The sequence below is a fragment of the Malus sylvestris genome, chromosome 9, assembly GCF_916048215.2.
Source record: "Malus sylvestris chromosome 9, drMalSylv7.2, whole genome shotgun sequence".
Lineage (NCBI taxonomy): Eukaryota > Viridiplantae > Streptophyta > Magnoliopsida > Rosales > Rosaceae > Malus > Malus sylvestris.
In genome coordinates this window covers 6,365,323-6,429,581 of record NC_062268.1, presented here as the reverse complement: position 1 = coordinate 6,429,581, position 64,259 = coordinate 6,365,323, and the positions used below count along the sequence as shown (strand labels likewise).

Below are 64,259 nucleotides of genomic sequence, written 5' to 3'. Positions count from 1 at the left end.
TTGAAATCCACGAAAACTCGCCGGAGAAAGCTCGATAATCCGACTAAAACTTAAAACTCGTCGAACTTGATTTTCCGACGTTCAAATCGTTTGGTTTTTCTTCTTCGAGCTTCGTGAGGATGATCCAAAGCTCCCTATGTCCTTAAAAACTCCTAAAAATCTCACATTAATTAGTGCATGAACAGTGCAAGAAATCTGAGGTTAGAGTTCTCGGGGGTTTTGAAGCTTTCAAGTTCTAAAAATAGCATATACGAACTCAGAAGCTTGCAAGGAGTTCGAATCTTAACTTCTTGACGTTGATCCACGTCTGAATGAGAGGGTTCGAGATTTGTCTGTACACTTGTACGGACGTTGCAGAAAAATCGAAAGGGAGAGGAGAGAGAGAGTGCACAGGGGAAAGGTTGAGTGTGTGTGTGTGTGTGTGTGTGTGTGTGTGTGTTGGTCCTACTTGGTCTTCCAATACACAAAACAAACTCTTTAAGTCCTAAATGTTCCAAAAACTTAGGAAAATCTTTGAATTGGTCCAAATAAAACTTCACCCACATAACCACACAAAACATCCAAGAGTAAATAAGTAATCTCACGCTGTCGAAAATAAATATTTCGGAACGAGCTGTGACAATTGCAACCTCATGGTATGATTCAGTTAATGAACATTCCAACCAAAACTAATCACCTCTTTGAGACAAAGTTTTCCCTTCAGTCCACCCCCGTGATAAAACAATTCCTCTAGCATTATTCTACCTTAATTACATAGCATGGAAATTGCTAAAGTTTACTGCTTTCCTTATATTTTACAATTTATTTATTTTTTAAGTCATGTAGATTGGTTCATCAGCCCAATTCTCTTTTATAAACGCTTACATTCTCGATTCCATCATGAAATGATTACATTCAATTTTTTTTCTCTACTCTTATCTTATTTTCAATTTTAACTTAGGCAAACACTTATTTTCAAATTGGATTTTAAGTCCTCGTTCGCCGAAGCATATAAAAATAAAAAATAAATAAAAAACTTAACCAAACTAGCGTCTCATTTGTTGCACAATCATTTGGTTAAAAAGTCTGATTTTATGCAGAACTTTCATAAACACTCCCACAGTGGCACGCCTATTCTCTCTTCTTATGAAGCCATCGTGCTGCATTGAGACTGAAAGTAACACTCAAGACAAATACGTTTTAACTATGTCTGAGTTTTAACACTAAGACTTCTTAATGACAAGTTTCATACCAATGTAGTTTATATCAACATATCCAAAATTCATTCTTTTTTTTTTTAATAAATAAAACTAGAATACTATTTCCATAATCTGGATATGTGGACAAACAGTTATGGATACGCTCTAACTTTTTATGCTTCCTTTAGCTTTTTGATATATTTGTTTAGGGGTGTGCTATCCACACACCCCATTTTACTTCTCACACACCTCTTGATAATTTCTGTCCATTGATCTTCTTCAATTCATCCGATCCGACGATCGAAAATTAAAAAGATGTGTAAGAAGTAAAATGAGGTGTGTGGATATCACACCCCTTTGTTTATTTGAAAAATCCAAGCACTAACCAAAATTGAAATTGAATTCTTATTTTGTCGTTCCTGTTTATTTCATAGTCTATCAAAATTCAGAGGAATCAATGTATATCCTTTCCGCAAACTTTATAAGTCATGGCTTTACTGCTGCTCTCTATCTTTACACCAAATTTTCTTAAAGTGTAGGCCCTTGTTCTACCTGTCTATTGAATTGTAGTCCACATATAATTAATTCTCTAATTACAAATGATTATTTGATCATGATTACTGATCATGATTCATAACCATATGGAATGATCATGCAAAGTGTCATAATTCTCAACTAGTGTTCTAATTAGTAATTACCATTGTTCAATACATTCATAACATGGCCCTCGGATTCCTTTTCAATTTTATTTTGTATTTTAGCTTATTTTTCCACGAAAGGCTTCCCAATTATTATTGGCAGTGATGCTCAAATGCATTTTATATGCAAAAGCCTTGTAGTTCACTCTTTCATGCACCCTATCAAACTCATTATAAATATATTATTATCGTTCTGTGTGAGTAAATTCGAAACATTTTTTTGTTAAGTGAAGATTGTGTGCCGCTAGACCAAACTAATCATTGCAAGTCAAAAAAGTTATGGACAATTTCATTTTTAGATGTACGGGTGCAAGGTAAAATGATGAAAAGGGAACACAAATGTTAACCTTGGCTTCTTTATGAAGCAAGAAGTTTGTACCCCATTACCTTTTTGCATCCAAATTATACTATAAATAATATAAAGATAGGGACTGGGTGGGGTTCATACGTACAAAGTAAAGAATAAAATCGCAACTAAAACCGAGGTTGAGCAACATGGTCTTGGTAAATAAAGTTGGAAAAGTAAAATTTGGCAAGCACTAAAGAGTGAAATGAAGAATTTGGGGGACAAAACAAGAGATGTAATTACCTTTTTGTTAGGTTTTAGAAACAGAATGCATTATGCAGACTCCACTTGTGTAAAGGCAATGAAAGTGGCTATTGAAATTTCTTCTGCAGAATGCATTATGCGGACTCCACTTGGGGGTCTGGAACTGAGGGATTTAGGGGATGAGTTTGACAGAACACCAGCCCAAACAAGACCATTTAGATTTGAACATTTGGTCAGAGTCCAAAATCTATAACCCAATGTTTTTATTTCCTGAACTATTTGGGCTCAATACCTTTATAGACTGAGGGATTTGGGGGATATTTTCTTCCATCGGATAAATTCTTTGTATTTGGAATTTGATATTTTAAGTTGATTACGCATTGTAAATTTTAGTTTCAAAACTCAAACATAGTTTGAACTGGGATTAATACGTATTTAACCCGAATGCTGCTTTTAGTCTTGACATTACAGATGGCTTGAGAAAAAGAGAGATAGGCGTGCCACTTTTAGAAGTTGCAAACAAGCAATGCTTGTAAAAGTTGCGGGTAAATCGACTTCTTAACGAAATTATTGTGCACTGAATGGGACATTGGTCTAGTTATGTTCTTTTATGTGCCTCGAGCGAACGACGACTTAAAATTCAGTGTAAATTTGTGTGTTTTTTTTCCCTAAAATGTAAATAAAAGAGAAATGGAAAGTAAAGTGAGAAATAGAAGAATATAATCATTTCATGATGAAGTCGAGATACAACGTTTACAAAAGTACAATCTAGGTTGATGGGCCAAGCTACATGACTTGAAATGTAAATAAACTGAAAATATAAAGAAATCAATAAAACTCCAGTAAGATTCACACCGTGAAGGGTGAGATAATGCTAGAAGAGTCCACTGGGCTCACTGGTATCAGATTGGACTTAGTACAAAACATGTGCCTCAGAGTGAAAATTAGGGTGGTTAGAATTGCATGTCAACCGAATCATATCACGGGATGACAAAGCTGTAAAAGTTTTGGATCTCAGGGATCGTAGGCAATGTTTGCTTCAAAGATAGGCTTTTGAGATTGTAGCTGAAGAGTTGGAGGTTTGCTGAAGAACAATTGGGGTTGTGTTGAAAATAAGTTGGATTGATCGAAGAATTATTGTGTGTTTGGTATAATCGTACAAATTGAATATGACAAAGGTCTTGAGCTTAAAGGCCTCTAGTTTTATTTATAGGCAATGAGGAAAGAGCAACCTTGATCATATCGTTGAGTTGGAGCGAGGGTAGATTGGTAAGTTGGCATTGACAATGACTGTAACTCTTTGTTGATGGTCTTAGTTATGTCAAGTTATGTTTCACACAATCGCAGCCACGACGTCAACGTTTTGGGTGACGTGTGTGTTGCCCTTTAAGAAGGCGAGATATGCCTGAGTCTGATGGTCTTTGTGGTAGACACATTTATGGGGATAAACCTATCTGCCCTTGAACAAGTTGGGATCATCCGAGTCTTGGAATAGGATCGCAGATTGAGATTCGAAGTTGGTGAGCCCAAGTTATACGACTTAGTGTAAATAAGGATAAATTAGCCCTATAACATAACTTAATTTTATTTATGGCTTAACAACAAATAAAGAAACAAATGACAATGCATGCTCGATTTCAGATATTATCAACCTGACAATGGTATTCTAGGTGTATATAAGTTTTTTTCTATAACATCATATTTCGCGGGTTGACTTCTCTTTATCTATCATACGACGTACAAAGTTTTTCTTTTGAAACAATAATATTTTATTCCTAGAAATCATACAATGAGTTAGTTATATATAGTATCGTGGATCCATATAAGTCGAACTTGAAATCTCCCAAAATATCGTTACACCCTATTTGCTTTAGTTCAAGTTGGCTACCATACTCCAAGTCTAGTGTTACTTGCACAACCTTCTACCCTCTAATTTTGTTGTTTTAGAACGGTCAAGCCTCACAACTTCAAGTAGCGTGAAACTAATTAACAACACGTACACCCCAGCAGATCTATATCCAATGCCTCATTGGGTCACCTCTCATCCAAAAGACCAAAAAATAAGATAAGATGATAAGCACACGTGGCACAAATCCAATTACTGCTTACTCCTACAAACACTCTCTCTCTCCTCCCCAATCCTCTCTCCCTCCACTCCCAACCATGGCCTCACCAACACTCCTAACTCCTACCTCTAAACTCAAATCTCTTCCTCCAATCAAGTCCACCAAATCCACTACCATCACCACAACCACAATCCCACAACCTCGACGCCGCGAATTCTTATCGTTCGTGGCGACAGCAGCAGTAGCAACTCTGTCCTCGCCAGCATGGCTCTTCCCGCTCACACCAGCAGCATGTGCCGCTTCGGACGAGGAGTACGTAAAAGAAACGGAGGAGATTATCAACAAGGTCAGAACGACCATTAACATGGATAGAAACGACCCCAATGTGGCTTCTGCCGTGGCGGAGCTGAGAGAAACATCAAACTCATGGGTGGCCAAGTACAGGAGGGAGAAGACTCTGCTCAGTAGGGTTTCTTTTAGAGACATTTACTCAGCAATCAATGCGGTTTCAGGGCATTATGTTAGTTTTGGACCGACAGCTCCGCTTCCGGCGAAGAGAAAGGCTAGGATTTTAGAAGAGGTGGAAACTGCAGAGAAGGCATTGTTAAGGGGCAGATAAATCTGTAAAGAGATATACTGGTAACTGATCAGTATTCATGGAGAGATGAGAGAGGAGCAAATTTTAATTTGTTTTTCTTTTTGTATTATTACTATAATTAGTATTTTGAACTGTTTAATTGCTTACATTTTATTTGTTATCGTGAGGTTACAGAGTGAGATTATTGGTGGGGATGAAAACCCTCTTTGATATATAACATCTCTACAGAATGCTTATCCTCATTAACAGTGGTGCCCATTACTATTAACTACAAAATGAACACGGAGAAATTATTGTGTTTTACTAAAGCATCGACACATGATATGTTATTGTTAGCTAAAATTCATTGCTATCTTTGTACCATACATGATATATGGGGAAGTTTCAATGAAGAAGGTTGCACGTACTTCCGATCTCCATTTATTTGATGTTCCCGCAACAGATTATTTGTATAAAAATGGAATCCATCTCCAATATCCGAAAATTCTAAATCCAAAATATATTGAAGTTTCAAGCTCCACAGCGACAAAACTATTTTCGAAAGGCTTTTGTATATTAGTTCCAAAATCTGGCCTGGTATGTCTGCCCTAATAAATTCAGTATTTTTCATTTTGGGCTTAGTAATTGTCCATACACGACCTTTTATATACAGGAGGCCTCTACTTGCTAATATACAAACTGGTACCTTTTTCCTTATTTTTTGTTCGACAATGTAAGCACAAGGACCCTTTTTCTTAATGAAAATGCCTTCACTCTGTTAAAAATCTTCACTTTACCGCAGTGGTGGAAAGTAATAATGTCTATGCACTTTGATGTGGGTTTAATCCTTACTGATCTCTCTTCTCCCTAACAACTAACAATTTAATCTACTAATGTATATCGTTTGTAAAAGAAAAATTAAAGGCAACTTTGGGGTGGATGTGCAGAAAACTATCAAAATAGTCCTATTTGCATAAGGGCGGCTAATAGACTACACATGAATAGTATGAACTTTGAATATAATCAGCAGGCTACAATTATTTGGGCCTTAATAAACAGGCAAAAGAGTAGTAGTTTTACTCAAAGGGCATGTATTTCTTTAACAAATGCACTTAAAGAGAGTGAAGAAGGCAAAAATTGCTTGCTGGCATGGGATGTTGTCCTGAATCACAAGCAATTTGTTGACATCTCTCTTAATTATAAGAGAATGTTGATTATTCAAATTAAGTGATGCAATTAGTTTGGTGGTCTCTCCTTGTTAACAATTTGCTTACCTTCTAGTCTGTATATATATTCCAAAATCAAATCCTACGACCATGCACATTAACATATAATCTTATCTAATTATCAGCATGCATGGTTGGCAACTGTAACTATTTCATAATTGACATGGTCCAATTTTTATTCAATAGTCTAACCGGTTACGAGGAACTCTTTTTTTTAAGTCAAACAATGCCAAGATAATCCGAAAATCCACTTTTCTGGCAAATATTTTGTGCGAATTTTTCTTCGAGGATTATGATACATCTTATGCAAGTGATATTGGAAGAATGAGTTTAGCCCTTGACTAATTATAATGTGTATGAAACTGAATTAAAGAGTTGTGTGGCCTTAATAGATTAGGTTGACACCGTCGCTAAACAGCCTGATGGTGTATAGGAAAACCTAATTTTGGACCAGATCCATGTTGTACGTGAAACTAGAAAAGTTTTAAATGAGATAACCTTCATTGACTTATATATATATATATCGTTTTTTGTGGTGTCATGACGTTGCCGCATTTAGCTTCACACATATTGCGTATATAGCACAACGGTTTCGTTAGGCCATGCCATTAATAATTGAAGATTCAAAATTACCCCTAGTTGTGCCAAATTCTTTGTCACGTTTAGTGTACATGCATATTGGGCTTAGTAAACAGGTCGTATTTGTAGTGTTTGTATTATACTAGTTATCTAAATGAGTTAGGTCATATTGTGCAAACCTGTTATCTTAGCAAGTCCTTAAGAGATGATCCGACAACGATTCGATTCGATTCGATTCGATTCGATTTGTTAACCGATCGTATCGTTTTGTGTCGAGTTAATGAGTCATGCAAGAAATTATCATGCCTATATCTAGATTTGACAAACGATATCTTATCCGGTTCTTAATGGGTGATCTGTTAGCGATCTGACTTGTTTACAAGTTGACCAGAACTTTAACATCATCTGAATTTGGTTTCTTATACAGTTCAAAGATTCAGCATAAAATAGTCTAGCTGCTAGAAATCTTGCAATTTTAAAAGTATGCTTGTTGCACTTAGACACTGTTAAACCTAATATCCTGTTGGCACCAAATTAGCACATCCCTTGGTTTTGTTTAACGCATATACTCCCTTTTGATCTTTAGGTACCAAAAACTTATACAATAATTGGACTGGCAGCCAGCTAGCTAGTGCTTCAAGCTTTGTAAAGGGGAATTGAGGGGGTGCTTGAAGGCATTTATAGGCCTCAGAATTATCCCCGTACATGTATTTTTACGAGTAAATGAGTGAAAAATCTATACGAGTCTAGCTTTCCTGCCCTCCTACGCACGAAAACATAAAAGAGAACCGTTGAGATTTATTCCTTTCATGCGTACGACGACAGGAGAGCAAAACTCATACAAGCTTACTAGCTTAGCAATTAGAAAGGCATAAATTCAGTGGGGCTTAAGAGGGGACACTCGGGCAATAACTCCATCCAGCCAAGCCCATTAGGTATCATCACCAACCCAACACATCTACCTCCTTCCATCTAACTTATCATCTAAATTTTTTAGTTAAAAACCCATCATCCAATTTTTGTTTGCCCATTTTAATTTTAATTTCTGAGATGGACGTGTGAATTAATTAGAGTTGGAGTCAATTAAGGCACAAATATCTCCAATTAAATTTCATTTTTTCATCTTCTTCTCCAAGAATATTCAGACTTCATAATCCCCTTCAATTGCGGGGACTAATAAGATATTTTATGAAAATTTGACGGCTATTGAAAAAGTTAGTCATACTTATAATATTCTTCAAGAGCGAGACTGCAACTTGAAAAGAACAAAATAACAACAACATATAAAGGCTAAACTTTTTTTTTTTTTGGTAGTCTCTGTGACGAGATACTACTTTTAAATGAATCGGTAAAAAAAATGTTCCCCGCCCTTATCACCCACACCACCCGCCCCTACCCTTTTTGGCCTTTCCTATGCCTCCCACCTCAGTCACAAATACTGAGATTTGCTATAGAATCCTAGCAAAATTACTTCCCACGCCGTTGCCATGAATGTACAAGAAACTCAAGCTATTTAATCCATTCTCTCTCTCTCTCTCTCTCTCTCTCTCTCTCAAGTTACCCCAACTTCATTTCCCATATATCCCCGTCAAAATCTTGGTCTCTTGCGTGCGAAAGTAGCATGCCAAAAGATGGCGGAGACTTCACCACTGTGTTACGATTCACAACTTTTTACCACATGAGTCGATAAAATAGGGCCTCAACATAGATCCTATTATTTCATTGTTAACTTTTTTTGTAATTGTGTTACCTTTGTAAGTTAAATCTATCAGTGCAATCGCCACTTGACTTTGACATTATTGTCCTACGGTTTTGACAATTGCTTAATATTGATGCACTATCAACCATGTGTTGTCTATGCGTACGTAAAGTCTGCACTTCTTGTTTTTGTTCCCCCATGCAATTATATATTTGTTCAATTTAGATTTTTTTATACAGTTACATATTTGTTCATTTTAGTTGAAATAATAGCCGCTCACTTTTTCTCCCCAAAAAATTTAGTCGAAATAAATAACCAAAATAATTATACTTACTAGCATGAAACGTGATTGTCCAACTTTATTTCTTTACACAAAAGAAGTGGGCGATTTGGACTCCCACTTACAAATAGGAAACAATACTGCTAAACTTTAGTAGCAAGTGACTACTAGTAATAAAATTTAGTACCACCGTATACTTAAACACACCTAGCCTCTTCCGTGTCATGATATGATTTTTTAGGTATCAATTATTTTCTTCTTAACTATAGAGAATTTTTTTATGATCATGAAATCTTAGGTATTTGTCCCTTCAAAATGAAGTAATTGTATATTGAATTTCTTTTAGATTTTTTAGCCAAAATGGTCCATGAGATTGTCATAACTTCTCACTTTGGTCAATGAGATTTAAACTCGATAGAAGTGCTCTTTGGATTGTACACTATTAATCATTTTAGTCATTCTGTGAAAAACCTTCATTAAATTGAAGAAATCACCAGTTTGAAGGGAGGGATTGATTTGACAAAAATATCTTGAATTTAACGAAGACTTATCACAGAATGACCAGAATGATTGATGGTGGACAATCTCAAAAACCAGTTACATTGATTTTAAATATCAGAGACCAAAGTGATGAGTTATTTGAAAATGTGATTTTAGAAGGTAGAAACATTTTGCTTCATGTATAGAATATAACTCAAACAGAAATATATATATATATATATATATATATATATATATATATAAAGGTTGTGATATTCACACACCTCATTTTACTTCTCACACACGTTTTTAATTGTCGGCCTTCAGATTGGATGAATTGAAGAAGATCAATGGACAAAAATTATCAAGGGGTATGTGAGAAGTACACACCCCTAAAAAGAAGTCACCTATACCAAACACCCAACAAGGAGCAGTTACATATACACTTCACAATTTGGAAGATTGAAGGAGGATTTGTTTTCCCAACCCCCAACTAGCAGCTAGCTTACTACTACTTGAGTGAGGATCTCGAGAATCTTCGAATCACATCCGTTCATCGTGCGTCAGTTTTTGTCAAGTACTGTTTATATTCAATATTAAATAAAAAAAATTACAATAATTTTTTACCGCACAATGTACGATGAATAGATATGATTGGAGGATCTCCAGAATCCTCACAAAGAGGATCCAGCGAGGATCCTCTTGACTACTACTTAAGGTCATCTCCAATCGAAAGAAGGCCAGATGACTCTTTTTAGCTCTATAGCCATCCAAGAAATTAATATTTTAATGAACAATGTCAAGCTATATTTCTTACCATCTTCAACCGAGGGGGCCAAATGGTCATAGGTCAAGCATAGCCCTGTGACAAAACCATCTCCAATCGATGGGGCCAAAGGGATATAGGCCAAACATAATTTATTATTTTAATTGAATTAATATTTTTACTTAAATTAAACTACCTTATTTTAATTTATTATTTTAATTGAATTAATATGGTTGCATAATTTATTATTTTAATTGAATTAATATAGAATGTGAAGAATTGAAATAAAATGAAGTAAAATAGTATTGAATGGTGAAAATTATGTGAGAAATGGTGTATGAATGACTTAGGTATTTATAGGAAAAAAATTAGAATTTTTTATTTTTAAAATTTTGTCTGAAAAAAAAAAAATTCAAATGTAACGGTAACCTGGCGTTAGCTAGCTGTTGCTATTCAAACTTTGGGCTAGCCCAGGGTTGGCTGGCTCATTTGGTCCAGCTTGTTGGCTTGATATGGTGTTTTTGGCCCGGTGGGGCTCACGAGCCATTTGGCTTAGCTCTCGGTTGGAGACGATTTTCGTATCATTTCGAGATATTTTTAACCCTATGACTCTCTGGCCGGATCAATTGGAGATGGCCTAACCATTCAACTTTAATGCAGGGCCATAAAGAGACAGTCTACTTGCTGATGACGGACCTAATATATATTATATTACTTTTTTTATCAAAGATAATATATATTATATTACACTAAAAAGTTTTTTAATTCTATGAAATATGAAAATAAAAAATTAACAAATGATATAATTTATACTAAATTTATTTAAATAATGAGAAGATGAGAATTTAAAATTTAAATGCAATGCGTTGGAAAAGAAAAAAACTAACCACCTAAACAATCTCCGATAACCACTTAAAATAAATTAAATAGACAAAAACTTTTGGTACTTCTCTTTTAATTTTGTTTCTTTCTTATTTCTTCCCCACTTCTCAAGCTTGCTGCCCTTTTATATTTTTTTCTCTTTCCTGAGTATATATAATTTTTTAAGTTCGAACGAACCAGAAATCTTACAACGTTTTGGCACTGACCACTTTGGCCAACTATTTTGTTTTTATATAAATGGTATAATTCCCTTTCAAAGTGCTCCTCTAATGGCCTATGAAAATCAAATCAAATGCACCTCGGTTTGACTTTCAATCAGAGTCAGAAAGTTATCACAATGAATGATTGATGCAATATATATGGAAAAGACTTCTATTAAAATAGATCCTTGAAATTGATCTCTCTTTTTGTTTAGTGTATCGACTTCAATAGAGATTGACATTATCTCTAAATTTTATTACTATACATTAATTTAAAAGAAATTTTAAGAAAATTTTCTCAAAATGAGATTCTTCATGAATTGTTTATTATTTTATAGTTTAATATTAATTATCATGTTAATATTATAAAATATATAAAAATTTCTTTTAATTTAATTATTTTGTTTAAGTTTTGATATGATACAGATATAGAGTCCACAAATTTAATAATATAATGCCAAGTGAATTATACAAAAGACATCAACAACAAAAATTATACAAAAGATAATGATTTTTTAAAATTATTTAAAAATCTAAAATCCATAAAAACAAAATAGGAAGAGAAAAAAAAAATAAACAAAAAAAAACCACATCCACCACTTTCACCTCTTTCCCTCCAATTTCCCCACCTTCCCACCGGCCCGCGACCCCCACCTCCGTATAGTTTCCCCACCCAATTATCTCCTGTAACTTTCTTACAAAAATTACAGAAAAATCCCTTTCTCTTCAACAATCCGAAGCTCCTAGAAGCTGATCATGTGACTGGGTTGGCAGGAGCCAGTGAGGAAAGTACATCTTGTGATAAAAACCCTATGAAAAATGGAGAGCCGTATATAATATCATAATAATTATAAAGCTTTGTCCTCCATTGTATGTATGTTGCATGCAAGCTAGCTAGGTGGGAAAAGAATCCGGGTTTTGATTTAAACTCATCACAAAATCTGTTAAAGGCTTCTAGTTGATGCTTGCTTAGCTCAGATTTATGTACAAATTAATCAGACTGCAATTTCAGCCAGTTAATACAAGATATATGCCTTTATAATACAGAATCTGGTTGAATTTACAATCTTTTGAGAATTTTTTTCTTTGGCATGAAATCCAACAATTCCAACAGTTCAGCACCAAAAATAAAGAGAAACAAATTAAATTTATTCTTTCTTGAAAGGAGGACTGGAGAATGTAGTTGAAAATTTTGAAAGGACGGAAAATGAAGAACAAACATACATATTCATATTCTTATTTCCCTGGCTACAATAAAGAAAGAAGACTACAAAATAAAGAAAGAAGACTATAAATTGCCAAGACGGCTACATAATCAAAGGACTACATATTTTCACAAAATAGTTAGAGGGTGTATGTATAAAGACCTAATTGATAACAAACAAGAAAACAATATTAAACCCTGATAAATAATATGAAAGTAAGCAAAATCATGAGTTTTGTTATAATACTTACATGTATGTAATATAATTATCGTGTGACAGCCATATATAATTCATGTGATAGAATACGTAAATCCCAAACAACCCTAGCATAAAAATAAACCAAATTACTAACTTTAATATTTTCCAACATATTTGAATGTGTGATATATCTTGTGATAAGTTGAAGATAAATATCGCTATATCAAACACTTTTTCGAGATGAAACAAAATTATTTTATTGATAATCAAGCATTGCAATTTTCCAAAAGAACCTCACAGATAAGATCCAGAGGTTATATAAACAAAAAAGATTCAAGTTCAAAGAACAAAGCCAACTTGGTCAATCTATATGCCACGACATTTACAGAGCGTCATGCATGTATAATGCAACAATTTGAAAGAGAACTTAAGTAGAATTTATTGTCAATTAATGGGTTTAGGATCGAAGCATAACGACTGGCTGCTAAATCAAATATTTTAGACCATATCCAAAAGAAACATCAAAAGTGCTAAATAGGATAAAAAGATGGGAACTTTAACGAAAAACTCCCGGTACTGTTCACTTTAACGAAAAACCATATTTTTACACTAAAAAAATCAATCATAGTACTATTCATTTTACCTTTTATTTTGTTCTTATCATTAAAACTCAAAGTTTTCAAGCAATTTTCATTAGTTTTCCTTAAAAAGATAGCATATTTCTTTCGATCGATGAGTTTTATCTGAAGTTGAATTGACGCCTAATGTCCCAAGTGTTTTTTTTAAAGGAAAACTAATGAAAATGACTTGAAAACTTTGATTTTTAATCAAAAGGATAAAAAGATGTTGTAAGTAATAGTACTAGAATTGACTTTTTAAGGTAAAATAATAATTTGACACATCCTTTATAAAGAAGAAGATTTAATATCTAACTTCAAATCGTCATGCCAGAGATCAAATGAATTTAACAAGCTAAATTTAATATTTTCATCGAAGATGCTCAGTCAAAAATCTTACAATTGCAATCTGCAAGGGTTGGGCAGATGTGTTGTTACATCAATTCCAATGATGGTTTCTATTTAATTCCAAGAATCCTGAAACAATAAAACTCATTTGGTATAGAAAATGAATAATATTAGGAAGAACAAATTTTTTAAATCAAATGATATATCAATAATAAGAAATAAGTACGTTAATCGATATTTAATTAATAATCTAATCATTTATAACCACATAATTTGATTTGCAAATTTGGGTTAAAAATTTGGGTAATGCTAGAGAGACTAAATTTTGTAAACTAAATGACATAGAAGTTGATAACTAGATTATTACTTAGTGTTGATTAATGTGTTTATTTGTTATTGGTGACACATCATTTAGTTTCTAAATTTAGTCTCCCTAGCATTACTCTAAAAAAAATTGATCTCTTTAGCATTACTCATATAAAATTAATGCAAGCTCTTCCTAAAAAATAAAGGAAAACTAATGAAAATGGCTTGAAAACTTCGAGTTTTTACGATAAGGACAAAATAAAGGGTAAAGTGAAAAGTACGAGGATTGACTTTTTAGTGTAAAAATGTGATTTTTCATTAAAATGAACAGTACCGAAAACTTTTCGTTAAAGTTCCCAAAAAATAATTCAATGAAATGTACTATCTTATCAGCTTTTAGAGCAGCTCCAGCGGGAGCTCGTGCTTGAGGGACATGCTGCAGAATAGGGCTTGATTGCCCCAGGGAGAAAGCCCAGTGTTGGCTAGCGAGCGAGCCCAAGCGGGCCCGAGGGAGAGGCCCGTGGATTCGTGACGGCCCAAGCGCCCGAAGGCAGTTTGACGTGGGCTGACGTCAGCCGCCTTTTTTATATTTTTTTCTGTCAGTTTATCCTCCCCATCTTCTCCAGCTACCTGCTCCGACAAAAAAAATTATGTCGAATCTTCAGATCCGCCCCAAATTGCAGTATTTAATCGAGCAAAAACCAAATAGCAATCCATTTTGTGAAGGCGTTGGGTTTGGAGACCTGGGTCTGGGGAATTTAGATTTGAACAAATCCCACTCCTAAATTCATTGAAACCGACCCCCAAATTTACCTCCAGATGTAGGAGTTGCAGGCGGCGGCGGGGGAAACGTCGTTGAGGTTGCTGTAGTAGCACGAGGAGGGAGACGGAGGGACGCCGACTTCGGCCCTACAACCTGGACTTGGGTTTGGGTGAATTTCGGATTTGGATGAAGATAACCCCCAAAATCACCAAATCCAACCCCCAATTATTTTGTATTATATTATAAATAAATAAAATAGTAATATTTTATTACCAATTGTCAAGGCTATTCAGTGTAGAGGTGGAGATACAAAAGACGGTTACTGTTCATTAATGGGCAATTACTGTTTGTTGGGTGGATAGCATAGTGGATAGCCCTAGAAGGCCTCCACCACGCTGGAAGTGCTCTTAGCAACACAGTTATACATATCTTTCTATTCAAAACCGATCACATGATTGAAACAATAAACTTGTAAGTCTGTGTCATCCATTTTCTTATTTTATATATATATATATATATATATATATATATATATATGTAGTTTTCAGAAATTAATCATCATCTAGGATCCCTTAATTAACTTCCTTAAACAATGTTGGAAGTAGCTTGTTCTTGTTAGCTAGTGTTTGTTAGAGGCGACACTTATCTTGGTTACTTGTGTATTTCAGTTTCAAACAATTCGGCAACACTTTATTTTGTTCTTGTTAGCTAGCAGACGGTAGACTCATGAAGTGGGGGCAACTAGGATTTGTTTTCTTTTCCAGAATATTATCGTGATATATGTACAGGTGGAAGACCACATCAAATAAATATGCAGAAAAAACATGTTGCAGATGGGTCCCCTTTGGAGCAGGTTGCTTGCTTCTGATACTGTTTAGTGATGGAGGAGGTGGGAAATGAATCATGTTCGGATCCTTTCTATTTAATTCACCAAATCAGATAATTCATACCATTGAAAATTAATTCAACGGTTGAAATTATTATAACTTTTAAAGTAGGTCCTTGTTTGTAGATGTTTGATCAAATTTTAATGGCACAGATTCTCTGATTTGGTGGATTAAGAGGAATCCATATCCCTTTTTGAGGAGGTACCTAAAAATAAAGAACAATACTTGGTTGCTCAAAGATGAGTAAGAACTCATACTCAAAATTCGTAGTGTTTTAATCGCAGAGCTTTGTGTTTATGATCAGAACTGTTCATACTATGAATCACATTATAAAAATCATCTTTGCAAAAATTAAATTAAATTAAGGTCGTTTAGTCAATCTATAGCAAATATATAAACGGTTCATAATGCTTTTATTAATACCGTTCATTTGTTTTTAAATAGTTTGATAACTAAACAACTCTAGTTTTAATTGATTTGTTGCAGGGGCGATATTTATATGGTGATTTATAATATGAACAGTTCTGCTTATAAACATAAAGTTCTATAAATTGACAACTAACAATTTTGAGAAATTTTGAGTAGAAGTTTCTACTCATATTTTAGTAGCTAAATATTGTTCGAAAATAAATCCAAGGCAGGATTTGGATCCTCGCCCTGGGGATCCTAAAGATCAATGCACGTTGACTGTTGATTAAAAATCGTGTGGCTCTAATTTTTTTTATATTTTTCATGTAAAACGAGATTGCTTTACTTTAAAAAATATAAAAAATATTTAATTGTGATCGCACGATTTTTTATCAACGGTCTACGTGTGTTGATTCCTAAGATCCGCAGGAAGGGGATCCGGCAAAGATCCAAATCTTCCCATGGATAAATACAGTGACATTACGAGAAAGTTCTACAGATAGACGTGGCACCACTACCTTGCAGTTGCAGACTTACAAATGCATCCCTGGTGGGAGGAGGATTGTCTGCCCTCCAAGTTTCGGTACCCTTCCATACCCTTCTGTTTTGTGTGGTCACGGTTAAGCCACGTTAATATTTTATATTATTTTTTTATAGAGATAATAAGACAAAAATAAATAATAATATAAAATATTAACGTGATTTAACCGTGACCACACAATCAGGAGGGCATGGGAGGGCACGGGATCTTGGAGGGCAGACAATCCTCCTCCTCCCTGGTGTCATTTTCTTCTTCTGTAACCACGACATGTCACAAAAATATTGCAGAGAAATTCAGTAATTAATTTATTATAAAACCTCATTGACACCGAAAGTGCGACAGATCTTCATTTTTACTTCAGCCAGAGCAATGGTAGTAATTCTTCAAAATTTTACTCTGAATTTAGCATCTGAATCCTTAGAAGAGAGATGTGACAATCCATTGAGGTTGCTTATATTATTCATTATTCATCGCACAATCATTGTCTATATGATTTGAACTCGAGATTTTTTCAAAGTGAGATGAGTTGATTTGTTACGTATATATTGGATGGAGTTGTGCCCTACTAACTTAAAGACTCAAGTCGTGCTTAATGTGGTATCACCAACAACTTTTCTGAACAAATAACAACTATAAAGCTTTGGTTTAGCTAGCCTCCATCATGATTTCAATTACTTTAATACTATGCTTAGTTCTAAGTTCACATGTTAACACAGTAATCAAGATTTTCTCTTTAGCAAAGTGAAAATTAAGTATCGCTAATATCAAATCATCATTCCGAGCCATCCATTAGGTTAATTAAGCTAATTCTAGGTTTGAAATAGTACAAAGGTGACTGAAGAAAATGAGATAAAAGTGACCCTCTTTTTTTTTATTCAAAAAGGAAGCATAGAAAGCGTGAAACATGTTGCCAAAACGACACATCACACCCCAAAACTCTGTCTTCTAAACTAAGATTAAATAAGTGTCTTAATCTTTTGTGTTGTTATTATCTGCACAAAATTCGGATGCATATGATCTCCTACATGTTCACACACATCACTGTCAGACTTATCACCTACAAAACACAATGCCATCAAGCTACTCGTCAAACTGGAAGGGACCCACTCTCATTTTCAATCTCAAGATCAACTCATTCCCACATCAACGCTGTGCTGGATATCTATCTACTTGTTCATACTGTTGAGTAATTGCTGACAAAAAAAAAAACCCTTAAATAATATATACTCACAGCTAATTGCTTCTGTATATTAAAGCCGGAAGGGGAGTTACAGACATTCTACGTCTTCGTATTTTACCTATTATTTTGTGACAGTGGTGGTGTTGTTACGTTCACGCGGTTTCCCAAATGCCAAGATTTGCTTCTTCTCCTCGAACCTTAGTTTGCCTTGCAGCTATGACTATGACTGTGATAGGAAATACTATTATTAATAAGTGAAATTAACTAGTTAATGTTCTGCAGCTATGGAACAAAAACAGTATTAATCAAATAATTACAAATTAATTCAATCGGAGAAGGTATGATTCGCCTTCTAAGTCTTGCTCTCCTAGGCCTAAAGTCCATATTTTCTTGTCAATTTCTTCACATTCTAAACAAAAATGATAAGTTTTTGTCGACATTATAAACATAAATTTAATATGATATGAAAAGTGTAGAAGGATTGGACTATTTTATTTCTTTATTGTGTTAGGGGACATGCGATGATATTACTACTTATTTTATTTTATTTATTTTATCGGCATAAAATAAAGGGAGACTTTGGATGCGGTCCCTAGTTATGAACAGTCTTTGACTAAAACCTTATTGGTTTTCAATTTTTGATCCAAGTCCCTGAAATTAATTGATAATTTATTTCTATGTACGTTACTATATTTTTTAAATTAAAAATTAAAATTTATAGTTGTTTATAGTAATGAGATTTTAAATAAAAAACCATAATTTGTGGGATTAAAAATATTAAAATATAAATATACTATTGTGTGTGTGTGTGTGTAAACATGGGTACATTCATAAAAATAACCAAAAAATTATTGTATCAAAACATGGGTACATTCTTCAAAATGGGTACATTTAGCAAAAATAAAAATGGGTACAAATAAATAAATAAATATGGGTACAATACAAATAAAACTTTAAAAAATATGGGCACAAAAAGAAATTAATATATGGGTACAAATTAAAACTGAAAGGAAAATTGGTACAAATTAAAAAAGGGTTGCAAATTAAAAATGGGTACAAACTAAAAATAAAAATATATGATAAAAAATTTAGCCATAAATATAAATATACTAATTGTAACATTTTTAATATTAAATGAATAAATTTAGAAATAAAAAATATTTTATTATTGAAATAATTAATGATATTATTAATACAAAGGACCTTGATCAAAAATTGAAAAGTAATAAGGTTTTAATCAATAGAGTAGTAAAAATAAGGATGAAAACCTAATTACTCCTAAAATAAAATGATGCAATTATGGGATGTAGTGATAAATTGCTTGCACTTTCTTCCTAAAAGAGAGATAATACTTGCAACTTTTTGGGTCCATAATTTTAGAAGTTGGAAATGGCGGAATCTCTAATTTAAGCATATAAGAATAAATTGTGAGATATTTACAAAGGAAAAAAAAATTGAACGGTGAGACTAGAAGGTGGTTCTTAAGAGTGTTGCGTTGGTGGTGGTGCTGTCTCTTGGCAGCCTTCACCAAAGCAGTTGAGGCAGATTGTCTGTCCTTCTGTTTGGATGCCCTTTTTATCTTCTCTTATTTGTGCAGTCACAGTTAAACTATGTCAATATTTTATATTCTTATTATTTTTTGTTTTATTGTTTTTGGTCACGTTTAAGCCGCGCAAATCCATCTTGTTTGATGATGAAAAACACGAATACAAACTCCTAGGTTGAGATTGGCCACTAATGAAGTTATAGAAATCTTCATAACTTATTGTTGAATGTGGTGTAGTGATAAATGCATTAATTTATGTGAAAAAAAGAAGATAAATGCATTAATTTTACTCCGCTCAATTTTTGAGGGTTTTTTTTTGAATTGTTATTAGCATTTTAAAAATTTCATTATGTACTCTAAACTTTTTATAATTAAAAAAAAATTACAGAAGAGCGTATAATGAGATTTTTGAGGTGCTAATAAGAGTTCATTTTTTTTACATAAATAATTTTATGATCTTATCTTAGCCAAAAAATAAATCCATAATTCTACTTGTAAAACTGTTTTTCAGTTAAAAACATATTAATTTTCGGTTAAAAGAAGATAAAGAGTTTCGACATTATTTGGCAATATTATGAACCAAAGAATTGTTATCACGATTCGAATTCATGACCTTTCGGTCTAAATAAATAACATTTTATTTATACCAAAACTCGTCTTCTCGTACTGGATTGTATTAAAGATAGGGTGTGTTATCCACATACTTATTTTTACTTCTCACACACTCCTTGTTAATTTTTGTTCTTTGATATTCTTCAATTCATCTGATCCAACGATTGAAAATTTGAAGGTAGGAGCAAGTTCTAACCGATATATCAATCCTATGTGGATTGACATATGAGAAAAGATGATGTCAAATAATTTTTAATTATTTTATTGTGTGGATTCCATTAATGAATCAATTATAGATTTTGAAAATTTATTTTAACTAATTTATTTTAAAAATAGGTCATTTAAATATCATTTATAAAAATAAAAAAAAACACATCGATTGAAAAAAGAAAGAAAATATTGTTGTGACATATGTTCTTATCAATATGTGATTGTGTAAATCCTAAGTAGAGATAAAATAGGAATCCTTTGGGATCTAGAAGATCTTTCCTAATATACTTTGTATTACTTGGAGAGCAAGTTTCTCTTCTCCTAATTACTATAAATAAAGGCACAAGGACTGGGGAATTAACACACAATTCCTCAAGTCTATTCTCCAATCTCTCTTCTTCTCTTTGCCGCACATCTCTGTAAAATATATGCCACAACACGTTATTAGCACGCTCTTCACGCTGTGCTTAGAAGAATTTAAAGGGAATTTATTCATCTTCAATCAGGGGAGTATTACGTTTCAATTATTTTTAATTGATTAAATTTTAATTTTATTGAATTCATATTCTTTTATTGATTCAATTTATTTTTCTTCTTATGTTGAACGTAATACAAGCTTGAAGATGAAAGCCGAAATTGAAGAAATAATTTTTCTGCATCAAACCAGTTCATTCATATCATCACGCAATCAGGTTCTTCTAAAACAACGGCTTTTAACTCGATATTTTTGAAGCCCTGATAGCATGAACATTCACCATGATGCATGACCCAACTTTACGTTTAACGTATTTTAGATTCTACATAAATAGTGTATGCCTCATAACCAAAATTGCTGCAATTATGTGAATTTGATATTTGCCATGAATTGAAACATACATATGTAAATGCATTGAAACTATTATTTTGCATATGCATCAAATTACATATGTGTTTCATTGAAATATATATACTATTGAATTATATATGCATATAATTGAATTGAAAAAAATTGAAAAATTAGGGTTTCGAGACCCTAACCAGCGAGCTGCAGGCTTTAAGCCGCGCCGCTTTGTAAGCCATAGGGCTGCGATGCACTGGAGCATAGCTTTGCTATGCTGAGAACCCAACACGATGCCGTTTGCGTCATCCCCAACCCAGAAAACATACCCTCGCCGGAAGCCGAGACCATGGCGTTGCCATTTTTTTTCTAGATTTCACGACCTGCAGTCGTGATAGTTTGGGGTTTCATCGTCGACTACAACGATGTTATTTGAATTTCCGTTGAAATTCAATACTAAAATCGAAGATTCCCGAATCAAATCCCTGGGTTCCACACTTCCCCGATGTCGAGGACCCTCCTCCGTCGTTATGATTAGTTCTTGGATGAACCACCATGCCTCGAACTCACTCCTAAGGTTCCCCGTGCTTCGCCGTGCCACAACCTCAGAGGACAGTCGCCTGAAGCGACACTGGTGTTCTTCCCCGGCTGTACACACCCAACAAGACTGGGTTTGTGACCCATATTTTTGGGTTGGACCCTCTCTCGGTCTTCCTCTTTCGCCTTGGGCTCACGCGTCGTGACCCAAACATTTTTTTTAGGACCTCCTATTTTGGCCTAACTGTTTTCCACGGCCCGTATAACAAAAAAATAAAAAATAAAAATTCTTGGGCTTGCTTGAAGCAGCCCGCGCGATCAAAAAGCAAGGATTTTTTTTTGGCTGCCCACAGCAGCCTAGTCTTTTTCTGTGGGCCTGCAGCCCCACCCGAGACCCCTAGCCCAATTTTTGGGCTTAGGTAGAATGGACCATATTTTTTTAAAGCCACCAGTGGCTTAGTTTTTTTTATGGGCCCCGAATTTTATTTTCCTAATCATTTTTAGGCCCAATGGGTTTTCAAAATTTTCACCCACATTTTAATTTGGCCCGAAATCCAAATAAATTAATTCAATTATAATTGTGAACCTAAAGTTATATTTTTGCACATACTTGTTGCATATTTGCTTGCATATATATTTGTGTTTGCTTGTAGGTATTATGAACTTAAAAGTTCATACTTCCGAACCCGAAGTTTCGGAAAAGTGCCATATGAACCTGAAGTTTCTTAATGCACAACACTCATGTTGAGACCCGAAGTTCTCCATGCTTAAATCCGTTTAAACCAAACCATGTCTTAGTACCTGAATGTTCTAAATTTGTTGTTTATGGAAATTTTATTTCCTAAAACACCAATCACATTCTTGTTTCCTCCATTCAGCGTATTGTCGAACCGTAACAAGTTCGATTTCACTGATTTGGAAGTTTCGAATAGTAAACTACTTTATGTGGATACAAGACGTGAATAAGCATCCGCCATGATCCTTATTCGAAGAATTATGCCTGAAGCATATCCAATGGAAGTACCTCCCTGCTGAGGACTCCATGACTCTTCAAATCCGTTATGGACTGTTTCAAATCATGCAAAGATGAATTTTTGCCTGAAGCAAAACATGATTGAAACTGTTACGTCCATGAATAGGTACAATTCTCGTAGTCCATTTGTGAGACTCATTTTGCTCCACCTAATACATTTGGAAGAGCGAAATTTGACATGGACGGCTTATTGGCCGAACCCCATTGTTTTTTTTGGTTTATTTTGTGAATAATTTATTTTGTTCTCGGATTTAAGATTAGTGTTTGGATGTCACCATTATTCTCGAATAAAAGAGTTAATTAACGAAGATTACCACATGTGACTACAATTAACTCATGCTTAGGTATGTTTTGTGGGGAAGTTAGCTGTCTGGTTCTATGCTAACTTCATACCTAATCATCCCCCGACAACCTTTCAGGCTTATCCAACCTGATTGTGGGGCATGGCACTGCCCTATATTGTCCAATGGTATTAACTTTACCATAAAGGGAAGCCTTATACTCACTTCGTTCCGGAAGAACGCATTTTTGAGCTTTAAGGATATTCGAGAGTATTATTACCATATTGAAACCAATGTAGAAAATGGAGTAAAATTCCTTGGCATATTACCATTTTGCACTTCTTACGAATATAGTTAAATGCATATTCTAGAGAAGATGGAACGCTTAACGAATGGATTACATCCATTCAAGTCCACTATGTGGCCGGCCAGAAGCCCGCGATTCCTAAGGAATTTTCGTTATGGATGTACGTTTGGGATATCTAGGATGATTCGTGATGCGCCGTTTTGGGCATCCTTTTACCAGAAGTAAAGAAATCATACCTGGACACGTATTATACCTTAGCACCCTCCATCTTTTTACAAAGGATTCACATGGGACATTTGTGGATAGATTCAACCATCCTACGGACCATTTAAATATTCTATAGTATTGGTTGATGCTTCTACACGTTTGTCACACGTGTGGTTGTTGTCCACAAGTTGCATCCTCCACACTGGTAGCTCAGATTAACAAGCTCAGGGCTCACCACCCTGATTATCTGATCAAATTTATTTGATTGGATAAGTTGGAGAATTTACATCGACATTTACATCGAACAATTTAAATCTCGATGGATATTGCATGTCGGTTGGGTTTTTTGAAAGTTGAACATCCAGTCCCATGTTCATACCCAGAACGACCCAGCAGAAGTATTCATTAAACGCCTTCAAATGATTGCGTGGTCGACTGGTCATACGTACCACAGTTCCCGACCTCTGCTTGGGGCCATGCAATATTGCAAGCAACCATGTTGGTCTGCCTGAGGCCCGTCACGACCCAACCTTATAAAGCGCGTGTCAGTTGGTTACCAGATACGAACCCGACATATCGCATCTGCGCGTCTTTGGTTGTGCGGTCTATGTGCCATTTTGCGTTGCCCTTACGTACACAAAAACAAAGGGGTCCTCAGGGAAGGATGGAAATCTATGTCGGTTATGATTCTCCTTCTAATATTCGTTACTAAATAACCTTTGACAGGCGATCTCTTTACCGCTCGTTTTGCGGATTGTCACTTTTATGAGACAGTCTTCCCGTCGTTAGGGGGAGATAAGAACGTCACCGTTCCTAAAGAACGACGCGAATTATCGTGGACGTCCCCACTATGTCTCATATCGATCCCAATCTAGATCGTCAGAGTTTAACCAGACATTTCCTCTGATCTAGAAAAAGTGACGAGATCACATATACCAGCTGCAAATGTGCCTGCAAAGATGTGTACCAAATGTACTTCGGACCTTTGTCCTGAAAGTAGGAAAGCCACAATTATGGCCGACCCTCGTACATTGGCGGCTAGCCAATCAATCTATCTTATGCCAGAAGCATGGTAGATCACTCGGTTCGAGGATTCACCTCCCCAAAAGAGGAGGAACGTGGCACGAATGAATCCGCCCCTCGATCGCTGTCTCAGACCTTTTCATCTCATGAGATTAAATCCGGATTACTCCCGAGACCTGAAGTTCTTGGTCCAATATACTAGTTTGGATGAGATATGGAATTGGAATGAGATTATCATAAATGATGTTTCATTTATATGGTACCGACATAAATGAAAAGCGACGATAACGAACTGCGTTCCGTTGATTAATATCAATGTAGAACTGATTGGTCAACTAAAAGAATCAATCTATGACGAATGAGATGAATGAAATAGTGCAATATGACGCCTTGTGGCGCAAGGTTTCTCTCATACGCCATATGATTGATCGCAGCATTACAAACGTGGTTGTAGTATCTCTGGGATCGTGATATGAACCTACATGGAGTTTCCAAATGACTTACATGTACTGATTCAAATAGTTCTAGACCACAAGAACATCCTCTTGATTCTCAAGCGGCCTTCACTTTACGGATGCAGAACTATCCGGGCAGATGTGGTATACCCGTCTAAGTGAATATTTGATCAGTTAGGGATATATGCCCCTGCGTGTATAAAATCCGAAATTGCTAAAGTTGAGAAAATTAACTCGCATATCGGACTATAAGATGAATGATCTTGGGAGAACTTGACATTACCTCGACCTGAAGTTTCGAGCTAGTTTTGATGGTATTCTGGTCCACCACTCAAACTAGACCCAGAAGGTGTTACGTCTGAGTATATCCTGATCATCTGTATGCTAGATGCAAATGAGACCTTTACAGAGGGTATGGAGCATAAGGTTCCATATTGGAACGTGAGGCAGCCATATCTAAGTACCATTGGCGTTTGTTGTACTTAGCTCAAATGCACTAGATCAGACATCTTATGTGCTAATAATTTTTTGGCATAAAGCAGCACTGCGCCTAACACGCCACCACCAAATTTGGTGTTAAAGACGTTTTTCTGTTACTACGGATTTGGGCGTATTCCCTATGCATCTCAGAATAGATCACACCCCCTTGATCTTCGGAATGATGCCTACCTTGTGGGATTCGCTGAATCAGACCATTTGTCTGACCGCACAAGGTACGTTCCCGCATGGTTATGTCTTTACCATTAAGGAACACCGCAATATCTTGGAGGTTAACTAGATAGACCTTTTGTTGCGAAACCTTTGAATCGCTCCAAGACTCACTATGTCTCATCACGTGAGAGATATGGTCGAGAATTCTTGTCGAGCATATTCAAAATCCTTGCGATTTTCATCCATCGTTGAGTCCCAACAACGATCCATGAATACAACGCTGTATGTATCGACCAGATCATGATACATCCAACAAAGTCAACACCAAGCATATTGTGTCTACATCAGCATGAGCATCAGAAGATTGAAGTCAAGCAGTCCAATCCCAGACAACCTTACCGACATCTACACAAAGTCACTACCAAAGTCTACCTTCCAGAAGCTTGTCCAATGAATTGGTATGCGTAACTTTCTCATTTGCAATGCTTGTAGTTTCATTTGGAAGTTTTGTCAAACTCAGGGGGAGTATCTAGAAATATACTCACTTGATCTTAATGTACTCTTTTTCCCTACGATTAGGAGCATTTTTCCCACTGGGTTTTTGCTACCTAACTAGGTTTTAACGAGGCACCCATCCTGGGCTGATCATACCCTTGTGAGCTCTTCTACTTGCGTCCAGAAGACGTATAGTTTTGACTTAATGCAACTTCTCACTTTTCTCCTTAGACTATGGGCTTTTCTCCCACCTTGGGTTTTGCCATGGTAAGGTTTTGTGAGTTTTACCACTCCTGCATTCTTCCGTCTTTTGAGACTCGCATTCGCTACTTGTGCCGACTAAACGAGACGATTTCATCCACTACTTCTACATTTGCCTGAAGATCTGATGCGCCATCTACTTGAGTATTTGCACACTCAAGGGGGAGTGTTGTGACATATGTTCTTATCAATATGTGATTGTGTAAATCCTAAGTAGAGATAAAATAGGAATCCTTTGGGATCTAGAAGATCTTTCCTAATATACTTTGTATTACTTGGAGAGCAAGTTTCTCTTATCCTAATTACTATAAATAAAGGCACAAGGACTGGGGAATTAACACACAATTCCTCAAGTCTATTCTCCAATCTCTCTTCTTCTCTTTGCCGCACATCTCTGTAAAATATAGGCCACAACAAATATGACATTATCACATCATCCATCAAATTAATATTTGATATTTATCTTTTGACATCTCTTTAAAAAATGCTAAAAAGATATCTTAATATCCAGCAAAATTAGGATAAAAAAACGAGGCAGATTCTTTGTCCTCTCACTTATCGTGTCCTTTTGTTTGTGTGGTTAGAGTTAAGACACGTCAACATTTTTTATTACTATTCATTTTTGTCTTATTATCTCTATAAAAAAATTAATATAAAATATTGACGTAGCCCGTCTGTATGTGTGGTCAAAGTTAAGACACATCAACATTTTATATTACTATTCCTTTTTGCTATCTCTATAAAAAAATTAATATAAAATATTGACGTGGCTTAACCGTGACGACACTAAATACGAGGGCATGGGAGGGCACAGAAAGAAGACGGGCAGAGAATCTGTCTCCAAAAGAAAAAATCCAGGGAAATTAAAAATATAAGCATCAGGAAAGAAAATTCATAAATTTATATGGTTTATCTTTTTAGAGGGAGGAGGGACCTTTGATTGAGACAGATGAGTCTGATAAACAATAAATCTGGTATTCTGATGCCTTAATTATTGTTGGTATCCAAATCCATTTCTCTGCTTTTTATCTCTACAAAATCTCGCTCTTTAGCTCAGTTGCTATTTTCTCCGATTCCTTCTTTCCTCCCTCTCTCCCTCTCTTACTCTCTGTTTGTCCTTTTTCCTTTGCTTTCTCTGCTTTTCCGGGAAAGTTGAATCATTTTCTCGCAGTTCTGTTACAAAATCGTGTCTTTGGTTCCAAAACTACAAAAACCCAGAAATCTCTCGCGCAGAAAACTTGGTTTTCAGCTCTTTTTGTTTTGGTTTTCTAAAACTTTTCTGTCATTTTCTCGGGAAAATTCGATTGAAAGGCAGGTTTTTTTTTTTTTTTTTTTTTGGTGGGATTTTTGTAATTTTGATTTGTGGGATTGATTTAGCTTCAAGGTTTAACGTTGAATTGTCGTGACTATCAAAGGACTTGAGTTTTCTTTAAGGTTGGTGAAGAGAGAAAAGCGATTACAAAAACCCGAAAAAACAGGGGGATAATTCCGTGCCCGGAGGATTGACCGGAATTTGAATTCTCCGGCGAACGGAAATCCGTTGGGAATTGATAGCATTGCCAGCGAAGACTCTTATCTGTGAAGAGAAAAAACCGAGGTGCGAAGACTCGCCCGTGAATTGTTGTGTCCAAACGTTAAAAAATAGAACTCTTTAGTAGGCCCATTTCCCATTTTTCTCTCACTTGTCAAGGGAAATCTAATCCCGACATTCAGTCTCTCTTCCCTCTTTCCCGTTTCTCTCGCTTTCTCTCTCCTCTCCTCTCTTTCTCTCTCTCTCTCTCTGTTTTTTTCTCTCTTTTAGAAGGCTCGTTCTGTTTTCCGGGTTGGGGTGAGAGAAACATTGTTTTCTCTCTCTGATTCTGGGTGAGCGAAAAACTCAAATTTTCTCTCTCCCCTCTCTCTCTCTCTACACCTCTCGTTCTCTCTCTCTCTCTCTCTCTCTCTAGAATTGCAGAGTAAAGAAAAAGAAATGATTTTGGACAAAGGGTCAATGCAATCAAACCTTGACTGCTTCCTCCATTGTACAACCCCGGTGCTCCGACCCCAATTCCTACCCAAGGTTTGTAATTTACTGTTTAGGGTTGTTTCATCAATTTGCAAGCTGATTTTGTATTGCTGATTGTGCTGCAGCCTGATTTTCTGTTTCTGGGTTGTTTTTGAATGAATGATTTTTGATCAATTTGCATGCTGATTTTTGTTTTTTTTTGGACGTTTGGTGTTGCCGCTGATTGTGTTGCAGTCTGAGATGAGGAACCTCAATCGGCTATGGCATCCATGGGAGAGAGAAAAGGTTGAGTATTTCACATTGAGTGATCTCTGGAATTGCTATGATGAATGGAGTGCTTATGGCGCCGGAGTTCCGATCGCCATGGACAGCGGCGAGACCCTTGTGCAGTACTATGTGCCTTACCTCTCTGCTATCCAAATTTTCACTAGCAATTCATCTGTGAATAGCTTCAGGTATCAATATTTCAGGTTTCACACATGTAATTTCGCTTTTCGGGTTAAAATGTTGAAATTATATTGCGTTTGTACTTTGTAGTAGCTGTGTCTGCTTGATTTTCGCAACCTGATTGTTGCGGTGATCGAATTTGTAAAAGCTGGTTTGAATTGGCTTAAAACCGATATTGAATCAATTAAGTTTTGGTTGTGCATTGTTGTAGACAATCCAAATGCTAAGATTCTGATATGGGTTAGTTGGACTACATTGATTTGGTGGTTCTATGCCCATCGCCATCGGATACAGTTTTACTTATTGTAATTTCGTGTAATTTACTAGCAAAAAAGGGTATCTGTCTTTGTAAAGTTGCTATAATGGCAGAATCACATTCAAATCAATTTTTTTCAGGGAAGAGGCCGAGTCGGGCGACTGCGAGACTAGGGATTCGTTTAGCGATTCGTGGAGCTTTGAGAGTGAAAGTGATAAGTTGTGGAGATCGGATGGATGCTCTTCGGAAGATGGCGGGTTCGAGCAAGACAATCTCTGGCATGTGAATGATAGATTAGGGTACCGATATTTTGAGTATTTTGAGAGATCAACTCCCTATGGAAGAGTTCCTCTAATGGATAAGGTATCCTTTTGTTGTTCATTTTCCTCTTATGCAACCCTTACTTTGTTGTGCCCTTCTAATTCTCCCTTTTTTTTTTTTTTTTTCCGGTTTGATTTGTGGTCATATCTGATTAAACTTGGTAGTAGTAATAAATTAATGGGTTTGTTATAGTCGCATGATTACTTTCTCCTGTTTAGGTATCTAAACTTTTGACCTTGATATGTTCAAGTCCATCTCTCTCTTCTTGAGAACATGTTCTTGCTTTGGTTGTTCTTTTACCTTTTTGACTCTTTCTGTCTAAGAAGAAAATTATATAATACGTTTCAAGATATGAGGTTCTAATTTTTTGGACGATCGTGACCACTTATGCTTGTTAGTTTCTCAGACTCCATATTGTTATACGCATACTAAAAGTATGTCGGTTTGATTGACACTTTGTGCGTTATATGCTTTCAGATCAATTCGTTAGCTCAAAGATACCCTGGCTTGATGTCATTAAGGAGTGTTGATCTCTCACCAGCTAGTTGGATGGCTGTTGCTTGGTACATCTCTCTCTCTCTCTCTCTCTCTCTCTCTTGCCTTAACATGTGATGTGACACCCAAATAATTACCCAAATAGAATCAGAGTAAAGCGTGCAATTTGTCTTGAGCATGCTACTTTATTGTTTTGTTGCTTGTGAAAGCACTGAATGTGCAACATTTTTGGAAAATCACTCCGACGTCGGTTATAATTACACGTTTTAGAGAATAAATACTGCTTCTAAATGACCGTGATTTACACAGACGAGCATGCTTCCTTATTAGGATAAAGCAAAAGTTATTTAACTTTGTTGATGTGATTATTTTCAGGTATCCAATTTATCACATTCCAATGGGAAGGACTATCAAGGATCTGTCCACATCCTTCCTCACTTACCACACCCTTTCATCTTCTTTTCAAGGTATTTATTCTCCAAGTCCATTTCGCTTTAGTTTTGTTTCCATGCTAAAGCCTTTTTCACCATAAATATCTAAGTTCTTCGATAGCTATGTATATGCACGATATTTACTTACACGCCTGATATGCACGATATGTAGACATGGACCTTGAGGATGATATTGAGAGCAACGAGCAACAGAAGCGGAAGAAAGGGGAAGGCATCTCTCTCCCTCCATTTGGTTTGGCCACTTACAAGATGCAAGGAAATGTGTGGGTATCAGGCAATTGTGGAAAGGACCAAGAGAGGCTCATGTCGCTATTGAGCGTGGCGGATTCTTGGCTAAAGCAGCTTAGGGTCAAGCACCATGATTTCAACTATTTCACAGCTATTAGGCGTGGCCAGTGCCACTACCTTTAAGTTTTAAAAGAACTCCTCCACTTGAAAGTGAAAGTGATGGACCGCTAAACTCCTCTTTTCGGATAATTTGGTTTTCGTTAACATTTTGTTTTGGAGTTTAATTAGCCGATGAGGCTGATTAAGGATTGTGGTTATTTGCTAGGGTGTTATAGTGTTGAGCTCATGTTTGAGGTCAGTAGATGAGAGTATGTGATGAATGACTTTGACTCCTTTTGTTGGGACTTTGTATGTAGTAGAGACGGGTGAGGTTAGAGAGAGGCTCTTTGAATCATGAGTTTATAGTGGTTTGTGTAAATTATTATATATTCTCTTGACCGTTTATGGAACTTTGGGGAGACGAGGAAATTGCTCTATGCCTTTGCAATTTTATTTTAATATTTCTCTTAATATTGGCCTACCCCTATCGTGTGGTCATTTCTCTTGACCACATTGGGTTGTCAACATATTGGGAGAGAATGTTGCATACGACTATGCATATCCCACGCTACTTATAATACTAATGACGCGCTCAGGATACGTACTGGATGAGTAGGAATTCTATGACACGAGAACACCGCTGCGAGCTGCGATCCTCCCCTAGACTTGTTCTCTGGAAAAAGTTGGTAGAAAGGAAAAGTAAGAAGGATGAGTCTCTAGACGTAGAGAGATAATGCTTCTGTCGACTAGAAGGATAAACCTGTTGAGGGATTTTGTGGATAATGTGAATATAAATTATAAAAATAGAGAAGAGAAGTGTCCTTGGTGGTTCTTGCATCAACCAAAACCTCACTTTATTAGTTTAGGGTAGCTCTGTGTAATTTGACTAGTTCATCCTGTTAGTTGGAAACATGGAATTCCAAAACCAAACAAGCAACCAAAACACTTTATGGCTTTAAAGGTTGCCTAGAGTCCTTGACTTGGTGCAATTCTATATCATTCTATGTGCTCGCGTCCATTGAACCACCGCATAAGACGTAAGTTGTTGCTTTAGTTAGATTGGTTGCACAAAGTTATATTATATTTGGGATTAGATTCAGCATAACTCTGCCAGTAATCATGCTCTAATTGTGGCGCAGTGAAATGGTGGGTGTCATCGTGTCAAAACATAAAAAATTGATCAACTTGCGGATTTTTCAACTTTCGTTTTCTTTTTTGCTTTGTGGCACAATGAAATGGTGAGTGTCATTGTGTAAAATAAATATAGAAAATTGTTCGTCATGCAGATTTTTCTACTTTTGCACTCTTTTTTTTTATTGTGTTTGTTGATGCACAAAATCAATGAGGACTTTGGTACAACAGAAAGTGTTAAGTTTGTGAATTTCGCTAGATTGTTCCGGTCACTAGTATGGATAAGTATGTAAATGGATAGAGATAGGGAAGCAAACACAAGATGTAAGTGGTTCACCCAGATTGGCTACGTCCACAGAGTAGAGGAGTTCTCATTAATTGTGAAGGGTTTACACAAGTACATAGGTTCAAGCTCTCTTTTAATGAGTACAAGTGAATGATTTAGTACAAATGACATTAGGAAATATTGTGAGAGAATGATCTCTATTTATAGAAGAGAGTTTCTAGTTTCATTCTGACATTGACACGTGTCGTGTTGTGATTGGCTTCTGATGTCGACACGTGTCGCGCTATGATTGGCTTCTGATGTCGACACGTGTCGCGCTGTGATTGGCCTCCTGGTTGGAGGGAAACTCTTCTGGGTCCTTGACGGTATAACGTTGACCGATACTCAGTAGTTTCGGGATTGGTCAAGTATGGTACAAATATTGTTCAACGAGTTTTTTTCGATTTACTCAGTTCAAAGATTGTTAAAAATAAAGAGCGTGAAAATCATTTACCAAAGAATTATCATTATCATTGGGATATTCATTTTTGGTGAGGTTTAAGAATTTGTTTGGGCTAGTAGTTAAGAGTATCAAAAGTGTTATTGTCAAAAGCTCTTTAGGTGATTGGTGAAATTTCTATATGCTAACTTCATATAAAGGGGCTTTTAGTTTAAGTCGGTAAAAATATTTACTCATGCACAAAACCCTAACATTTTATTTTCTACCTTTTAACATATGGGACCAGATATGAGAATGGTGCGCGGCGTGACTCTCGGTAGCTAGTGCCTATTGCATTGAGTCCAAAACATTCTAACTAGCTTACAGTTTTAAAGGAATGTTGGCACGCTGTAAAACTATCACTCTCCCTCTTGAATTTTCAACTTTTAAAGACAATAATGACTAACATGACACGGAGAATAGCCCATCTTTGCACCGATGAATTAAGGACATATGCTACGATTTTATCTATGGTGACATCCTTTGGCGAATGATTTAAAAAAAAAGATCTTTAGTTTGTAAACCTAGTGCACACAACCACAATTAAAATGCATGAAGGTTAGTCTTGACTCCATAGACTGGTTTTGAACATTCGAGATGGGGAAGTTCCGAATAACATTAGTGCTCGATTAGTGCTCGATTACTTGTCTCTTACCCATGTCATGTCATCCATACAGCACAGAACCTAATTCTTTGCATATAAAATTATATATTATAAACCCACTTCTAGCTTCCATTCCATCGGAACGGAAAAGGATCCTTGCCGATTCATTTTTTTAGGAATTTCGCAATTGTGTCCGTTCATCGTATATCGTGCGATAATAAATCATTTAAAATTTAAAATTTAAAATTCAAATATAAATAATACCTAATAAAAAAATTGACTGTACGATATACGATAAACGAATACGATTGCGGATCCCTAAAATCCTTAGGAAAAGAAACCGACGATGATCCTTTTCCCATCGGAACCCCAATGTCAATTATTATATTAAAATATACTAACATGTAGAATGTTAGTGGTTTCTAAAGACAATACGATAAACGAATACAATTACGATATACGATATACGATAAACGAACACGATTACAAAATTCTTAAAATTCTTAAGAAAAGAAACCGACGATGATCATTTTCCCATTGGAACCCCAATGTCAATTATTATATTAAAATATACTAACATATACACATGGCACATGTAGAATGTTAGTGGTTTCTAAAGACAATCCCATTGACAAATCTGAGAACTCCTTTTTTGAGTGCAACCGACTATGTGATCCACTTGTGGCTTTGGTTGAAAAGTGGGGAAGACCCAAATTTCTCTATCTTATCTATTAGACAAAGAAACGTCACGACGGTTTTCCAAAAAAAAAAAAAAGAAAAAAAAAAAAGAGAAACGTCACGTCGTTTTTTTATCTCAAAAGTGCAACCACTAACCATATGTTGTCGCATGTTGTGTATGCACTGATATAAATAGCAAGGACTTTTATGAACTGATATAAATAGCAAGGACTTTTATGAACTGATATAAATAGCAAGGACTTTTGGAGTCCAACTACCAAAACATCAAAATTGCACCCCTCATGGGCAAGCATTTGCCACTGGGTTTTGTGGGTCTAGAGACATTGATCATGGATGGGTCATGGATTTGCTGTATTGCAACTTCATATACTTCATTCAATCTGATGATCCACTTAGACATTAGAACAGCTTTGCCACATGCCATGCTAAGATAATTTCTTCTTCTTCTTCTGTTTTTTCTAATAATTTTGATACATTGGATGTGATCAAAATCTTTATATCACTAAATCTAAACCATTTCCTAGCTGGCCTTGTCAACTGGATAAATTCAAGAAAAATGCTTTATGTTAATGTTATCAGACTGTAAATTTAGACTATTAGTTCATTGAAGTCCTGTTCAAATTTGTAATTTAAAAAATGACGACATAAGCATTTATGTGAAGAAAAAAAGTCTAACAAGAAACAAATGCTTTCCTTCTGAATAGTTGCTGTGTGTTTTGTAAGTATTTGATTGAAATTTTCTCCAAGTGGTATATTATACCTACTAATGAATTTTTTTAGCTACAAATCAAAGACCTTCGATATTTTTTTTTTGTCAAAAAAGACCTTCGATATTAAGACCACATGATCTAGAAACAACAACCATTAAGTCTCAAATTTCCATATATTTGCTGTCTCAAATTTCATGTATATTACATATACCATATATGACTCCTACCTTCATAACGAGCCTTGTATAAGCAAAAAATGAAATTAAAGTTATTCATTGTGTAATGGATCCTAAATTAAGTACGTAAATGTTTTTCAGAGTTTAATATGTGAAGTCGCATTAAGTACATCCTAAACTAGTCAAGTTAATAGAGCACTCTAATAACTTTGAGTGAATAGCTAATCACAACTCGTATCTTCCCAATTCTTTACGTGGAATATAGAATTTTTTATTTCGTTATTATTCTCTTGTGGCTAGTTTTACATAATAACCAAATAATTGTTGAGTTATTTATTTATTTTTTGCATCGTACGTATAGGTTGAGAGCTACTATATAATTAAATCATGGTTTCCAAAAGATGGCTCTTGATCTTGTGATCGATAGTTGCAGACATTGCTCCCTGAATTGGCTCTTGATTTTGTGATCTTATATTTGGCGTGTGGACTTGGTCCTAAGGAATTGATAAATAGCTAGTGGGTTAAGCCCAGCATATTTAAACCCTTGATAAAGGCTACCCGAGCCTAATAAATTGAGTAGCGGGCTGTGACTCAACCCGAACCGAACCTCCTAATGTCTACCCTTACCAATGATCAACACACACAAAGAAAGTTATCAAACTTTGCCCTTATGTGCACTGAGAATTTCACAGTTTCTTTCGAGAATTCCACTATATTCAAACAATATAATTGTACAGCCAAATCACTTATTGCATGCAAAGTATTTTAATCGCTTCATTATATACAGGTAAAATCTTTGTAAAGTATTGGAATGCATTTTTGCTCACCCACATTAACTTTGGTGTATGCTCATCGTACAAATTCTTGTTTGCCACGTGTCTCATCTCTTAACTATAGTTAACATCTTTATTAAATGTTCTTTTTATTTTTTTAATAGTGATTTAAATAGTGATTAAATAAAAACAAAAATAAATACAAACAAAATAGTTACTCTACCCAACCATGCCAACCCTGACAAACAGGTAGCCGCGACGCCACCGCCGCCGGCTACCAATTTCAACCCAATTCCTTAATCCTTTTCAACCTATCACTCCACTCTTACCCCGAAACAACATCTACCATGCTCTTAACAATATCATTCGTCCCATTATCTTCGATCATCCTATCATAAAAATGCTTGAAATGGAAAAGCCCTTTTTCAACTGCTCTATAATTACCATAGACGTTTGCACATCAATGGAAAATCCCTTCTCTCTCATTTGCCTCAGATCGATCCAAAGTCTTTCATGGGTGTTTATCCAATTTCTTCAAAACATGAGTACTGCACATCAATGGATAAAGACCCACCGAAGAACTCAACTAAATCCATTTTTTCTCACATGCCTAATTGAAAAAATCCAAACCCTTTCATGGGTCTTTATCCAATTTCTTCAAAACATAGATTACTGCATCAGTGGTGAGTGATGTGTACGACGCGGATAACTCGTTCTCGAACTCACCGGACCATAGGTTAGCCAAAATGAGTAGCTGCCTTGGAGGACCGGTACTGAATAGAGATGAGAGAGACGGCATAAGGGTGAAGAAGAGAGAGAGAGAGAGAGAGAGAGAGAGAGAGAGAGAGAGAGAGAGTGAACATATGGTTTTTCCGGCGGCAAGACTGAGATCTGATCACTTGCGGCGACGTGGGTAGGTGTTTTTCGGGTTGGTTGGGTGGGAAATTTGAAGCGCCGGAGTTATTTTATTTTTGTTTAATCTCAGTTTTAAATCACTGTTAAAAAATAAAAAGAACATTTAATAAAAATGTTAACTATAGTTAGGAGATGATGCACATGGCAAGTGTATGGTGAGCATACACCAAAGTTAATGTAGGTGAGCAAAAATGCACCCTAAAGTATTGGGATCAAACTAGTTTTATATTTTTTAAAAGTTATCATCAAAAGAGGTGCAATTAAAAAATCATTTGACTTATTTATTCTTAATGAATGTTGTATTTTCTAAAGAGTGGTGCTATTTACGCATCAATTTTTACCTCTCACACACCATTTTTAATTTTTGACCGTTGGATCGAATGAATAGACGAAGATCAGGACTCCCATGTAACACTTTTAAATTCCCATAGTTTATTTAAAAGGAAACGATAATATTCAATTAATAGATGTGTGTAGCCATATTGACAGCGCTCGAGTATGAATTCTCTTTGATATAATTTAATTAAATTGAAGTATAATATTGCCATTTCAACAAATCCAGTATTAAAAATTATTAAAAGAAAAAAAGCAAAAGAGAAAATTCAGCATAAACACCAGGATTCAACAATGTGAAATTTTTTTTTTTTTTTTTTACAACAATGTAAAAACTATTAAAGCAAAGTGGAAATTGGAACGAACACTGATGCTTGTTAGTGCTCTTTTATTCATGCATTTATTTTCTCTGCTTCAACTCAAACTTTCCTCCTTCAGTCTGCAGTTTATTTTGTAGTGCCAACAATGCAAAGCCATTGACCCACAAAGATACTGTCACGGTTGAGGTTAGGGTTGATTTCAGAGAAGTGAGCAGCATTCAGTTTGAACTTCTGAATGATTCCATCACAAGTATCCCCAAGTTTTGCCCCATATACCTTTTGGCATCTTGGGGCTCTTGGAGCTGCTTTCAGGCCCCCAAACCCAACTACACAATCAAATATTCAAAAGAAAGAAAAAAGAAAAGTTAAAACACAAAAGGCAACGTATTAGTATCCAACGTATACATAAAAAATGAAATTCAGCAAAACATTGATTTCATACAAACCGAAATGATAATCGTCTATAACTAGATAATTACAATTCTAATCTTGTAAAGCTTACTGCTGCCTAGTTGTTTTCCCTCAGCAAAGGAGATGATGAGAAGAAGGCAGAACAAGAGAACCAAATTACGGGACATGGCTGCTTTTTTGTTAGAGATAATCACAGCCATTATTGCTTCATATGTGATTGTAATTAGTTTTAGTAAGAAGCTAACTCTGTTTAGTGTTGGTTGATGATTTGTTGAGAGTGTAAAGCCATATATATAGGTAGAGATGGTAATGCCTTGTTAGAGGCCGGTTTGTCCAACGTCCCTTTCTAGTGTGTTTATCCCAAAGAAGTTATAAATATATTAAGCAATCTTTTAAGAACATGTTGTGTATGGGAATATTGCGCATTGCGCAGGCTTGGTTGTTTTTGTTTTTGCTTTTGTTTTGTTTTTTGGGTCTTTTTCTTGTATTGCTAACATCTTTCTGCTGTCCTACATATGATTATTTGTCCTTTTACTACCACACAAAAGGATCACTCCAGATATTTATTTGAAGTTCACACACACACACAGACACACACATATATATATATATATATATATATATATATATATATATATATTCGTAAGAATAAAATTAATCAAATAAGTATTTTATGATATAAAACAGATGACTGAGAGGATAGAAGACGCAATGGACCCATGGAAGTCAAAAGAACGTAGCAGGAATTTGCAAATTTGGCGTCCAAGCTTCGATTTGGGCCCATGATACTTTTCAGAAAAGATAACGACTCCACGGTTCAAACACATTGCTTTGCTATGATAATACTATAGATTTCGGCCATCTACGGTCGTCTAGGCTTCCAAAATAGTTTTTTAATTTTTGTAATAAAAATTGGACTTTTCGTTTGCCATTCGATTAATATCGTTTTGATTTCGTTCAATTCCCTAAGGCCCTTGAGCTTGCATTTTGATTATGTTGTTAAAGCTGTTGGCTTCATTGTATTGTCGTCTTTCAATCAATAATCAAACAAAATTTTAAATTTTCAACCAAAATCTATAGTGGATTCTAGAATTTGTTCTTTAAGGACTTACGTTGGTATCTCATGTTAACTTCGTGCTGCATCATTTTATTGATTTACATAAGTTTCTAGATCATCTATCTAATTTTTGCAAGATCTTTTGCATCAATAGTAAGGAAATATTATAACTAGGTTATTTGTTACCGATTCTTATTATTTATTGAGTCATAGCGGAGCCAGAACTAGTAATTTTTATTTATTTTTCTGTTATTTAGGTTAAAATTTTAGTGAAGAATATTTATATGGCTCAATAAAGCGTGCTCAACTATTGGGTTTACTCATATAAGTACATGTAAGGTCCATTAATTTTTCGATATGATATTTACTCTAGATAACAACATTTTTCTTGCTACGATCAAAAGATTTAACTATAATTTAACCGTCGATCTTTTCACAAAAATTGTGAGCTACAAGTCACCATTTTTTAATTGGTTTTGAGAAAATGTACAAGAATCATGAGAAACTTTTTATTACTTATGTCACATAATGAATTGTAAGACCATTTCCGAATTCCTAATAACCTTTTTTTTAGAAGGCACTTAAAAGATCTTGCTAAAACTCATCGATTGAACTTTTCACTAAAACTGTGACCTGTCATGATATTATTTTCACACAAATTATGAGTTGTCCTAGTTATTTTGTACTAATTATTTTACTAAAGTAGTTGGAAAAAAATACCTTCGGGATTAGGCTTAGTTTATAGAAACATAATCTCTCATGGGCAACTTTGCCCCCTCCCTCAATGGTTATGGTGCTATCTCGGATGGGCTTCCATGTCCTCCGTCATCTTTTGATTGATGTCTGATAGTGGAATCACTATTAGCCTCTTCCTCTTTTGTTTCACTTGAGTAGTGTTCAGTAGTATTTGTCTGATTGTATAAACCGTATTTCGCTACTGCCTAGTTTGTATCGACTGCACTCTCTTTTTTATTTTCGGTTTTGCCTTTGGGCTATCATAGCCTTTATTTGCACTTGCTGTCCCTTTTCGGGTCTTTAACGAAGTTTTCATTTGGACAAAAAAAAAAAAAAAAGATGCTAGGTTCAACCCGATTTCTCATCCTTCAAGCAGCCTCGTGGCTTCCGCATAATCCTCTTCCTCTTCTTGTGTATTATTACTGGGCAAAATAGTAAACATGCGAAGAATTAGTAGAACGGCGAACGTTGTCTCTTAGATGATGATGATGATGATGATGCTGATCTGGTTGAGCTGCTGCTGGTAATAAGGAGGCATTGTCGCCGAGGCAGTGGTCGATGACGTACGGCACCATTTTTTTTTTTTTTAAGTAATTCATTAATGGTGCAGCCACAAGCTAGCCAGAATTATAACCATGGGTCAAAGATAGGGAAGTAGCTTATGTGACCAAATTAAAGGAAACAGACTCGATTATTTATATTCACTTGTAGTTAAATACATAATTATACACCTTGGAAGATTATTATCTAGCTTTCGAAATTCCTAGATGGCAAGGTTGAATTTAAAGTCATCTCATCGAATTCATAGGTTTCAGGTAAACTCAAATGACAGAGACATAATATGTTCTAATTACTAGAAAAATTGGCAATAATTATCGTCGTTAGTTGCACATAATGGGGTGAATAAAAGATCTATTGGTAACTAATGAGCTGTATGAAAAGTATACTGGTGGCTAATACCCACATTAGACACCACATTATGTGCAACTAACGTCATTAACTATTGTAAAATTTTGTGGTAATGAATAGGGCATATTTAAAACACGAATAATGTGACAATCACAACGTAAAATAGTAGTAGCCGGAGAAATAAAATATTTAAATCTATTTTCAACTTTGTAGTCATGGCATGTTGCGTCCTTACGAAGACTATTTGTACCTCGTAATTTACCATTTTATTTATGACATGTAAATTAAGATGCATGTCACAATCATTTAAGTTATTGACTTTAAAAACATCGTTAACTAACCAACATCTAATCGGTACGGAGATAGTATACGAAGATAGCACGGCCTTAAATTTAAATTTGTACTGAGGAATTACGTACCGAAATGAATTATACTTATCGCTACCAAAAATTTTTGAAGTACTAATCCAGAATTGCAGATGAAGAGAGTGCTTTACTATTTGCTAATGGGGGTGAGAAGAAGCAGTAAATTGAGCTAGTTAATAGGAGCGAAAAGACTGAAAAGTTCTCCTTCTACAACACCGAAACGTTACGTGCCTGTTTGTGTTGGTGTGGATGGTGATACTAAGCGTTTCATGATTCATACCAAGTTGCTCCGTCATGCAGAGTTCTTGAAACTGCTATATAGATCAGCTGAGGAATATGGGTTTTGCAATGATGGGGTTTTGAGGATTCCATACGAAGCCAGGGATTTTGAAGAGTATTGGATGATCAAGATGCCCAAACCTAATATTTACAGGGTTGAACCAGTTTAATTAATTATTTGTCACGGGTTTGCCGGTAAGTAAACTGTATGATGTAATTATTTGAATAAATGATCTTAGTTGGGTCCAATGGAAGTGTTTTTTATTTTTCAAAGAAAACCTCGACGGTACAAAGTAATTTTATTGATAACAAAAAAGAAGTTATACCTAGTCAGGAAGATATAAACCTAACCCCTCATAATGGGAATGCTATGATTGAGCACCGTTTTATTGACATTATGATTAAGCACCGTTTTATTGGCATTACATAATATCTAAAACATCTGCATGATAATGTACTTTAGTTTACATAGGGTAGGCCTCAACAATGGATGCTAAAGCTGGAATTTTGATGACTTTGTAGCGAGGGAAACCTCCTTCTTCCAATATATTCTTCCATTCAGTCTCAGTCCTCTCTCTTCCACCTGACGTGTGTGCAATCATCAATAAATCAAAGACCAATCGTGTGTCATCCAGAATCCCTTCACCATTTGGCTCTAGAACTATATCAACAATAATGATCTTCCCACTTTTTTCGGGTATTGCTTTTCGACAATTCTTTAAAATCTTGATGCAATCACTGTCACTCCAATCATGCATAATCCACTACATTAATCAAAAGTTAATTAGTTCGTCATTTCAAATTTAACAAATAATACTATGTCTAACTAACAACGTTTCTTCAAAACCAAGAGCTACGAGATCACCCCTTCCAAGGTGACAAAAGGAAAGAAATTTATACCTACAAGGCTACAACCAAACCATATAACTGGAATGTAAAAGATTTTATGGTGACTTACCTTCATGAAAACTGCATCAGCATTTGGAATACTGCCCTCAAACATATCACCACCTACATGTGACACACCATGGTACACCGGTGCTGTGGCTACGACATGGGGCAGATCAAAATTGAAACCTTTGATGTTGGGATAGGACTTGACAATCTCAGCCACTGCACTTCCAGTCCCACCACCTACATCCACTAACGATCCCACACCATCAAACCCATGTTCATAACCTGTGAGTATTGCCTTCATCACAACCCTAGCAGTACAGGCCATACCATCGTTGAACAATTTGTTGAACTCTGGATTTTGGGACGCATAGTCCCAAATCTCAAGTCCATGGGCCATCTTAAAGGCATATGGACCTCCTTCTTTGACGCATTGGCTGAAATAGTGCCAAGGGGCCATTAGGCAAGGGTGATTCTCCATCACAAGCATTGGGGCTAGGCTCAGCTCTGTATTATGTAACAACCATCTTGATGAGTGTGTCAACCCATAAAGTGGTTCCTCGCCATCAGATGAGTGATGAATGGCAAATATATTCCGGCGGACAAGAAGTCTCATGATGCGTGTGAGGTACGTCATGTCTGGGGAGGGTGCTATGGATGAGGCTAATTGGGACAAAGTGATCATAGGCCTTGAGTTTGAGGCACCATCAGTAGGACTATGAGAGTGTATGATATCGGCAATGCGTAGTTCGACAGCACATTTTAAGGCCATGGAATCAGCAAAACCAAACATGTACTTCCATATATCTGCTTGGCCTCTTAGGCTTGCCTCAACTTCTGTTGCTTCCTGCATTTCCATCTATAGAGTGCTTTTGAAAAATGTGCTAATTACACGAGTTATATAAAGAAGGGAAACATATATTATATAATCTCAATGATGTATACGAGTTATATGGATAAGGGAAAAAACATATTATATAATCTCAATAATGCTGAAACCTTTTGGTAAAGTGTAATATTCAATTGGTGGAGCAAGTAATGTTGCAATTAAAATTTATATTTTCTTTTTCTACCTCAGTTTTTTCTCTTCCTCTTCGATGAACCCAAAAGCATCTGAAGAAATCATTAGATAGTACCGTATCATCACGTCACCTGTAATACTTTGATTAAATTTTAGCAATGATTTCTTAACTTTAACTCAATTAGAGCAATGGTCTCTCAACTAAAAATTCATTATCATTGGGGCCAAGCTCAACTCTGTGTCATGTAACAACTATCTTGATGAGTGTGTCAACCCATAAAGTGGTTCCCCACCATCAGATGGGTGATGAATGGCAAATATATTCTGACAGACAAGAAGTCTCATGATGATTGTGAGGTACGTCATGTCTGGAGAAGGTGCTATGGATGAGGCTAATTGGGACAAAGTGATCATAGGCTCAGTAGGACTATGGGAGTGTATGATATCGGCAATGCATAGCTCCACAGCACATTTTAAGGCCATGGAATCAGCAAAACCAAACATGTACTTCCATATATCTGCTTGGCCTCTTAGGCTTGCCTCAATTTCTGTTGCTTCCTACATTTCAATCTATAGATTACTTTTGAAAGAGGTGCTAATTACACGAGTTATATAACGAAGGGAATATTATATAATCTCAATAATGTTGAAACCTTTTGGTAAAGTCTAGTACTCAGTCGGTGTAGCAGGTAGCAGTTAAAGTTGAAGGAATCAATTAATTATTGGAAATATGTTGAACGTGTGGATTAATCAACCTCCTAATGCACATGCACTAACTAGCCGACAAATTTACTTTTATTTGGTTAAGAAATAATGTGATAATTTATATTAAATTTATCTTTATTACGGACAAAAGGATTTAAACTTAAGTGCAATAAAGGATTACGTTACTCTAATCAATATGACTAAGTTTACAATAGATTACTGTTTAATATTGCACATTTTAGTAAATAGCCCAATTCAAAATCATACTTGGATCATAACACGGATATCTATTTAGTAAAATATGATATAATATGTGGGTTCCTTCGGACATAAGCTCTTATGTATGTGTAAACATGATAAATGAATTATAACTATTTTCAAATAGATCGGGATCAGGAAGAATTTCTGAAATGTGAAGTCAATATATCTATATGTATTAGGAAAGCATATGAAAGGGATGTTATTATTTTAGTTTGGATCTAAGAAATTCGATGAACAACAATTACATAAATAATCTCAGAAAATCAGAATACGACACCTTAATTTTTTTTTTCTCAAGAAAGACAATATTGCCTTCATTAAATGGGTAGGACCTTCCACTGTTCTCACACACAGCTCAACATCCCTGAGCGTTTAATGTAATATCCCACATCGCCCAGGGGAGTAGATCATGTAAGCCTTATATGTATATTCTCATCTCAACCTAGCACGAAGCATTTTGGGAGCTCACTGGCTTCGAGTTCCATCGGAACTCTGAAGTTAAGCGCGTTCGTGCGAGAGCAATCCCATGATGGGTAACCCATTGGGAAGTTCTTGTGTGAGTTCCCAGAAACAAAACCGTGAGGGCTTGGTCGGGGTCCAAAGCGGACAATATCGTGCTACGGTGGAGTCGAGCCCAGATGTGGTGGGGGCTCGGGCCGGGATGTGACAATTTGGTATCAGAGCCAATCCCTGGCCGGAAGTGTGCCGACAAGGACGTCGGGCCCATGAGGGGGGGTGGATTGTAACATCCCACATCGCCTAGGGGCGTACATCATGTAAGCCTTATATGTATATTCCCATCTCTACCTAGCACGAGGCCTTTTGGGAGCTCACTGGCTTCATGTTCTATTGGAACTCCGAAGTTAAGCAAGTTCGCGCGAGGGCAATCCCATGATGGGTGACCTACTAGGAAGTTCTCGTGTGAGTTCCCAGAAACAAAACTGTGAGGGCGTGGTCGAGGCCCAAAACGGATAAATATAGTGCTACGGTGGAGTCGAGCCTGGGATGTGACATCTAAGCAGCTGACTATGACATGAAAAAATCAAAGGTATTAAGGATAGGGTTAATTACTAAATCCTATCTTTAATACATTCCCAATTGAAGATCAACTAAATCAAGCAAAGAATCATTTTCACAATGAATTAGGGATACTTCCACCATTATTCCAAGATATTTTCTCTTAATTAATATTTTGAGAATATTCTTTTCTCATCCATCCAACGGATAACACATCTTGGCCAGTAGGATGCTACCATGTGAAGGGCAAGACCCTGACCCCTTGGCCAGCCACCTCCTCCTATAAATACCTCAATCTCCACCAAATTTTGGTAAGCTTTTTGCTACGCATACAAGCCTTAAACACTCACTCTTTTCATAGAAACTAACTTAAGCATCGGAGATCCATTGGCCAAACTCCCCTCCCCTCCCAACCCCCCACCTCTTGGGCGCATGAGGCTTTGGTCTTTGATCAAGGATGTTGATTGTTTTGTAGGTACAAATTCGTCAAGACTAAAGACAGTTGATTTTTGCTACCACAAATTGGTGTTTCATTGATAGCTTGATTCAAACACTCGAAGAAGACTCTCGCAATTAATTTTTGGCATATTTTGTTATATAGAATTTCTCACACGCAGTATCATTTAATTTTCAAAGAAAAGTTTCTTGATTAGTCCCTAGAGAAAGGATACAATGGTAGAAAATTTCAGAACCACGACGAATGGAATGCCCTATGTTTAAGTATTTGGGTCGGAGAACATAGACCAAGATGCGGCCCCATGTTGACGATCCTCAAGGCACAACACAATGGTAGGAAGAGCCATACTGCTGCAGAGCACCACCACCTCAATTGTGGCCACTGCCTAATAACCACCACGCGTCCACCAAGCAACAATCCACGCTGCAATTGCATTCATAAACCACGGGTAGAAGGCCCATGTCGTGGCAGCCCCTATTGTAAGCTGAGCAGCTGAGGCCTAAGCCTAGAACAGCGTAACCACAAACCCTGAACATGAGGCTTAGGTCCATGGAACATAAAGCCTAAGGCAAAAGGCTTATGGGAGTTATGGGCTGGAGACCCAGTCCACTGCAACAGTTGGGAACCATGTAGCCCAAGCGACCCAAGCCCAGTGAGCAATAACACAGACGCTCTAAGCCCACGGGTAGGCGACCCATGTGCAAGCTCAATGAGTTCTAGCCCATGACTAGACGAGATAAGTGGAACCGACCAGTTTAGTTGACAAGGCTCCAAGTCACCAGACTGGTTCTGACTGAGGCTGAGAGAACTGATTTTTGGACATGTGACTGGACCAAGGTATTTTTGCCATTTTATCCATAAGTTTGCCTTATCCAGGCCTGAGTTTTTCACCTGTAACTCATTACACTTCCACCACTTACGGAGATGCCCATCATCCGAGCTCGTTCATCCCAAATGGCGAACAACACTTGTCTTGGTAGGTCGCCGACCTAACTAGCACCCTCACGCAGTAGACGACTATGGTGAACTAGCTCCTGAAACACATCGAGATGTAGCTCGCCCAAGCGAGGTATCCCAAAGCAGAATAAGGCAGATCATCATAACTTTTTCTAGCGACATCCTAACAAATAACCACTTGACTAGCCACAAATCGAGCGTTATGGCAGTGTACACTCTTGATTTAGCCCTTGAGTTTAATGTACATTCACGGTTGGGTTCACACAACAAGCATTCCAGACATTTCAGGTAAAACGTCCATTCACGGTTAGGCCCGCAAAAAGTTTCTCCTATCAAGCACCAGAGCAGGTAACACGATGAACAAAGGAAAACACGAGAACATTCCAACTCGAGTTCAATTGGCAGCCCACGCCAAGCGATACCGCGAGCAGCTTGCTTACCAGCCAGAGATGAAGCATGAACACCGCAACCATGACACAAAAGAGGATGACAAGTAGAAGAATAGTACATACATGCAAGTCAACACCAGAGGTAGTCGGAGGCTCCGCTACCTCAATATAGGAATCCAGGATGAAGTACAAAGACTCGTAGCAGAGTAATTGCGCGAATTTCAGCACATCAAGACCATTGACATAGCACTAAGAAAAGACGTATCTTGTATGAGCAGCTCACCTTTCATTGACAAGATCGAGGCAACATAATTATCCTGCATACATTGACAGATGCAAAGATTACTTTTGTTCAGATAAAATTGACATATCAAGGAAATGGCCGTAGTGTTTTCCAGAACAAGATCTTGATCAAGAATTGTGTCCAAAACCAAGTGGTAAGTACAACACCATTCTAAGAGATGTATACATAGAGGTAGACTACATAAGATTTGAAGACAATCAAATCCATTATTTCTTTTAATATGTCTAGACTTCTAGCAAAATGCATGTTCCATCTAAATATTGTTATTACATTTAAGGCTCAAGAAATTAAACTATGCAGCATTAGGTTTTTAGTTAAGTCTTGAATATTCTTGTCTCTCTCACTGTGTTTGGTTTATCTTAAGAGTAAAACTTTGACAAACAAACATCGTTAACACATACTGGTAGGTTGGGTTTCATTGTACCCACATAACTTCTTTGAATATTCGCTTTAACATTAGACGAGGGGTGAATAGAGTTTGAAAGATAACGTAGTTATTGCGCAGCTTGAAGCATTACAAAATTTCTCCAACAATAATTATAGATACTCAAATCATTGCAATCTTGGTTTGATCATCATTATTCATTCCTATCTAGCAACTATTCAAGCAAGTTTTCAAGGGGATTTTGTACTACCTCTAAAGCTAGCTACTGGTACAATAGATTGTAAGCTGGTAAATCATATATTCTTTGAGTATCTTCTAAAGACAACTCCCTTCCCAACTGCGTCCTTGTTGCTTGTAGAACCTCCTGAAGGATTGAAAGCAAAAAATTAAGGGTTAGTTATTGGAGAGCTCATCAAACAAACAAGCAAATTTGGCCTATGTTAAACAAGAAGCTGTGATGCAATGAATGCTCAACTATAATAGTTCAGAGTTTGAAATCATCAGGAAGGTGTGTCATCAAAGATAAGCTAAGAAACGAGTGAACAAATATAAACCAGCATTAACTTAAGGGCGCATTGAAAAAGAAATAGATGAGGTTCGCACGTTCTAGTTAGTACGGGATAGTTGAAGTATATCTTGTTAAGTAGTTATTACAGCCGAGGATAATATGTAGAATTCTAGGTATCAAATACAATTTTCTAATATTTGAGAAGTGTTGAAATTGCTAGGCATGATTTCTGAGGAATTCGAACATTAGAAAGTTGTGTGCGCATGCTCGTGGTAATGTGCATGTTTGTGTATGTGCATACGTAAAGCGAGAGAGTTACATTAAACTGCATGTAGGACGCAGTCATTGCGAGCCACTGAGCATCAACCATTTCGAAAGCTGTACAATACAGTACATCAAAGGCGGCTTCATCTTCTGCAAGCAACTCATAATTCATGAGGGTCGATATCAGCAACCTGTGTTGTTTTTTAACAGTTCTCTAACTCTTAAGACATTTGATCTGTAACCAAACAGAAGACATTTGAGCATAACCTTGTCTGAGATGTAATTTACCTCCTAATGGTTTCACGAAATTTATTCCTGGAAGACACCTTGGTTCTTCTGCAAGTATATGAGGAGACGAGGAAGATTCAAGAACAATTACCTTTCCTTATTGGAAGTCCAGTTAGGTGGATAACAGCAAAGTACATAACTTTAAGAACCTAAAAGTGACCAAAGCTAGAACTGCATGCTTAACTTAATGAACCTGTGCAAATTTGTGTGATTCTATTTTCTTTACTTTTTGTGTCTGAAGGTCTAGCGAAGTGACTTTTTTGTTCTCAAAGGACAGTCACGTGGCATGCACGTATAAGAGTGAATGTTAATTTGGATGGAATCTATGGAAAACTAACCATAAGGGGGAAATTGGCCAAAAAAATTAATTTAACTCCTTGATTTTCCAATTTAAAAGTTTAGAGGGTAAATCGAAAGTTAGGTGAAAGTTCAGGAAAATCGGCAGTTTATTCATATTTAAATCTATTTTCAACTTTGTAGTCACCCATGTTGCCTGCTCACAAAGACTATATATGTACCTGACAATTTACCATTAGATTAATGGCATGTAAATTAAGATGCATGCCACAATCATTAAGTTATTGACTTAAAAAACATCGTTAATTAACCAACATCTAATCGGCAAGCAGAGAGTACGAAGATAGCACGGCCTTCAATTTGTACTGAGGAAGTACCATGTACTTAAAATGAATTGAAGTACTAATCCAGAATTACAGATGAAGAGAGTGCTTTGCTTTTTGCTAATGGGGGTGAGAAGAAGCGGCAAGTTGAGCTAGTTAATAGGAGCGAAAAGACTGAAAGTTCTCTTTCTACAACACCGAAAGGTTACGTGCCTGTTTGTGTTGGTGTGGACGTTTCATGGTTCATACCAAGTTGCTCCTTCATGAAAAGTTCTTGCAGCTGCTATATAGATCAGCTGAGGTATAAGGGTTTTGCAACGATGGGTTTTTGAGGATTCCATACGAAGCCAAGGATTTTGAAGAGTATTGGATGATCAAGATTGAACCAGTTTAATTAATTAGTAGTCATGGGTTTGTCGGGTTTTGCAATTATTCGAATGAATGGTGTTAGTTTCTAATGGAAGTACCGCAAGGACTTAAGCCAGCTTGAATCACTACGATTGAGGATCGTTTTATTGACAATACATAATAACTACAACATTTGCATGATACTGGAATTTAGTTCACATAGGGTAGGCCTCAACAATGGATACTAAAGCTGGAATTTTGATGACTTTGTGGCGAGGGAAACCTCCTTCTTCCAATATCTTCTTCCATTCATTCTCGGTTCTCTCCCTTCCTGACGTGTGTGCAATCATCACTAAATCAATGACCAATCGTGTGTCATTCAGAGTCCCTTCACCATTTGGCTCTAGAACTATATCAGCAATAATGATCTTGCCACTTTTCTCGGGTATTGCTTTTCGACAATTCTTCAAAATCTTGATGCAATCACTATCACTCCAATCGTGCATAATACGCTACATTAATAAAAAATTAATTAGTGTCATTTCAATTTTAGGCAAGAATACTATCTCTAACTAACAACGTTTCTTCACAAACCAAAAACTACGAGGTCGTCCCCTTGAAGGTGACAAAAGGAAAGAAATCCATACCTACAAGGCTACAATCATACCATAACTGGAATGTAAAAGAGAATTACCTTCATGAAAACTGCATCCGCATTTGGAATATTGCCCTCAAACATATCACCACCTACATGTGACACGCCATGGTACACCGGTGCTGTGGCTACGACATGGGGCAGATCAAAATTGAAACCTTTGATGTTGGGATAGGCCTTGACAATCTCAGCCACTGCACTTCCAGTCCCACCACCTACATCCACTAACGATCCCACACCATCAAACCCATGTTCATAACCTGTGAGTATTTCCTTCAATTCAAACCTAGAAGTACAGGCCATGCCATCATTGAACAATTTGTTGATCTCTGGATTTTGAGAAGCGTAGTCCCAAATATCAAGCCCATGGGCCATCTCAAAGGCACATGGACCTCCTTCTTTGACTCTTCGGCTGAAATAGTGCCAAGGCGCCATTAGGCAGGGGTGATTATTCATCATAAGTATAGGCGCTAGACTCAGCTCTGCGTCATGTAACAACCATCTTGATGAATGTGTCAAACCATAAAGAGGTTCCCCGCCATCAGATGGGTGATGAACGGCGAATATATTCCGGCGGACAAGAAGTCTCATGATGCGTGTGAGGGAAGTGATGTCTGGGGAGGGTGCTATGCATGAGGCTAATTGGGACAAAGCGATCATAGGGTTTGAGTTTGAGGCACCATCACTAGGTCTATGGGAGTGTATGATATCGGCTATGCGTAGCTCCACAGCACATTTTAAGGCCATGGAATCAGCAAAACCAAACATGTACTTCCATATATCTGCTTGGCCTCTTAGGCTTGCCTCAATTTCTGGTTCTTCCTGCATTTCAATCTATAGAGTACTTTTGAAAGTGGTGCTAATTACATGAGTTATATAAAGAAGGGAATATTATATAATCTCAATAATGTTGAAACCTTTTGGTAAACTGGAGTACTCAGTAGGTGTTGTAGGTAGCGGTTGAAGTTGAAGGAATCAATTAATAATTGGATATGTGTTGAATGTGTTGATTAATCAACCTCCTAATGCACATGCACTAACTAGCCGACAAATTTACTGCTATTTGTTTAAGAAACAATGTGATAATTTATACGTAAGGGATTACGTTACTCTAATCAATAATACTAAGTCTACAACAGATTATTGTTCAATATTGTACATTTTAGTAAATAGCTCAATTCAAAATCATACTTGGATCATAATACGGATATCTATTTAGTAAAATATGATATAATATGTGGCTTCCTTCATGCATAAGCTCTTATATATGTGTAAATATGATAAATGAATTATAACTATTTTTCAGATACATGAGTTATATAAAGAAGGGAATATTATATAGGGGTGTGCTACCCACACACCCAAAATTACTTCTCACACATTCTTGTTAATTTCTATCCGTTGATCTTCTTCAATTTATCCGATCCGACGGCCGAAAATTAAAAATGTGTGTGAGAAGTAAAATGTAATGAGTGGATATCACATCCCTATTATATAATCTCAATAATGTTGAAACCTTTTGGTAAAGTGTAGTACTCGGTGTAGCAGGTAGCAGTTAAAGCTGAAGGAATCAATTAATTATTGGAAATATGTTGAATGTATGGATTAATCAACCTCCTAATGCACATGCACTAACTAGCCGACAAATTTACTGCTATTTGTTTAAGAAACAATATGATAATTTATACTTGAAGGATTGATTACGTTACTCTAATCAATAATGCTAAGTCTACAACAGATTAATGTTCAATATTGTACATTTTAGTAAATAGCTCAATTCAAAATCATACTTGGATCATAACATGGATATCTATTTAGTAAAATATGATATATAATATGTGGCTTCCTTCATGCATAAGCTCTTATGTATGTGTAAATATGATAAATGAATTATAACTATTTTTTAGATAGATCGGGCTTGGGAGCAGCCTCTCCATATATGGGGGAAAGGCTAGCCGACATTCACCTCTCCCAGACCCTGCGTAAAGCAGGAGCCTTGTGCACTGGGTACGACCTTTTTTTTTTTTTTTTAGATAGATCGGGATCGGGGAGAATTTCTTAAATGTGAAGTTAATATATCTATATGTATTAGGAAATTATATGAAAGGGATGTTATTATTTTAGTTTGGATCTAAGAAAATTCGATGAACAACAATTACATAAATAATCTCAGAAAATCAAAATACCAGACCTGAATTTTTTTTTGCCTTCATTAAATGGGCAGGACCCTCCACTGTTCCCACGTGCAGCTCAACATCCCTAAGTGTCCAAGCAGCTGACTACGACTACTCAAAGCTGCCTTACTCATGGCATGAAAAAGTCAAAGGTATTAAAGATAGGGTTAATTACTAAATCATGTCTTTAATACATTCCCAATTGAAGATCAACTCAATCAAGTAATGAATCCTTATCACAATGAATTAGGGATACTTCCACCATTATCCCAAGAAATTTTATCTTAATTAATATTTTGGGGATGTGTTTGCCTCATTCATCCAACGGATGACACACATTAGCCAGTAGGATGCCAACATGTGTAGGCAAAACCCTAACCCCATGGTCAGCCACCTCCTCCTATAAATACCTCTATCTCCACCAAATTTTGGCAAGCTTTTTCCTACGCATACAAGCCTTAAACACTCACTTTTTTCATAGAAACTAACTTAGGCATCGACGATCCATTGGCCAAACTCCCCCTACCCCTGCCTTGTGGGCACATAAGGCTTTGGTCTTTAATCAAATGTGTTGATTGTTTTGTAGGTACAAATTTGTCAAGACTAAAGACATCGGATTTTTGCTACCACATATTGGTGCTTTCATTGAGAGCTTGATTCAAACACTCAAAGAAGAATCTCGCAATTGATTTTTAGAATATTTTGTTATATTGAATTTCTCACACGCAATATCATTTAATTTTTCAAAGAATAGTTTCTTGATTAGTCCCTAGAGAAAGGATACAATGGTAGAAAATTCTGGAACCATGACGAATGGAATGCTCTACGTTCAAGTATTTGGGTCGGAGAACAAATACCAAGATGTTGCTCCACATCGATGATCCTCAACACATAACACAATGGTAGGTGGTGCCCTACCGCCGTGGAGCACCATTACCTCCACTGTGGCCGCTGCCTAGCAACCACTACGCGTCCACCAAGCAACAGCCCACGCTGTAGTTGCAGCTACAAACCACGGACAAAAGGCCCATGCGATGGCAACCCCTGTTGTAAGTCGAGCAACCAAAGCCTAAGCCTATAACGGTGCAACCACAAACCCTGGGCATAAAATTCATGTCCATAGAATAGAAAGCCTAAGGCATGAAGCTCAAGGGTGACACGGGCATGAGCCCAGTCCATTGCAGCAGCTGCGAACCATGTAGCCCAGACGACCCAAACTTAGCGAGCAATAGCAGAGAAACTCCAAGCCCAAGGGCAGGCGACCCACGTGTAAGCCCAACGGGTTCTAGCCCACGGTTAAGCGGGCCAAGCCGAAACGGTTCCATGCTCGTGCGCCAAACCTGCTCTATCGACCCAACCACAGGTCCTTATACTGGTTTTCAAGCCATTTTAGATGACCTGGCTTCAAGTCACCAAACTAGCTCTTACTCAGGTTGGGTAACTGATTTTTGGACCGGTGACTGGACCAAGGGTAATTTTGCCATTTTTTCCATAGGTTTGCTTTATCTAGGCCCAAGTTTTGCACCTGTAACTCATTACACTTCCACCACTTACGGAGATGCCCATCATCCGAGCTCTTTCACCCCAAATGGCGAACAACACCTGTCCTGGTAGGTTGCCGACCTAACCAGTGCCCTTGCGCAGCAGACGACTATGGTGAACCAGCTCCTGAAGCACATTGAGATGCAGCTCGCCCCAGGCGAGGTATCCCAAAGCAGAACAAGGGCAGATCATCATGACTCTTACCAGCAATGTCTTAGCAAATAGCCATTTGACCAGCCATGAACCAAGCATTCTGGAAGTGTACATTCCCTACTTAGCCCTTAAGTTCAACATACATTCACGGTTGGGTCCATACTATGACAAGCATTCCAGACATTCCAAATGAAGTGTCCACTCATGGCTAGGCCTGCAAGAAGTTTCTCTTATCAAGCACCAGAGTAGGTAACACGACGAACAAAGGAAAACACGAGAGCAGTCCATCTCGAGTTCAATTGGCAACCCACGCCAAGAGCTACTACGAGCAGCTTGCTCACCAGCCAGAGATGAACCACGTACACCGTAGCCACGACACAAACCAGGAGGATAAGTAGAAGAACAGTACAGACCAGCAAGTCAACACCGGAGGTAGTCAGAGGCTTTGTTGCCTTAGTATAGGAAAATCCATGAAGAAGTACAAAGACTCGTAGTAGAACAATTGCACGAATTTCAGCGCATCAAGACCACTGACGTAGCACTCAAAAAAGACATAACCTGTATGAGCAGCTCACCTTTCATTGACAAGATCAAGCCGATAGAACTATCTCGCATACACTGACAGATGCGTAGATTACTTTTGTTCCGATAAAATTGACATATCAAGGAAATGGCCGTAGTGTTTTCTAGAACAAGATCTTGATCAAGAATTGTGTCCAAAACCAAGTGGTACATGCAACACCATTCTAAGAGATGCATACATAGGGGTAGACTGCAAAAGATTTGAAGACAATCAAATCCATTATATCTTTTAATATGTCTAGACTTCTAGCAAAATGCATGTTCCATCTAAATATTGTTATTACATTTAAGACTCTAGAAATTAAACTATGCAATATTAGGTTTTTAGTTAAGTCTTGAATATTCTTGTCTGCAAAAGATTTGAAGACAATCAAATCCATTATTTCTTTTAATATGTCTAGACTTCTAGCAAAATGCATGTTCCATCTAAATATTGTTATTACATTTAAGACTCTAGAAATTAAACTATGCAATATTACGTTTTTAGTTAAGTCTTGAATATTCTTGTCTGTCTCTCACTGTGTTTGGTTTATCTTAAGAGTAAAAGTTTGACAAACACAAAACGATAACACATACCATTAGGTTGGGCTTCATTGTACCCACATAACTTATTTGTATATTCGCTTTAACATTAGATGTGGGGTGAATAGAGTTTGAAAGATAACGTAGTTATTACGCAGCTTGAAGCATTACAAAATTTCTCCAATAATAATTGTAGATACTCAAATCATTTCAATTCTTGGTTTGATCATCATTATTCATTCCATCTAGTAACCATTCAAGCAAATTTTCAAGGGGATTTTGTACTACCTCTAAAGCTAGCTACTGGTACAATAGATTGTAAGCTGGTAAATCATGTATTCTTTGAGTATCTTCCAAAGACAGCTCCCTTTCCAACTGCGTCCTTGTTGCTTGTAGAACCTCCTGAACGATTGAAGCAGAAAATTAAGGGTTAGTGATTGGAAAGCTCATCAAACAAACAAGCCAATATGACCTAAGTTAAACAAGAAGCTGTGTTGCAATGAATGCTCAACTCTAATGGTTAAAGAGTTTGAAATTACCAGGAAGATGTGTTATCAAGGATAAACTAAGAAACGAGTGAACAAATATAAACCAGCATTAACTAAAGGGCATATTGAAAAACAAATAGATGAGGTTCGCACGTTCTCGTTGGTATGGGATAGTTAAAGTATATCTTGTTAAGTAGTTATTACAGCCGAGGATAATATGTAGAATTCTAGGTTTCAAATACATTTTTCTAATATTTGATAAGTGTTGAAAATGCTAGGCATGATTTCTGAGGAATTCGAACATTAGAAAGTTGTGCGCGCATGCTTGTGATAATGTGCATGCTTAGAGCGAGAGAGTTACGTTAAACTGCATGTAGGACGCATTCACTGCGAGCCACTGAGCATCAACCATTTCGAAAGCTATACAATACAGTACATCAAAGGCGGCTTCATCTTCTGCAAGCAACTCATAATTCATGAGGGTCGATATCAGTAACCTGTGTTGTTTTTTAACAGTTCTCTAACTCTTAAGACATTTGATCTGTAACCAAACAGAAGACATTTGAGCATAACCTTATCTGAGATGTACATTTACCTCCTAATAGTTTCACGAAATTTATTCCTGGAAGACACCTTGGTTTTTCTGCAAAGTATATGAGGAGACGAGGAAGATTCAAGAACTTTCCTTATATAAAATTTTGTGAAACAGATGGTTTGAATTGCTTCAAGAAAGAAGATGATTTCAATTTAACGTTACAATTAAACATGATAAGAAAATCTATTCATGGTATAGATGTTAGAACTTCTTTACAAACCTGAGCAAAGATCCAGCATTTCAGTCAACATAAATGATATATTTATGCCAGCAACAGCAAACGGGTATTCCCAAGTTGCTCGATTTCCATCTCGCTTGAACAATAACCTACGGAAAGATGCCTTCATTTTGAATTTTATATGATTAGTAAGCTAAAACACAGAAAGAGAAGATGTGAATATTTGCAGGTCAAGAGGGCATACTGGATAAGTCCTGGCGTAAAAAAGCAAGTTCTCGAGGGAGATAAAACCGCAACCCCTGAAGAGAGCATTTCACTATAAGAGGATAAACTATGGAATTGCAATAGTACAGTCTAGTAATAAGACGAAGTATTTCAATTTCAAACTGTCAGACTAACTTTGTTTCAATTGGATAGAATTGTACCTAAAGTCGGTAGAGGGGTTAGAACCTTGCCAACCCATCTCTTTCCATTGGTCGGAGATCAGACCTTGCAGAGCAACATCTGGAAAGGCAGCATGCCACAATGCTTTCAAGGCTTCCTGAAGTTAAATGGAATAACGTAGACTTATTCAACGATGAAGAACCAAATAGCTATCGAAAAGGGGTTTAGGCTTCCTGAAGCATAATGGTCACAAGATAAGATTTAAATCTTGTACTGCTATTGAAGATTCGGCATGAAAACTAAATTGCAATCAAATGGTTTAGTCATGATAGCAAATCGTTTCTCTAGCAGACTCGAATCATAGATAATGAAATAAACAATGTACGGTCATCAGAATCTATCGTAGCTCATTTTAGCCACATTAAACCAAGACAACAATGGACAAGAGTAATAATAAAAAAACATGTTCAGAACCAGCATGAAGAGTATACTTGATGATCAGGGCGATTCTCGTCAAAAGGTACTTGTAATCGTGCTTGAAGCCTCAGAAGTCTCTGTTCCTGTATATAGAAGTTGAAAATTTCATTGGAAGTCCAGTAAGGTGGGTAACACCAAAGTACTTAACTTAAGAACCTAAAAGTGACCAAAGCTAGAATTGCATGCTTAAGTCTTCAGAAATTCCAAGAAAGCTTTTAAATACAAAGTGACAATGTCATACTATTTCACACTCTACGGCAGTTTCACATATATCTATACAAGTCCTTAGAAATTAACTGTTCATAAACAAATTCAACATCAGAAGCAAAAGTTGGCAAGGGAACACCACAACTATATACCTGAAAAGGACTTAAGGAGTCATTTCGTCTGTTATTTGACCGCGTAAATAGTCCTGTCCATGATCGTGGTCCAACCATAGCATTAACTACAACGGCTAAAAACTCGTTAGTGAAAACTGAAATTTTGTGAACAGAGTGTAATAGGATCATATGTACACATTTTATTATAAAGTTTTGGTAGTTTAAGAAGAACTTGATCAGTAGCATTGGTCTCAGTGTATACAATGGATATTACAATTCAAGAGATTTGCTTCAAGCCGTCAATTGCATACGATATAACAGATGAAATGTGTGCATGAACTAAAGGCGTTCTGTTCGTCATTTCGAAGTAAATGTCGTCACCATAATTATTGATAGAAATACATGAGACACAGTTTTCCTCTGTTGGGAACCAAAAGAAGAATTGAATGGAAGAGAAACACTCCACTCACTAAAACATTGAGTTAACTGCGATTTGACATGAGTTGAATTGTGTGGCCATTCCAACTCTTCATTGCACTTTTTCCGTCTCCTATAATTTTCATCCTCATCAACCTACATTCGGTAGCATTTCAATACTTATAAATCGTTGCACATAACACACGATAGCATAGAAAAGGTTTCAAATTATGGACCGATCCAATAACCTCTAGTCTAATGTGATAACATCAAACATTTAGAAGCCAACAGAGCACGTAGAGCACACAAACGAAAGGCAAAGTTCTAACTCCTTAAAAATGTGGCAAACACAACGAAAAATAAAATCGTTCAACTGATATAAACACGTTCTGAGGAAAAAGTAAAAACAAAACCTGTCATGAACCATTAGAAAAGGCTCTAAGAGTAAATATCAATGGGAGAAAAAATCAACAGTTAGTAACACGAATCTTCGATTCACAAACAGAAAGAGAGATGGGACTAATTAAAAGCTCACTTTGCGAAAGGAAGAGCAAGAAGGAAAGCATTGTCTACGCTTCCTTGATCTCATGAGGAGGCTAAAATCCAGAAAGAGGAAGAGAAAGAGATAATCTTTCACCCTCCTTAACCGAAAGCGAAAAGGCCAAAAACAAAAAGTATATGAAAAAAAAATGGTGGCAAAGGCAAAATGATTGCGCTCAACAACTCATGCTCTTCAGTATTCTCCTATAATTTAACCTCACAATTATTCAGCTTTTTCTCCTTTTTTCTATCCCAAATCACTTTAAGGAAAAACACAGAAAATCAAGGAATGGAATCATGGCATAATTGCTTGGTGCCCCAAAAGCTTTGAAGATGGGAACTTTTTAGAGGGAAAAGATTAATAGCACAATTAATGGCCTTCCTTTTGCATAATTTACGATCAAGGATTGAAACTTTTCTGAAAAGGTGAGGTGGGTGGGTACCTCGGCACTCATAGCATTGACATACAAGACAAATATTATGTACGTTGCAACATACAATCCATAGAGGAGGGAGAGAGAGAGAGAGAGAGAATACCTGCTATGGCATCTGAGGAGACATGTTGGCGGTGGTGGTTCTGTTGGCGATGATGGTGTCACGGCAGGGCCCGCTGGAAGAAAGTGGTGGTGGTGGGAGCAGGAATGATACAGAACGAAGAGGAGGAGGAGGAGGAGGAGGAAGAATGACATTATCCCTTTTTTTGTTTTTTTTAGAGTTAACAATTTTGCATTCTTGCATTCAAAAAAGGAATTGTTTTGTTTTGGGAAGTTTTGTGTCAATCTGTCATATCAAACCAGTCAATTTCCTGCAAACCAGCCTAGACATTTGCTCTCCCTCCGGTGCTTCTCTTTTGGCCTTGGCGGGTTTGTTCTTTTCCCTGTGGCCTCGCACGTGCAAAATTATGTTACTCTAACACGGGTTTAAATGTACAAACTAAAATCATTTGACTCACAAACATAAACATGACGATATAAATTATATGCTCACCTATACGTATTTGAGTTTGAAATCTAGTTATGGTGTAATTTTGGCCCTTTATTTCTTCTTTTTTTTATAATTTTTCTAATAATTATAATTGGCTAGACTTCCGTATGATTTATTCGATTATTCATTATCAAAATCCACAATGATCTTACGTTCATAAAATTAACATGAGATTACATAAATAGTCAATCCACTACAAGTTACAACCTATACAAACTGTTCATTTTGAGTGTTAAATGCGTTGTTGGAGGTCGTTCTTCATGATCATTATGACACAAAGAGTGCTATTTTATATGATGAATATCACAGTTGAAGTGTTTAAGAGTGTTATTTAATGTCATGCTTAACTAATTTTAACATGCCCCACCCCTCTTTTTTCTGTAACTTTGGGGCAATGGCCATACAAATGTAACAAAGCCCAGAAATACCTTAAGTCATCCAAAAAAGGGCTAGAGTTGTGACGGTCGCCGAAAATAATAAGCTTCAACTCAACGTTGCTACGTATATCAGCAAAGGCGATCCAGCACCATATTAATACCTAAACTTGTGTTGTATTTTTTTAGTTCCATCTTTTACTCATAAAATTTTAACATCCAAGATGCTGGTTGCCAGAGGATGGAGCTCCTTATATGCTTAAGCTAATTTACTTTCGTGGCTTGTTACATATGAAATAGAGAACATAAAAGGCTCTTCGTGAAGATTAAACTTTAGATAATTTTGAACCCACTGAACGAAGAAAATTCGAGTCTTTGGTGATTTTATAATATTAAACATCAGTAACAAACACTCTGGTTACACAAAATCTCTACCTAGCAAAGAAATTGGAGGGTTCAAAAAGAAGGAAAATTTGACTAAATTAGTTGATGTTGAATAATCACAGTGATGAACAAGTGAAACTAAGGAACAGGATAAGACTTGTTTTTGCACATGCACTTGTAAGCCATTGGACATGCTTCAGCCTCAGTGATTGATGCACAAACAAAGCTCACCATCACTAGTCTGCATGGTCTGCAAGATCCACAAGCATGGGAGCAATCTGGCAAGCTCGACCCTGCCACTTGGACTGTATCTGGCCCCCTAACTCTCTTATAATTACTTGCCTTTTTCTCCACCAATGCTTCTCTAATTGTACTCTTCAGATGGCGCCCATGATGATCTGCATGACATATTTTATCATCAGAAAAAATGTAAAAAAAGAAAAACGAAGACTTGTTTAATGTTAATTAATTACAGTTTATAATAAATAAGTTTAATCCAGAGTAATCATACGTGAATGAGGCCGAGCTATGCGCCTTGCGGACATGGCTTGTGGAAGGAAAAGAAGGACAACAACAAATGTAGCTACACAAATTGAACCCTTCATGATTTTTTTTAATTTTGCTTCTTTTTTCTTCTTTTGTTTCGGAAAACAATAGGGTTTTGCAAGCTAGAGAGGATGTTGTGGGATTGAGATATTGGTAAGAAGAAAAGGGTTGAAGGAGATGAATATATAGAGGAATGAGGCTGGAGAAATGAGAAAAATTAAGAAGAAAGTATTGAACCAAATCACAGGAGAAAGTGGTATGAAAAGAAGAGGTCACATGAAAGCTACGAGATTTGCATGTTTAAGTAACAGATAGTCACAGGACTCATCAAGCTTTGCCTCTGTGGTTCCATGGAAGAATGGTGATACGGCTAATTGCTCAAGAATTTACTGAATTAAAATGGTGCTTTCTTTTACGTGAACTGCTCTGACTCAGACTTTGGAAACGCATACACAGCCATAAATGCAAGCTTCATTAATTTATGTATTTTGGTACAAATGAAAATTGAAGGTTAAGATTGATAATAAATTTGGCACTGCGGATCTGCTGGGAGCCTGTGACTTCCATTAATAACATCTCCGCTTGCTGGATAGGTAGCTGCTATATTTGGTGAACTTTATAAGCTACTCTATTGTTCTTCATGGACCGTCTCAAATGTGAAGCCCCTTTGTTAGGTGGTCACTGGCTAGTATTGCATATTCTTAACATAGGAGAAAAAGTTATTAAATTTCAAAGAGACGGGCCAATAGTTCTCCACTCTCTCTTTCACAATTATCTCCCACATGCCTAGCTGTGCGAGGTGTGAGGTTGCTTTTATTACATATTGTAATTTTTGTTGATTCACCGATAAGAGATTTTCAATAAAATTATTAGTTGTCATTCGTTATACACAATTATGCATGTGTCTATCACTAATCACATAACTAATTGCATAATAATAAAACCATATGCCTGATTGTATATAACTTGTGATAAAAAAAATATTTTTCTCCAGACGCAAATGCATGATGCCTATATTAATTAAGCTAGTTAAAGGCCTAAAAGCCTGGGTACTGCTGGCTGCTGCAGATTAAGCCTGCAGTACATGTAATAGATGAGCACCAGTAGGTCCATCCCATATATAGCTCTCAAAATTGGTGGTCCTCTTCTCAAATCTGGTAAACTTAAAGTTCGGATGAGAAAATGTAGAAGATCGATATATCTTGAATCTTTAGATAAGAACAATGTGCTTTTCTTTTTTATTAAGCTTTTTCTCCAAAGGATGCAGGTTAGGGAAATGTTTAATTTTATTCTGGTGTGTGCTTTTTAATTTGTTTTTTAGTCTAACAGTCCAATTAGCCCATTTGAAAAAGCAAATGGATTATCGATCGATCTTATCGTTTTTGTAATGGACATCGTTTATCGTATTGTTATTTGTTATAAGAAAGGCTTTCAAATTCGTAAGCAAAATCCAAAGTCAATATAAAAATACATATGTTGCACTTCTAGTTAGAAATACTTTGCTTGAAATCATCGAATATTTTACACCTATCTAATTAAATCCTATGCACTTGTTGGTCAAATGTCAGGAAAGGGAACTCCCATGTAATTGGGATTCCAAAATATTGATGGTCAGATCCATGCTTGTAGTTGTGCTTAATTTGGCTATTGGACATCTTATACTACACTTTTTGTTAACAAAATGATATTCTACTAGAAGGATTCGAATATGAATGAAAAAATCGAGGACATTGTTATGCTCAATTGGTCTACCACGTTAGTCTATGCCCTAAAATATATGTCGTACTTTTTTATTAAATTAAGTATGTGAATTAGTAACACTAGATATTTGTGACAACCACACACATGAATTTTCATAGGTAGGACTAAAAATTAGGTATAAATGATCTTATATGTAATAAAAAACAATCTGGTACATTTCCTGATGCTATGTTTGTGTGAGGAATTTCCAAGTCTTAAGAGATTAAAGTCTAGTTTATAAAATAGAACACAAAATGTTGATAGGAGGGATTAAAAAGAATTCTCATATAAGCATTACAAAAACATGTGAGAGAGACTTGTAAATGACTCATTTTAAGTAGTGATTTGCAAATCTCTCTCACATGTCTTTACAATAATGCTCATATGAGGTGGGGTGAAGAAAACCAAAGGGGTTTAAATAGTATTACCCCACTCTAACTAATACCGAGGCCTTTTGTGGTAAAACCCCACACCTGAGGATTGTGCAGGTGGTTAAGTGTGGACAATATCGGTGTCGTTAGAGTGGGGCGGGCCCAGCGATCCAAAAATTCCAACATGGTATCAGAGCCCACGGTTGCGGGCCCGTGCAAGCCAACGAGCTTGTCACCACCCGGAAGGAAACAAGTCTGAGCTCTTAATATAGAGACGACCGCTGAGTTCCAATTGAAAACAAGTGGGCCCAACGTCAGCCGACCTCTGAGTTTCAATCACCGATGTGGATCTCCACGTGTAAACCACTAAATGAGGTTACACGTGAGGGGGAGTGTTAAACTGTCCCACATCGGTGGGGTGAAGAAAACCAAAGGGGTTTAAATAGTATTACCCCACTCTAACTAATACCGAGGCCTTTTGTGGTAAAACCCCACACCTGAGGATTGTGCAGGTGATTAAGTGGGGACAGTATCGGTGTCGTTAGAGTGGGGCGGGCCCAGCGATCCAAAAATTCCAACATTTACAATAATGCTCATATGAGGATTTTCCCATCCCCCATCAACATTTGGTAATCCATTCCTTACTAAATAGCTTTACTTCAATTGCTTAAAATTTGAAAATATCTCGTCCCAACATAGCCAAGTGTAATTTTATGGTAGTACAAATAATACTGAAAGACGTTCCTGGTGGTTGCTGTGTGTATTTGACTTGCTGTTTCAAACACTAAAAAGTAAAAATTCTTTACTTATGCTTGTATATAAGATCAAAGTGAACTGCAATAGGCTATAGCAACCTAAAATCTTCTCCGGCTCAATAATTGATCTCACTATTAGCATCCATAGTTGAGCACATATATACAGCCATGGACGGTCTAGTCCGCAGCGGCACCACCAGCATGAGCCGGCGGTTTGATATTTATAGTTACGAGCCATTGGATCGAGTGAAGACAAGTGCAAACAGGCATGGTGTTGGAGGGAGGAGATCAATGTAGTTTAAGCGTAAGAAAGTGGCACAAATTCCGTTGAGGAATAATGAGGACCGAGCCAAGCGGAAGCGCCAGATATTCCTAAACTCCTACAGGTTTGAATCACCCGATAAGTCACAACGCTCAAGATGTATGAAGTTAAACAAGGTGGCTTGTAAAGTTAAGACTGCTGCCGTGAAGCTCGTGTCGTCATTCTATCGAATTGGAGCTTACCCATCTTGTAACTGCCGGGAGGCCATCCGCGCCTCCTCTCCAACGCCGCGGAGGAATTAAATCTTTTCTTTATTTCTCAGTGGTATGAAAATAGGCTAATTAAGAATCTTGTCGTACCCAGTGCACAAGCTAATTAAGAATCTTGTACATGAGTAAATATTCTTACATCTGGAAGTTATAAATCTCGAGTATTGCCGGCTTCATTGTAGGAAGTGATTCTTAAGTGAATGTTGCTTGTATATAATTACATGTTAATTAGAGATAAGTTGAAAATTCATTGCTAATTGGTAATTTCGGATAGTAGGGAGAGTTGAATATTAAAGTGCGCAACGAACAAGAGTTGAATATCAGAGTGCGCAACGAACAAAACTAACAAGAATAATAGGAATATTATTAAACTAACGAGAATGCCGGAACGGCTACAAAACCCTAAGAGGCTACATTGTGACTGACTTGTACTCAACTGAATAACAAGCATACTATTTATAATAAACTAACCTTAATCCTAAAAGGTAAGAAACCGAAACCTAATGCTAATGGGTTAAGCCCAGAAAACTAAACATTCAAATAAATCAAAATACAAATATTTTCCAACACCCATCG

At 36.6% G+C, this 64,259-nt stretch overlaps 7 protein-coding genes and 1 long non-coding RNA gene across 14 annotated transcripts; 3 read left to right on the top strand and 5 right to left on the bottom strand.

The window, feature by feature from the left end:
* The first annotated feature begins 4,511 nt into the window (after positions 1–4,511).
* LOC126633696 (photosystem II repair protein PSB27-H1, chloroplastic-like) lies at positions 4,512–5,236 on the top strand. Its single transcript, XM_050304269.1, has one exon. It carries the CDS (start codon positions 4,590–4,592, stop codon positions 5,109–5,111), a length of 522 nt encoding a protein of 173 aa, XP_050160226.1. The 5' UTR covers positions 4,512–4,589; the 3' UTR covers positions 5,112–5,236.
* Positions 5,237–27,044: 21,808 nt separating this feature from the next.
* LOC126582690 (uncharacterized) lies at positions 27,045–30,809 on the top strand. Its single transcript, XM_050246862.1, has 6 exons — positions 27,045–28,128; positions 28,309–28,529; positions 28,918–29,140; positions 29,576–29,661; positions 29,969–30,060; positions 30,197–30,809. The coding sequence occupies exons 1-6, from the start codon at positions 28,039–28,041 to the stop codon at positions 30,454–30,456; spliced, it is 972 nt and encodes a 323-aa protein (XP_050102819.1). The 5' UTR covers positions 27,045–28,038; the 3' UTR covers positions 30,457–30,809.
* Positions 30,810–36,758: 5,949 nt separating this feature from the next.
* Positions 36,759–37,453, bottom strand: LOC126583884 (uncharacterized). Its single transcript, XM_050248421.1, has 2 exons — positions 37,300–37,453; positions 36,759–37,123 (listed from the first exon to the last, which is right to left on the bottom strand). The coding sequence occupies exons 1-2, from the start codon at positions 37,406–37,408 to the stop codon at positions 36,924–36,926; spliced, it is 309 nt and encodes a 102-aa protein (XP_050104378.1). The 5' UTR covers positions 37,409–37,453; the 3' UTR covers positions 36,759–36,923.
* Positions 37,454–40,857: 3,404 nt separating this feature from the next.
* LOC126583091 (xanthohumol 4-O-methyltransferase-like) lies at positions 40,858–42,314 on the bottom strand. Its single transcript, XM_050247387.1, has 2 exons — positions 41,512–42,314; positions 40,858–41,317 (listed from the first exon to the last, which is right to left on the bottom strand). Exons 1-2 carry the CDS (start codon positions 42,304–42,306, stop codon positions 41,018–41,020), a joined length of 1,095 nt encoding a protein of 364 aa, XP_050103344.1. The 5' UTR covers positions 42,307–42,314; the 3' UTR covers positions 40,858–41,017.
* A 4,845-nt stretch (positions 42,315–47,159) lies between these two features.
* Positions 47,160–58,796, bottom strand: LOC126583266 (uncharacterized). 7 transcript variants are annotated; one of them, XM_050247593.1, is made up of 10 exons: positions 57,994–58,364; positions 57,512–57,614; positions 57,081–57,175; positions 56,736–56,804; positions 56,286–56,401; positions 56,105–56,159; positions 55,903–56,023; positions 55,683–55,730; positions 55,449–55,543; positions 47,160–47,307 (listed from the first exon to the last, which is right to left on the bottom strand). In XM_050247593.1, the coding sequence occupies exons 1-10, from the start codon at positions 58,045–58,047 to the stop codon at positions 47,206–47,208; spliced, it is 858 nt and encodes a 285-aa protein (XP_050103550.1). In that variant the 5' UTR covers positions 58,048–58,364; the 3' UTR covers positions 47,160–47,205. The 7 variants fall into 7 exon arrangements, with proteins under 7 accessions (XP_050103550.1, XP_050103555.1, XP_050103549.1 ...); XM_050247598.1 differs by lacking the exons at positions 47,160–47,307; positions 57,994–58,364 and adding exons at positions 54,767–55,001; positions 58,536–58,795 and having other exon boundaries at positions 57,081–57,166; XM_050247592.1 differs by lacking the exon at positions 47,160–47,307 and adding an exon at positions 54,767–55,001 and having other exon boundaries at positions 57,994–58,343.
* Positions 49,110–50,528, bottom strand: LOC126583265 (xanthohumol 4-O-methyltransferase-like). Its single transcript, XM_050247591.1, has 2 exons — positions 49,666–50,528; positions 49,110–49,483 (listed from the first exon to the last, which is right to left on the bottom strand). The coding sequence occupies exons 1-2, from the start codon at positions 50,452–50,454 to the stop codon at positions 49,187–49,189; spliced, it is 1,086 nt and encodes a 361-aa protein (XP_050103548.1). The 5' UTR covers positions 50,455–50,528; the 3' UTR covers positions 49,110–49,186.
* A 919-nt stretch (positions 58,797–59,715) lies between the features above and the next one.
* On the bottom strand, positions 59,716–60,498 carry LOC126583249 (protein EPIDERMAL PATTERNING FACTOR 1-like). Its single transcript, XM_050247578.1, has 2 exons — positions 60,252–60,498; positions 59,716–60,138 (listed from the first exon to the last, which is right to left on the bottom strand). The coding sequence occupies exons 1-2, from the start codon at positions 60,343–60,345 to the stop codon at positions 59,879–59,881; spliced, it is 354 nt and encodes a 117-aa protein (XP_050103535.1). The 5' UTR covers positions 60,346–60,498; the 3' UTR covers positions 59,716–59,878.
* Positions 60,499–63,123: 2,625 nt separating this feature from the next.
* On the top strand, positions 63,124–63,859 carry LOC126583865 (uncharacterized). The gene is made up of 2 exons (XR_007609872.1): positions 63,124–63,188; positions 63,292–63,859. It is a non-coding gene; the product is annotated as an uncharacterized LOC126583865 (long non-coding RNA).
* The last annotated feature ends 400 nt before the right edge of the window (positions 63,860–64,259 follow it).

What these genes read in the sequence shown, in the direction of transcription:
- LOC126633696 (XM_050304269.1), top strand. Translation starts at nt 4,590, where the DNA reads ATGGCCTCACCAACACTCCTAACTCCTACCTCTAAACTCAAATCTCTT.
- LOC126582690 (XM_050246862.1), top strand. Translation starts at nt 28,039, where the DNA reads ATGATTTTGGACAAAGGGTCAATGCAATCAAACCTTGACTGCTTCCTC. An exon ending in GACCCCAATTCCTACCCAAG is followed by an intron (nt 28,129 to 28,308) that starts GTTTGTAATTTA and finishes ATTGTGTTGCAG; the next exon opens with TCTGAGATGAGGAACCTCAA. An exon ending in CCTTTCATCTTCTTTTCAAG is followed by an intron (nt 30,061 to 30,196) that starts GTATTTATTCTC and finishes CACGATATGTAG; the next exon opens with ACATGGACCTTGAGGATGAT.
- LOC126583884 (XM_050248421.1), bottom strand. Translation starts at nt 37,408, where the DNA reads ATGGCTGTGATTATCTCTAACAAAAAAGCAGCCATGTCCCGTAATTTG. An exon ending in GGGAAAACAACTAGGCAGCA is followed by an intron (nt 37,124 to 37,299) that starts GTAAGCTTTACA and finishes TTGATTGTGTAG; the next exon opens with TTGGGTTTGGGGGCCTGAAA.
- LOC126583091 (XM_050247387.1), bottom strand. Translation starts at nt 42,306, where the DNA reads ATGGAAATGCAGGAAGCAACAGAAGTTGAGGCAAGCCTAAGAGGCCAA. An exon ending in CTGATGCAGTTTTCATGAAG is followed by an intron (nt 41,318 to 41,511) that starts GTAAGTCACCAT and finishes TGATTAATGTAG; the next exon opens with TGGATTATGCATGATTGGAG.
- LOC126583265 (XM_050247591.1), bottom strand. Translation starts at nt 50,454, where the DNA reads ATGCAGGAAGAACCAGAAATTGAGGCAAGCCTAAGAGGCCAAGCAGAT. An exon ending in CGGATGCAGTTTTCATGAAG is followed by an intron (nt 49,484 to 49,665) that starts GTAATTCTCTTT and finishes TTATTAATGTAG; the next exon opens with CGTATTATGCACGATTGGAG.
- LOC126583266 (XM_050247593.1), bottom strand. Translation starts at nt 58,047, where the DNA reads ATGAGATCAAGGAAGCGTAGACAATGCTTTCCTTCTTGCTCTTCCTTT. An exon ending in GCAGTTAACTCAATGTTTTA is followed by an intron (nt 57,176 to 57,511) that starts GTGAGTGGAGTG and finishes ACGAGTTTTTAG; the next exon opens with CCGTTGTAGTTAATGCTATG. An exon ending in AGAATCGCCCTGATCATCAA is followed by an intron (nt 56,402 to 56,735) that starts GTATACTCTTCA and finishes ATTTAACTTCAG; the next exon opens with GAAGCCTTGAAAGCATTGTG.
- LOC126583249 (XM_050247578.1), bottom strand. Translation starts at nt 60,345, where the DNA reads ATGAAGGGTTCAATTTGTGTAGCTACATTTGTTGTTGTCCTTCTTTTC. An exon ending in CATAGCTCGGCCTCATTCAC is followed by an intron (nt 60,139 to 60,251) that starts GTATGATTACTC and finishes TATGTCATGCAG; the next exon opens with ATCATCATGGGCGCCATCTG.